The 53,892-nt window shown below is 51.9% G+C and overlaps 1 protein-coding gene across 1 annotated transcript; it reads right to left on the bottom strand.

Moving 5' to 3' along the window:
- Positions 1-20,942: 20,942 nt before the first annotated feature.
- Muc5ac (mucin 5AC, oligomeric mucus/gel-forming) lies at positions 20,943-52,503 on the bottom strand. The gene is made up of 50 exons (XM_060376264.1): positions 52,431-52,503; positions 51,686-51,760; positions 50,851-50,910; positions 50,276-50,537; positions 49,885-49,999; positions 49,418-49,508; positions 48,498-48,607; positions 48,163-48,376; positions 47,939-48,064; positions 47,634-47,748; positions 47,299-47,437; positions 46,043-46,153; positions 45,497-45,566; positions 45,275-45,412; positions 45,030-45,194; positions 43,499-43,593; positions 42,850-42,976; positions 42,322-42,577; positions 42,121-42,173; positions 41,612-41,712; positions 41,162-41,313; positions 40,793-40,931; positions 40,587-40,700; positions 40,296-40,475; positions 38,555-38,794; positions 38,068-38,224; positions 37,327-37,455; positions 36,885-37,056; positions 36,155-36,198; positions 35,837-36,022; positions 30,534-35,086; positions 28,793-30,116; positions 28,393-28,592; positions 27,755-27,929; positions 27,142-27,392; positions 26,861-27,044; positions 26,412-26,607; positions 25,730-25,908; positions 25,088-25,178; positions 24,864-24,964; positions 24,701-24,732; positions 24,419-24,581; positions 23,956-24,060; positions 23,706-23,743; positions 23,036-23,158; positions 22,859-22,957; positions 22,348-22,467; positions 22,089-22,146; positions 21,880-21,988; positions 20,943-21,423 (listed from the first exon to the last, which is right to left on the bottom strand). Exons 1-50 carry the CDS (start codon positions 52,501-52,503, stop codon positions 21,141-21,143), a joined length of 12,393 nt encoding a protein of 4,130 aa, XP_060232247.1. The 3' UTR covers positions 20,943-21,140.
- Between the last annotated feature and the right edge of the window lie 1,389 nt (positions 52,504-53,892).

The following is a 53,892-nucleotide window of genomic DNA, read 5'->3' as shown; positions in this document are numbered from 1 at the left end:
TGTGCTCCAGATGGCCATAGACCTGGCAGAGTCCCTGTTCTGTGTAGCTTCTGGGGGTCTGGGGAGGAGGAGAACCCTCACAGATTCTGGAAAAGGATGAGTCTCTGGGCTCCTGTGTGCTGCAGAGCTTAAGCACATGGAGAAGATGAGGCCCAATACTGGTTTTGGCCAAGACAGGCCACACCTTCCCCTGTTATACTCCATCTCTTCCCAGGGCCAGCTTGTTAACTCTGGGCCTTGACAAAGGAAATGGCCAAGGGTCCCAAGGGCCCTGGACCTGCCTAGGGCCTCAAAAGAACTGGTGAACCCCTTGCCGGGAGCACAGTGGGGCAAGAGAATAACTGAGAATCCCCGGACCCTACTGTGCATCCTGGATGGGAGTCGTAGGGGCCCAGTTGTGTTGGTTGGGTTTCCTGTGGGTTGCGGGGAGCAATTTTCTTGACCATGAACAAATCCACCAATGCCATTTCTAGGCTTCTACGAAGAGCAGTATGCTTTTGTCTTAGCATCTTTTCTGTTAGATGCACACAGGATGTGCTCACATTCCTTCTCTTACAGCTGTGCAGCCACCAGCAATGCACACCAGATCTGACCAGTCTGAGAAAGGTCCTAGGGTTGGGCCGGGTAAAGAGAGTGGCACAGTGTTCAAATGACTTCAGGACCATGGAAGCCTCTCCCAGACTGCCCCAGTACTTGTCTTTCTGAGGCTAAGTTCCTAGAGATGGAATGTTGGGAAAGGAAAAAAAGTCCATGTGAAAAGCCTTTAAATTGTCTCATAACTGAGAGATCAGCTGCTGTCTAACAGTAAAGCACAGATAGTGCTGGTGAGGACATGGGGAGGCGGGAACCCCGCTCAGTCAGTGGGCAGCCAAGTGAGGCCACTGGTAGGGAACATCCTGACACTTCCTTAAGTTAAAAATAGAACTGCTATATGGCCTACCAGTTCTTCTCTGAGGTAAACTCCCAGAAAAGGAGAAAACAGTCGCCCCTAATCTAATGCCCCCATCCACGGTTACTAAAATGGAAGTACCCCAGGTGTCTGACATTGGACAATGGCTGAGCAAGAGATGGTCCATTGCTACAGTGGACTAGAATACAGACTTTTTGTTTTCAAGACAGGGTTTCTCTGTGTAGTCCTGCTTGGCTATTCTGGAACTCACCCTATAGACCAGGCTGGCCTTGAACTCAGAGGTCCACCTGCCTCTGCATCCCAAGTGCTGGGATTAAGGGTGTGCACCACCACAGCCTGACGAGTATACAGACTTTTAAAAGGAGGGCATTCTGATGCCTACCGCAACACGAGTTGACCTTGAGGATCCTGGTCTCAAAAGAGAGAGAATCCTGCAAGGTCCCACTCTGGAAAGAGCCCAGAGTTGTCAGATCCACAGAGACAGAAAGCAGGATGGGATGCCAGAGGCTGGAGTGTGTGTCTTTAATGAGGACAGAGTGTTCACTGGGAAGATGGAAAGTTCTAGAGGAGAATGTGGGCGGCTGTGCATGCTGCTAGGCTGTGGCCTCAGATATAACCAGGGTGGATAAAAATATGCCATTTGGACTTTTATCTCAATAACAATGTCAAATGTCTGCTCACATTTGTTCTGGCCTGGCAGATGCCCTCTAGGTGTCCCTAGATGAACTAAGGCTGGCTGTGGGGTCAACACCTATTTATTTATTTTTTTAACCTTCGTCTTCAGATTCTTTAATGCCCAGTTCATGTGTGTAGCATGGCCCAGGGTGGGGCCTACAGCTCCTGCTTAGGGTCCTGGTGCCATCCCGGGTTGGGTCTGGCATTAGCACATCAGACCTCTCCTGTGTGTGTGGCCCGCCAGGCTCTTCAGGTTGGTCATGTTCTCTTCGTGTCCAGTTCCTCTGCTAAATGGTGTTGCTGCTGGACACCCAGGGATGATCTGAAGAGTGGTCTGTGTCCCCTTCCCTAGATGGTCTGTGTCACCAGCTGTGGCTTGCCTAGGCCTCTGCGGCAACCTGCCCTCCTTGGCCTTCCGACCTGCCTACAGGCCGGGCAATAGCTGGTGTCCAATTGCACTTAATGCCCTGATAAGCTGGTCTCAACAGGAGAATCCTGCAGGCTCCCATCTCGGGAGTGCCCCACTGCCTGGACAGCTGGCTGTCTTACCAGTTTCTCTCCCCTGCCCAGGACTTGGCACCCTGTGTTCACTGAGTTGTGCCCAGTGAGCCTCATCCACCCCTGGCTCAGATGACATCACCCACCCACTCCTGCCCATCCTAACTCAGAACAAAGCCTGTGGCCTCTGTCCCACAGGCAGCACCTAGCAGGCACCTAGTAGATCCTCACACTACCCTGGGGGAGGTGCAGCTGCCACCTAAGTCCTGTCCTTATTCTGGCACTGAGCACACCACTGTGGATGGAGGGTGACAGGCCTGTTGGGGTCGCGGCTGTTGAGACATCCCGGATGCGGTGGCCACCCAGCCTGTTTGCTCAGCCTTCGGAGTTTACCTCTTCACAGTTGAGGGAGTTGGAAGCCGTGGACAGGGAGGAGAGGGACGGGAGGGACATGGTTGTTCCTGCTTGGCAGGAATAGGGGGGAGCGGGTGGCTGGCCAGCCGCCTCCTGGAGTGCAGAGTGTGTGTGGGGGCGCCTCGGCTATGCCAGGAACCAGCCTGTGGTTTTGACCACAGAGCCTGGGGCGGGACCTGTCCTTCATCCTGGCCTCTGAGGCCAGGGCCAGCCAAGACAAAGGAAACTACGCTGGGCCACACAGAGCTCAAGGGTGAACATGGTCCTTATAGAAAAACATTCCCTGGGGCCACAGAGAGCCCATGTTGACTCATCCTAGGAACAGAGCTTCTTGGTTTGGGCACAGTCAGGCCTGTGCCCCCAGCACACCCAGAGGTTCCTCCCAAGACTGGTCTGATAGAGAAAAATAATGGAGACTACATGGCTGCCCTGGCTTCCAAACTCCAGCCTGTGGCCACAAATCCTGCTCAATGACACTAGAGAAGCTATTGGGGCCGGACAGTTCACCTTGACCGTCCATCTCCTGATCCTCTGAGCTGCCATCACATGAGAAAGGCTGAGTGTGCACCCCCACAACCCTGCACCCAGGCTCCAAGAACATGTCTGGTCTCTCCTGCCTCCTACAAGGACTTTGATCTCCCTGGCCTCCATCGTGGACCTCACACAGATGCTTCCTGGTCTGTCTGTCCTTCTATCCCTTTTTCCTAACTGATGAACCTAGCTGGGAGCTGATGCCACCCCAGCTGGGGGGGGGGGGCGGGTATGACAAGATCCATGGGTTGCTTCAGCCTACCACAGGACTGGGCTCTTTGGGATAGCAGCATAGTTTTCCAGGAGCCAAAAGATGGTCACCCTGTTTTATGGGGGTAGGTAGGTGACAGACAGCCTCCTGAAGATTAGGGAGGACTAACACCAGAGATTAACACCAGGGCAAAGGCCCTGCAGCAGGGATTGGCTGGCTCAGGGAGCCTTTAAAGGTGTGCCTAGGATTGGTACATAGCATGGAGAAGCAAGATAAATGGGCAGGACAGGTAAGGGGGAGATTTCAGGGTCCTTCTCGAGTTGGAGGAACTGTGAATATTAACAGGAACATTTAAACTGGACTAAATGACATCTGAGTGTGGTAAATGGATATAATATAAAACTCCCCACGTTCCCCACAGCTAAGCACACAGCTCAGCATCTCGAGGCACGTTCACAGTGCTGTGAAGGTATCCCTCTCAGCTACCTTCAGGATTTTCCACCTCCCCAAACTAAAAGCACGGTCCCACTGACCTGACAGCCCATCCTCCATCTTCTGATGGCTCTAAAGGCCCCACAAGAAGAGAATGCTGCAGCATGTGTCCTTGTGTGACTGGCTCAAGATTCAGATTCTCTGAATCTGTTCTGCTCCGGGTTCATCCGTACAGTGCCATGTGCTGGAATTTGTTCCCTCTTTAAGGCTGTGGTTGGTCCATTTATCCTTGGATGGCCATACTTGGCTTGCTCTAGCCTTTGGCTGCTGTGAGTAATGCTGCCTGATGCCGATGTCTGAGCATCTGACTCAGTACTTTCTAGTCCCTTGAATGAAGCCTAGGAGGGGAAGTCGCTGCACTGTGTGGAAATTCTGCACGGTCTCTCTGTTAAACTTTCTTGAGGATCCTCTTGTGCTGTCTAGTCTTGGGTCGTCTTGACACACAAACTAGAGTTATCTGAAAGGAGGGAACACCGATGGAGAAGAGGCCTCCATAAGACACAGGTATAAGGCATTTTCTTAACTAGTGATTGATAGGGGAGGGCTCAGCCCATTGTGGGTGGTTTCATCCCTGGGCTGTTGTTGGTCCTGTGTCCTATATGGAAGCAGTGTGAGCAAGCCAGAGGAAGCAAACCAGTAAGCACCACTCCTCCAGGGCCTCTGCATCAGCTCTTGTGCCCAGGATTCTCCCATTTGAGTCCCTGTGCTGACTTCTTCAATGATGAACAGTGCTGTAAAAGCATAAGCCAAATAAACCCTTTCCTCCCTAACTTGCTTTTTGGTCATGGTGTTTCCTTGCAGCCATAGGAACTCTGACTAGGACACCTCCTGACTGTTTTTCTCAGCAGTTGTACCATCTTAGATCCCCACCCCCAGGCATGTGTGGGGCTCCAGATTATTTGTGACTTTTCCAACTAACAGCCAACTTGTTTGTGTGAGGTAGTTTTTACTCCTGGTTTGGTTTACATTTCCCTGCCTGTCAATGACAGTGAGAACCTTTTCATGTGCTCGGTGGATCACCTTATACCTTCTTTAGGGGCAAAAAAGTCCATTTGTGTCTTTTGTCTACTATTAACTTGGATTTCTTGTTTTTTTGCTTTTTTCTCTCAACTGTCTTATTCTTGGTTTTGTTGTTCGACCTTTTACGTATTCTAGACGTTAATCCTTCATCCAGCAAGATGTGGCTGACCATCGTCCTGTTCTGTACTTACCTTTCCATGCTTGAAGAAAGCGGATTTATTTTTATTTTACATGTATGAATGTTTGCCTGCACATATGTCTGTGTGCCATGAGCATGCAGTACCCTTGTAAGCCAGAAAAGGGCACCAGATCCCCTGGATCTGGAGTTACATATAGTTGTGAGCTGCCATGTGGGTACTGGGAACCAAGCCTGGGTCCTCCATAAGAGCAGCCAGGGCTCTTACCCACTGACTTTGCACTGGGGCTCTGGTTCACCTTGCCCAGCATCACGAGGGCCTGGTTCCATTCCCAGCACTGCGTGAAGTAGGTATGGCAGTGCTCACCTGGAACTCCAGCACTTGGAAACTGAAAACAGGAAGACAGAAGTTCAAGGCCAGCCTCGGAGACATAGGGAGTTTGAGGCCAACTTGGCTACATGACACACCATCTCTGAAAAAAGCACAAGGTTTTAATTTTGACAAAATTTTACACTTTTGTTTTCTTCCCTTCTCCGAGATTTAGCTCTGTGGACTTTTTCCACTCCTGACATCTTTGCACCTGTGTGACGCGTGACACTGGCCATTTAAAACTGGTACAAAATCAAATAATTACTGATGATAAATCATAAGGAAAGTTATTTAAAAATAATTCTTGGATATAAATTTAATTTTGTTATGTATTAGAGGGGGGAAGCAAATATACATGCTAATGAAATGGATTACTTGGGCTTTTACTAAATATTTAATTTTTTAAATTGTGTGTTGGGGGGAGGGTGTTCAAAAGGCCCCAGAGGCTAGAATAGGTTGTCCAGTGCTGTGGAGCTGAAGTTACCAGTGGTTATGAGCCTCCTCATGTAGGCGGTAGGAACTGAACTCTGATCCTGTAGAAGAGCAGGAAGTTCCTAACTGCTGAGCTCTCCCTCTAGCCCCAGGTGCGCTTGTTTATTTTTACATAAAGAATCGCATCTTGGCTGAATATTTGATACTGCAAGACGCAGAGCACTTTTGATGTTCTTAAGAGTCAGCCGATGCTTTGATTTTTATCATTGTAAAAGTTAGAACCTTGCTTTGCATGTGTATGTTGTTCAGCTGAGTGTCGTGGTGCATTCTTTTCATCCCACACTAGAGAGGCAGAGATGAGCAGATCTCTGTGAAGCCAGCCAGTCTACCTAGAGTGTTCCAGGTCAGCCAGAGCTACATGGAGAGACTCTGTCTCAAAAGAAAAACAAAAAACAAAAAACAAAAAACCTGTGGGGGTAAATCACTGTCAACAGTTTGAATGTTTTTCTGTTTTCTTCTAAGCGCTTCATAATATCGGCTCTGGTGTTTATGCCCTTGATCTACTTGAAGGTCATTGTGCCACTGATGAGTGATATGAGTACAGCTTCACTCATTGCTTCTATGTATTTCTATCTATCCAGTTTTTCCAGCACCGTCTGTCAAAAGGACCCAGTGTTCTTGACACACACCTCCATAAGCAACAAGAGGCTGCCTTTGGGTGCTCAGTTCTGTGTGTCTTTCACCATGATGACAGGATACTGCCTTGGTTGTGCATACTATTCATTTCATATTCCATATCTACCTATTACACGTACTGTTTTCACATATCTAGAACCATCTTGGGGTCCCCTAATATTCCATATACATTTAGAGTGGCTTTTGAACCTGTCAAAAGGGTATCATTGGCTGGGTGTGGTGGCACTCGACTTTAATCCTAGCACTCGGGAGGCAGAGGCAGGCAGATCTCTGTGAGTTCAAGGGCAGCCTGGTCTACAAAGCAAGTTCCAGGACAGCCAGGGCTGTTACACAGAGAAACTCTGTCTCAAAAATAAATAGATAGATAGATAGATAGATAGATAGATAGATAGATAGATGCATAGCATTGTGTGGTGTGCACGATTGTGTACATGTATTTGCAGGTGTGCAGGTGTGCATGCATGAAACTGTGTGCACAAGCATACAGAGGTCAGAGGTTGCTGCCAAGGATCTCTCTTGATCACTCTCCACCTTTTATCTTGAGCCGTGGTCTCTCACTGAATCCAGAACTTCCCACAGCGAGTCTAGCTGGCCAACTTGCTCTAGAGATCACTCCCTCCCTGCCTTTATGTGGGTCCTGGGGTCTCAAGCTTGGCCCTTGTGCTTGCAGAACAACTGTCTTAACCCTTGAACCATTTCTCCAGTCCCCACCATTGGGACATTGATAGGGGTCTGCAGCGACAATTCTGGAATTTTAGTTTCTTTTAAAAATACAGTAATATTATAAGAATATGTTTTCGTTTTAACCCCCGGTGTGGGGATATGGGGTTGCTTCACAGAAGCTGACTAGATTTGCCTTGTGCTCCAGCAAAGGTGTGGTTTTGCCAACTGCAGATAGTTTCTGCAATTGTGTGTTTGGAATTCTGGGAACTTTTCGAAGGGCATATAAATGTGAGGTCCCTGAGAGGCAGGGTTGTGGTTGTTGCTCATTCAGGGGTGTTGGTTGTGGTTTGTTAGTAATCATGCTCAAAGAAGAAACAAGAAGAAAGAAATTAGGGGTCTCTATCTCCTCTCTATCTTTCTTTCTCTCCTGTCTAGTGATAGGGGGTGAAACCAGGGGCTAAAGGATGAGGAAAAAGAAGAACCCATAAAGCAGCTGGAGGGATCTATGGAATTAGAGGTCAATATTGTCTTGAAATCTGCAAATGTGAATATTTTCCACTTTGGATCTTTGAAGTAACTTTAGCTGTGTTTTGTAGTTCTCCGTATTACCTCCTTGATTAAATTTATTCCTAAATATTTTATTCTTCTTGGTGCTGTGCAAATGAAATAGTTTTCATTTTAAACTTAAAAAAGTATTTTATGTGTATGGGTGTTTGCCTACATGCAATTCCCATAGAGGCCAGCTGCTGGTGTGTTATCCCCTGAATCTGGAATTACTCATGGTTGTGAGCCATCATGTTTGTGCTGGAAACTGAACCTGGGTCCTTTTCAAGAACAGGCTGTGTTCTTACCTCCCTCCCAAAGCAATCTCTCCAACCTCAAAATCATTTTCTCAATTTTCCTCTCTATTTGTTCTTTAATAGCATTCAACTTCTGCTTTATCAGCACCAAGAGTTCTTCAGTGAGATTCCAAGGGTTCTGTCTGCAAACTGATGCTTCTGTCAACTGAGTAATTTCACTTCTTCTTTTCCAATTTGGCGATTTTTCTTGCCTTACGATGCCCAGAAATTCAAACACTACAGTAAACAGATGTGAATGTAAATGTGTTCACTCCTGACCTGGGAACAGAGGGTTTTCCTTGCCCTGAGTGTGACGTTGACTGTGGGAGTTCCACACGTGACTTCCTTTATGTCCAAGTGGCTCCCTCCAGGTCCTGCTCTGGTGAGTACACTATTAAAATTATAGAGCGGTTTTGAAATTTGGCAAGTGTTTTTTTCTGTATAAATTGAGTGACCAGTTACTGTTTTTAATTCTATGAATGTGGTGCATCTCTCTGATAGATTTTCATATCTAGAATCATCTTTGCCAAGAATCATCATCCCAAGAATAAAAGCCTTTGGCCAGACTTTTTCTTTTAAGGTTTTTGGTTTATTCTTTGGGAACCCCATACAATGTGACTCAGTCATATCCACATCTCATTTGTCCCTCCAACTCCTCATGGGAATAGCCCACCTCCTCCTTCCATCTTTGTCACACTCCTGCTGTTACATTTTCCCAGTCACGATAGACTGTGTCTTCAAACCATGAGCCAAAATAAACCCTTCCTTTCTTTTTTTTAAAGATCTATTGTAGATACAATGTTCTGCCTGTATACCTGCAGGCCAGAAGAGGGCACCAGATCTCATCATAGATGGCTGTGACCCACCGTGTGGTTGCTGGGAATTGAAGTCAGGACCTCTGGAAGAGCAAGCAGTGCTCTTAACCTCTGAGCCATCTCTCCAGCTCCAAACCCTTTCTTTCTTAAGTGGCCTTTCTATAGATAATTTTGTTTAAATGTTTTTCTAGCTTGTTCATTTATTTCTAAAAAGAAATAAAGCAAATCAAACAATTAGAGTTTTAATGAGGCCTTTAATTTTTTGAAACCAAGGGGGCAGAAAACACAAGGAGATTCAGAACATTGGGTCTTGACTGTGAGATGTTTCTCATATGACACTTTGATTCAGAACCAAGTTAACCAAGGAGTTAGCTAAGATATGAATGTAAGACATTTAATTTTTTTTGTTTGGCAGAATTTGCAAGGTTTTGGAATCTATAGGGACAGGACCCCTATAGATTTTGGTACCAGAACCCAGAAAAAGAAAGACCCAGGCCAGGATGTGGCTGAAGATCCAGGCTCCAAGTCCCCCCGCCCAAAAGTGGCCAGTTCCTCTGTGTGGCTACTCATTCCTCAGGTTCATTCTAGAACCTGCTCCTGTAGCTATTGCAACAAATCAATAAACACCTTATCCTCCCCCCCTCCAGGAAAATGAAGTTATGTTCTGAATCCTGCATTAAATTCTTTCTTGAGAAATCCGTGGAGGTCTTTTCACCAGGGGTGTTGTGGAACTTTCGTGTATCAGTAGGATTCATCCTTATTCAAGCATCCAGTGCAATTCAGCCATAAGGGCTTCATGGTGGAAAGGGCAGCTGGTCCTTCCCTTCCTATTTCCTACAAAAGCAGAAACAGAATCACTCTTTGACCTTCGCCAGGTTACTTAATGCCTGTGGTGAGAATAACAATGTTGGTAATATATGGCAATATGGTATTATGGTGATGATAATGGGTATCTGCTGTGAGGCGTTAAGAGAATTAGTTATAAAGCAAGTAAAGCCCCTCGTGTGATTCCAGGGACACAATAAACAACATTGTGCCATTAGCATTATTACCTCTGTTCAGACTACTGTCACTTGGAAAGACAGACATGATCAACAGTGTGGGCACACCACAGAAAGAGCAAAGCTTTACTCACCTTTGGCTTCAAGGCCATGTTATGGAGCTGACCACCTCAGTGGTCAGCTGAAGAGGTGTCTAATGCCTCCTCCGGGCCTCTTTCTGTGGAAGAATCTAGGAGTTAAAGTGAGCCTCAAAGATTTCAGAGTATATTGTCTTCTGGCATAGAAATTAGAATATGTCTAACCACCACAAGCAGAGTTCCCTGAGAAGAAGTGGTGAAGAAGAGGTAAAAGGATCTCCACACAGCTTTGTAAGTTATCTGCTATAGTACTGCGCTTCCTGTAAAATGCATGAGACCCAACATACCTGTTCTGTGCTCAAGTCCACAAAACCATAAATCCACAAGCTCCTCTCAACAATTGCCACAGTAGAGTTTCCTATAGCGTCACATTAAATGACATATGGCCAATGAAATCTCAGCCAGTCCGCCAGCGTGTGTGTGGGTGGGTGGGGGGAGTGTTATCTATGATTTTTCCTATTTATTTATTTATTTATTTATTCACTTTACATTCTGATCGCATCCCCCTCCCTCCTCTCCTCCCATTCCCACCCTCACACATCTCTTCCCTCACTCCTCTTCTCAGAGAAGGTGAGAGCCCCCATGGGTACCAACCTGGCCTGGCACATCAAGCAGCCCAGCTGGAGGAAAGGGGTCCAAAGGCAGGCAATGGAGTCAGAGACATCACCTGCTCTAATTGTTAGGGGACCCGCCTCCCCTTCCATCTTTGTCACATTCCTGCTGTCACACCTTCCGCATCATGATGGATTGTATCTTCAAACCGTGAGCCAAAATAAACCCTTCCTTTCTTAAGTTGTTTCTTGTCAGATCTCAGTAATTACTACCCAAATGTCCACTGGTGTGAGGCCACCCACCGGGTAGTTGTTTTAACAGAAACCAGATTCACTTGGCTGGTATTTTGGCAGGGGCATTTTTACATCAAGCTGCATTTGGTCAGAATGTTTTATCACAACAACAGGAAGGACACTGGGACGTTTTATGTAAGTTGTCTTGTATGGCTGTGGGACCATCTCAGCTCTCCTTTGGTTATGACTTGCAGGAACTATCTCTTCTATCCTGCAACTTTCAGCAAGCTTATATCTTTAGTCCTAAAAGGGAGGCCCTGTATGTTTACTTCATGTCTTGTTAGACAATGGTGTTTCATGAATTCTGTGTGTGTGTGTGTGAGAGAGAGAGAGAGAGAGAGAGAGAGAGAGAGAGAGAGAGAGAGAGAAACAGATAGGAGAGGTGTGTGCAGGAACCCCAGAGGGCAGAAGAGGGTATCAAATTCTGCCTGCCTAGGAGGAGTTTAGGGCAATCCACATTTAAGGTAATTATGAATAAGGATACTTTTCTGGCTTCCGGGCTTCTGATAATAATCCTTTGGTGATTTTTCTGGGAATCCCTTGGACATGATAAGTCATTTCTCTCTTGCTGCTTTCAAGATTCTTTCTCTGGTGACTGGAGAAGTGGTTCAGCAGTTAGGAGCTTTTGCTGCTCTTGCAGAGGCCCCAGGTTCTTTTCTTAGCACCTACATGATGGCTTAACAACTGTGGAAGTCCAGCTCCAAGGGTTCTGATGCTCTTCTCCGGCTTCTGTGGGCACTCTCACATGATACACACACACACACACACACACAGAGAGAGAGAGAGAGAGAGAGAGAGAGAGAGAGAGAGAGAGAGAGAGAGAGAGACTCCAATAAAGAGATTGCGATACCTCTGGTATATCTGCTGTCTTCTGGCATCTCTGCTTCTCACTTTGTCACAGTCTTTTGTGCTTAGTTGAACTTTTGAAGTGGCAAACTATGATGCCCTTCACATCTCCTTTTGTGTGTTTTCTGTAGATATGTGCTTGCTTCCCTAGTTATGCAAAACACCCTAAAGATTTAATCATCTCAAATCAATGCCAATTTAACTTTAATTGCATGAAACTATATTCATTATCATCTCCTTCTATGTTACTGATGTCATAATTTTATCTTTATAATGGTATGTATTCAATACTTTATAATTATTTTAATGTATTTGTCCTCTAAAGCCTGCTGAAAATGTAAATGGAGTGATAGACTTACAAACCAAAATTATAACAATACTGGCTTTTGTATTTGTCCACATATTTAGTTTCACAGAAGATATTCATTTCTTGGCTCAGCTTTGAGCTGGTGTCTCCTGGCCTTTTAGTTCAACCTGGGGATCTCTGGAGCATTTCTTACAGGGCAGGTCTGGTGGCAATCGACCCTTCAGCTTTTGTTGATCTGAGTTCCTGACTTCTCCCTAATTTCTGAAGGGTAGTTTTGCTAAAGTCTGGTCTGGTAACCCAGCATCTGGACCCAACCAAGGTCATCTTACCTTGTTCCAGAAAACAGGCTGCATTTCCTTGTTTCTTTATAATCCGGTGATTCTTATATAAGAGTTTTGTTAATATTTGAGAGTTTTGTACATGCATGCAATTTATTTTGATAATATTCACCCCCTACCCCTCCACATAACTCCTCTCAGATCCATGCCCCATCGCCCACTCCCAACTTTGCGGCCTCTTTTTTTCTTTTTTTTCTTTTTTAACCTATGGAGTCTAATTTGTACCTCCCATATACTACTGGATATAGGACCATCCACTGAATCATGTTTGACCTACCAAGAATCACATCTTGAAATCGATTTTTGTTAAACTCTGGTTTCCTTAACTCATGTCTTAACTAGTGTTTTGAGAGATACTTCTTTGAATTCCAGGGGCTTCCCCTAGCTTTGCGCCTTGGCTCTATGCTGAGGCCTCCTGTAATCCTGCAGTCAAGCCCATGGCGGGATGGATCATTGTGGTGGATTCTCAGCGCATAGCTGCTTGTGCCCTCATTTCACAGCACCTCCTCCTGTCCACCAGGTCTTAGATGGTTTCCAGCAGGTGTCCAGCTGTGCTCTTCCCCCGCAGGAGTCTGTGAGCCTGTGCTCTCTAGAAGCATTTCTAAGCTGTACAAGCTGCTCTCCCTGCCCCAGTTCCCAGGCAAGCGGAACAAGGGCAGCGACTGTGTCACCCCAGTATGTGCTGGGGGTCAGAACACGTGCACACAATACCCTTCAAGTACCATCTGCTTGCTCCTTCTGGCTGTGGTGAGATGGAGGAGGCAGGACCCTGGTGTTCAGTGCTAGATCTGCCAGCACGCAAGCACGGCCTGTGACATCGCTTTGGAGATGGATTCTTCCCGATTCTTTGCTTCATTTCTGGAAAACTGACTATCTCTTGGAGCCCCGGCCAGGTCAGTTTAAGCAGAGTCTTCTTGCCTTTGCCCCATCCTGGCATTTCTATCCAGTAAGGAGTACAAGGTTTTCCAGTGTGCTGTTTTGCTGACTGTTCAATTCCTTTAAAAAAATTATGAAAATAAAAATTCGTGAATTTGTGCTGAGGTAAATAAATAGATAAAGATATAAATAAATGGAGCCTAAACCTCTGGTGTCCAGGCAGCTCCCGGTGCTGACACACCTCGGCTCTTCAGAAACTTGGTGAGAGAGAAGCTTCTTGGGAGAGCAGACAGCAGTCAATGGAGAGATGCATCACTAGTCAAAGCGCTGTGGACCAGAAACTGCAGGCACATTCCTCAACAGGACATCCATATAACCACCCACTTCTGAGGCTCAGGAAATGTCATGGAAGGGGGGGAACATGAGGGTCAAAGGAATGAAAGGGGTGCCGTGGAACACTGTCTTCTGGACACAACATGGCCACCACACTCATGAACTCATAGCCACTATGGTTATCTGCACAAGACCAAGCCAGCCAAAATTCTGACATAGATGGGGTCTTACCGCTTACTGAAGAGATATTGGTAGTTGATAGCTCCTCAGGGAGGGAGCATCACTCTTCTTTAAAGATGTGGCCTCCGGAAAGTTTCCCGTATTTCAGCGGACGCCCCACACCCATGCAGGCATGAACAGCATCAACTGGGCTTAGTGGGTTATCGAGAGACAGAGAGAGAGAGAGAGAGAGAGAAAGAGAAAGAGAGGCATGAAGTTCAGAGAGGTGATAAGGGGTTTAGAGGGGGAAATGGGGAATAGAAATGACTGTATTTCATTGTTTATGCATGTGAAATTCTTAAAATAAATAAAATTAAAAGTAAAAAGGATGAAAGAGAAACTCTTTCCTACAGAAGAAAGCCAATAAGAAAAAGGGAAGGGATCAGAACGTCCTGGTGGGTGCTACTCAGGCAAAGCCAGAAAGAACATCAATGGTCCCCATCTATCCCCACAACACTTACTAATCCCTGGGTAGCAACTTCTCAGAAGGGAAGCCTGAGCCAAGTGGCAAAGGCAAATGTCCCAGTGACAGTCCAGTTGGCGGGGGGAGGGCATCCCTGGACCCGAGTGGGAGGGAGGACTAGGTTGAACTCATGTCCCTGCCCGGAGCACATCCAACCTAACATGAAAGGCAGACTTGGGGTTCTATGTAAAACCCCACACCCCTCAAAAGATCAAAGCCAAGAAACACAGAAGCCGGGCTGGAGAAATGGCTCAGTGGCTAAGATCATGTTCCGCACCTGCCGAGGGCCTGAGTCTAGTTTCCCACGGCCACGCAGAGCGCTCACAACCACCTATAACCCCAGTGGTGGGGGATCCGATGCTTCTGACCTTGAACAGAAAGAAAGGAGGAAGCACTGAGGACAGGGCCCAGATCAAAGGGACTACATACATGCTCTTCTGTGACTCTGGCCATGAGTCAATAGCTATGACAAATAGCAATGGCTGAGGGGACAAAGCCTTGTAATTGCTCTCGACAGTGGGGTAGTCTGGCGCTAGCACAGATGAGCAGGGTGGGATGTGAGATGCAGAGGGCAAGATGAGAAGCTCCATATGGCCTGGCTGTGATGACAAATGCAGCCACATGGTGGAAGTTCCACGGGTCTGAAAGGTGGCACTGTGGCCAGGTGAACTCCTGTGGTGTGACCCCCGCCCTGTTTCCAAGGGGACACACCCGTATCTAACAGGTGAAAGGCACACTTCTTAAACTCTGGTGGTTTAGAAAGAAGGAATATGTACATACAGCGTGCGTAAGCAAAAGGTGACGCAGACGGCAAAGCACACAGTGGAGAATCCAGGGAGGGATCACACGGGAAACTCTTGGTTCTACTTTTGCAACATACCTGGAAATTCAAACCCTATAAAGATTTAAAAAGTCCCTGTGCTAGCTGTGATTTGAAGAATAGGTAGACGGGAGGGCAGAGAGGAGCAGCCATGCACCTCACCTGGACATGGGTGCCCTAGTGAGGTGCAGACAGGAGCAGGGAGAGAGCAGGGCTTCAGAGGGAAAGAAGGGATCACTTATCTCCAGAACGAACTCCAGGAGTGGCACAGGCTTCTGAGACAGCCGGTGGACGGGCAGGTGTTCTGTGTGCCCCAGCCACGGCCTAGTGTCCCTTCTCATTTCCAGTACACCTACCCAGGGCCAAGGCCTTGTGTCGGTGCTCAGCAGTTGGGCAGCCTGGTGCTGGCACTGATGGGCAGCCTGGATCGTGCGTAGGTTTGGTGTAGAGAGAAAGGTGAGAAGCAGCCCCCTGCCACCAGGTTTGCTCAGGATTAGACAGATTGAGGGAGAACAAACAAAAGCGGGGCCTCGGAGTCCTGTCCCTGAACAGAGATGCCAAGTGGACAAACAGGCCCTTCCCTCTCCTCCAGGAACCCTGTTGTTGACTCGTTAGCTGTGAGATTTGCTGAGAGGCCTGTGGTCTCCTTTCCCCATGGCCCTGTGCTGAGAGAGATGCCTGTTACCAAAGCCAGCTACATACCCACACCCAGGCCGCCCTGGCCTCTCCCCAACAAGCTCTCACCACCTAGCCATAGGGCCCCTGTGGTGACTGGGCTATGGAGCCCCAACCTAGCCAAAGGACATGCCCCATGCAGTTCTGAGCGCTGGGAAAGGGGAGGCATAGCCTGTCCTGCACAACTGGTCTCTTATAGGAGACATAGACCCAGAAAAATCCCTCCACTATCATGTTAAGGTGCTTCCTGTCCTAGGGTCCTCCACTCCACAGCAGAGATATAGCCAATGTTTGGAAACAAGCAAGATTTAAAGATGAAAAATTAAAAAGTCCCTCAAAATGCCTTGTGCTAGCTGTGATTTGAAGAATAGGTAGATGGGGGGAGAGGGAGGGGAATGGGAAGGGGTGGAGAGGAGCAGCCACAAACCTCACCTGGACATGGGTGCCCAAGGGAGGTGCAGACAGGGACCAGGGAGAAAGCAGGGCCTCAGAGGAAAAGAGAGGATCAGTTATCTCTGGGATGAACTCCAGGAGTCTGAGACAGCCAGTGGATGGGGCAAGTGTTCCAGGTGTCCCAGCCATGGCCTAGTGTCCCTTCCCATTTCCAGCATACCCACCCAGGGCCAAGGTCTTGTGTTGGCTCTCAGCGACTGGGCAGTGTTATCTGTCAGCCCATGCTCCTGGGGCACAGGGTCAGAGCTTCCTGAGTTTTCACCAGCATTGTCATGAGAAAGCTCAAAGGACACAATGGAGATCTGAAGGGGTGACTTAGTCACAAGCTCTCTTGCTCATTTGGCTCAGACTCGTATGTCTGGAGAGGAGCTGCCAGCTGACGCCCACAGATGGGTCAGTTCAGAGCTATTGCCGCATCCCTCCTTAAGAAGAGGGGTAAATGTGTCTAGGAGGAGTGGGGGTGGGGAGAGTTCCTTCCTGTGGGGCCAAGCCTGCCCAGGTGAGCCTGAGCATATGTCCATACATGAGCCTGGAACCCGAAGGTAGGATTGAGCACACCCCCACATGCAAACAAGTGAGCAATGGCACGGAGCTCTCTAAAAGCAGAATTTGCAAACCAGGCCAGTCATCACTGCAGAGACCGTTTGGGAGGTGTGGATACAGTCCCAGGACCGCTGTTTAACATGCCAGTTCTTAGAGAGATGCCAATGACTTCCTAAGCCAACACAGGCTCTGTTCCCGGCACGGCTACTTTAGCATGGTACTGGGAACAAGGGCCCAAAGCACATGGTTTCTATGCTGGGTGACTTCTCCCTGGTGTCCTCAGGGCTCACAGCTGAAAAGGGAGTCTCATCTTTTGTGGAGCCTCAAGGCTCAGGAGTTGGGTGCCGGAGATGGACACAGGCTCAGACTGTGGGAGCTTGTCTGGCATTGGACCAGTAGGAAACCGATCTACTCACAGAGGGAAACCCAGACCTGGCTTCATGCTGAGCAAGGCTGTGAGGGGAGGAAGCCAGCCACCCCCCCACCCATCCTGGTGGAACTGGCTGAGGTGCAGGAAGAAATCCAAGTCCAGAGATGGCAGAAACATCTGATCCCCTGGGCTGTGTTTCAGTATGTGAGGTAAGGTGTCCCTCTTAACCGGGAAATGCCAGAGGCGCCGCTCCCTGGAAGCTACCCCAGCTCCCTGAAGCATGGCTGAGGTGGCACTCCCTGGGTCCAGTGAGGGCCCTTCTGGGTGGAAGGAAGAGAATGGCACCGTAAGAGTGAGGCTGTCCTAGCAGCCCCTAGACACTTCTGTCCCTCTCAGTGTCCCCTGCTCAGACTAGGTAAGATGGCGTTTGTAACTAAGGCTGGAGCCCTTTGCACTCATAATGGGGGAAACAGGCTGAGATACTACAGAAGGCTGTTATCAGGTGGGCCTAAGCTGGGCCCAGGCCTGGGGATCTGCTGCTGCTGCTAAAATGGGCTTGGCCACTGCTTGCTGGCAGCTGACCTGAAGTGTCCCAGAGCACCAAGCTGCTTGCCTTAAAGGAAGATGGGTTTACATTTGGCTGTAAATCATGGCTGACAGATCAGCCGTGATCTGTCTTGGGGACATTTGTGTGCCTGTACTCTACCTGACATCCCCACCTGGCCCCAGAAATCCATCAATCAGGAATGAGGACCTCAGAGGCAGGCCTAAGCATGGACTATCGAGTGGGTTTGGGGATCTGAACAACCTCTTCGGGGTGGGTGTAGGGCACCTATGGCAGATGGTGGTGGAGCATGTCTGTAGATGTCTGCTTCTGGTCATCTTATCTTGATACTGTGGACAGCAGCGCTTTTTGCTTGCCTGTAGAAACCCTGAGGCGTCTCTCCCCACTTCTGGACATAGACACATACTCAAGCACCAACCCACCATTATCTTAACCTTTGGAAGGCCACAGGTCAGCTGGAGTTAGGCCTCTTACCTCCGACCGACCCTCAATGAACTACACTCCTCTCCCTTCTTGCCCATAGGCCCGTAGACAAGGGTGTCCTCCCCACCTTGCCTTCCCAGGATGGTCACAGGAAACTTTACCTTGGCTCTGGCCTCAGACCAAGCAGGTGTCCCACTGTGGGCGAAAGCATGATACTGGGTGTGCCAGGTGAGGGGTCAGGAAGAGGCTACCTTGCCCTCTGTCCAGCCTGTTCTCAATCTCAACTGTTCTCTCCCCAAACATGGAGGGCAGAACTCACCTCCACACCACTTACAAAGCTCCTAAAGTGAGTCCTTCTCAGGACCTTATACCTGCTGGAGCAGCTGGGGCCAGCCCAGGTCTATAGGGGCCTTGTCAGATATATCAGCAATAAAAGGTTTTCTTGCCTCCATCCACATAAAGTCCGGGTGTAGGGTCAAGAGGCTGCCCTTGTGGTCAGGGCGGAAACTATTGCCAAGGCGTGTTTGTGTGTGTGTGTTGGCCTTTTCCAGAAACAATGCATTGCACAATCTGGCTGAGGCTGTGGTGGGCAGGGTGTACAGGTTAGGAGGGTAACCACTCCCCCCACCTGGGGCATGCGATCCGTTTGCTTCCTGCCAGCACACCTGCCATGGTTCTAGGCAGAAGTGACGCAGAGGGAGGCCCTCGGCCTACGGGTACTCTAGGAGCTGAGGGATTAGTGACCACCAGACTACCCCACTCTGAGAGGAAGAGGCGGCTCTCTGGGATACCTGATCCTCTCCAGGGGCAATGATGCTGATTAGGGACTGGCAGCCACTAAGAGGTCAGTGGGGTAAGCAGGCAGACCTGCAGAGCCAGCCAGCCTCAGGGGTCACAGGATATAGTTCCTACTTGCACAAAAGGTCACAGGGTCTTAGCCAGGAAGTACCTGGTCATGGACAGGTATCAAGCCCCAATGCAGTCCACACCACTGGAAGTAAATAGCCAAGCAAGCAGGGCAGCCGTGGGACTCACATAGGGAGTCTGGAACCCTTAATATCATGCTGATAGGATTTGTCTGCCTGAAACACAACACCGGGCATATTGGAACAAAACCCTCTGTGTCCTAGGGCCCTGATAGAGACTGAATCCATCTCTGATTTTCTAAACTTGAAGACTACATTCAGGCAGGATGGACCTGAGATGCCTCAGCCTAGGCCTTGACTGGCAGGGCAGGCAGACAGGTAGAAGGACTGTCATTCTCCAGCTGGACCCACAGCTTGCCTGTCAGCTGGGGGTGCTTGGGAAGAACTGGAGGGCTGTCTTGACACTCTCCCTTAGACCCTGGGAAACTCCTGTCCCCTCCAAGGCTTCAGTTCTACCTTGTGCCGCCCTCAAGGGACAGTCCACCCAAGAGCGAAAGCGCAGATCCAGAGCATTACACAGGTGCAGAGCTGGGCTTGCACCACCTTGTGGTGGCTTGGAGAAACACACCTGAACAACCAAAATCTGGTTTCCAAATTCCCAAGAACGGTTGCAGGCCCCTGGGCCCCAGACCAGACCCAGCTGAGCCTGGGTCTTATAGCTCAGGCAGCATGAAATAGAAGCGATGGACACTGAATTCCTAGCTGTTGGATTTGGGCACATGAGTCTGCATTCCCATGTATGCTGTGCTGGCCAACAGCATGCTGCCTTGCTCCGTGAGACAAAGACCTACGTGGAAACTGTGTTCCTCCCTCACGCCACACCAGAGACATTTACACAGAATCTGACCACACCCCACTCTAATAATTTCATGCATGTTCAGTGACCACAGGTCTGAGGCCCCACCCTGAGCCTCAGGATGCCTCCAGGGACCCAACAAGGTCTAGCTGTTTATCTCCTGTCCTGTCCGGTTATAGTTCCTGCCTCCTAGCAAACGTGTGGGTCCCAAGGGCTGACATTTCACACACACACCCGTGTCTGCTCTGGTAATACTCACCCAGCTGCCTTCCCTCCATGTGTCTGCTCTTGGTGAGGTCTGCAGCCCCTGAGCACTGCTTTCCAGTGCGTGCATGATCCTAGGCTGCCCGTGGCTACTCAGCCTCCCTTCAGGCCTTAGTGGGCAGTGGGATATCCAAACTTGCTTGCCAATGCCTGGGCACCTCCAGGTCCCTCTCACTACTTCATACATCCATGCACTCACTCATTCATACACTCATTCACTCAACAACTTGGCCATCCATGCCTTCATGCACTCACACGTTAATCCACACATTCATTCATCATCTGTTCATTCATTCACTCATTTTCTCACTCACTAATTCATTCACCCATCTGCTCAACCATTTATCCACTCACTTCCTAGTTTGCTTATCTATCCACCCAGACACTTGTACACTCATCCACGCCCTCCCTCATTCAAGCACTTTGTTACTATTGCACTAATTCATTAATTCCATCGGTCACCCACTTATCCACTCATTCACTAATCTTATTCATAGTTCATTTTCTCACTCGATTATTCCTACACTCTAATTCACTTACTCGTCCACTAAATCACTCACTTCCTCATTTATTCATGAATTCAATCACTTACTCATTCACTAATTTGCTCACTCATTCATTCTCTCCCTCATTGTCCTCTCCCAGGATGCCTTTGACTCTGAGCATTGGCCAGGCTTTTGTTTGCTTTTGTGTAGTTACTGTCACCTTTTGGAACATATCCTCTCAGCAAATAAAGGCAGAGAACTCCCCAGTGGCCCTCACTGGGCTGCTAGACTCCTACTGAACAGCCTGGAGTATAAGCCCCTGTTGTTCAGGCCTTTTAGTTCTTGTATCTATGGACATTTTTTTTTTTAAGAAAACACACAAACACAAAATCCACAAATGCTCTGAGTGTATTTATAAAACATACTAGTCATTTCCTGAGGTGGGGATGGGGACAGAGGTGCAGGGATGAGGTGAGAGTGAGGCCAAGCAGCTGATACCCGCATCTAAGTGACGTTCATTCATGGAACCCTTTGGTGATAATGGAGTTCTGCCCATAGCATCCCATCATCCTCATGCTCCTAAACAGTGAATAAGGGCCTCTCCCACCTTCAAGAATAGCTGGGATCGATGTCCCCATTGAGGAGGAAGTGGTGGGTAGGTAGAAGCCCGGAATTCGAACCACTTGAACAACAGTTCACGTGCTGCTGGCCTCAGGAGGACTTGGTGGTGTGTTGGGAGGAGTGCAGCTCAGTTTACTGGGAAGGCCCAAACACCTCCTCACTGGCCCTGAATGCTGACTGCTGGCTGTGTTCCTTACTTTCCTTGGACTTGGACTCTGTTCCTGAGGACTCTAAGTGGCTCGTGTCACCTGGAGCATGGCATTGCTGGCCCAGGCAGCCACACTTCTCAACCTGGGTAAAGCTGAAGGTACGACTGGAGCCATCATCACAGAGAAGAGTCACATTTTTCTGCGAGGTCTGAAGCTCCTGGCAGCACTCACACTTGTGCTCCACCATGTTGGCCTCCAGGGAGTACCTGTGGGTAGATGTGTTCAGCACTGGGCCTTACTGGGAGCTGCCTGCACCTGCCACAGGCTCTGTGTCCAGCGGGCACATTGCCAAGCCCTTATCACCATGTTCACAACCCTGCTGGCTCACTTGCGAATTGCCCTGGGGCAAATGTTTCTACCACAGCTGCCCTTGGCCACCAGATGTCCTAAGTCTGCAGCCGGATGCACAGCAAGTCTGAGGTACTTCCACAAACAGAATATTACTTTAAAAGTAGTCACTATAATCCAAGCCTCTTAGAAACCTGCTGACACTACCCTGGGCTTCCCAGTTATCCTCTGGAAACCCTACAACCCTCTTTCTCACCCTTCTGTCTGCCCTGTTTGCTCTGCTTCTGGGCCTGAGTGGACCAAACAACCCCACACCACCCTGTCACCAATTGCATCTCTGAACCATGTCCCCTGGGGCTCCCTGGGGCTCTTACATGGAGGTGCTGTCCCCACAGTTGCCCTGGCAGAAGGAGAGGCTCACAGGACCCTCAGAGCTGCAGTTTTGCTGACGGATGATCTGCTGTCTATGGTGCACAGAGCATTCTGGGAGGACAGGAAATGAAGCAGAAGGTCAGTGTCCATTCAGTAATTTCCTGGTTGTCCAGGCTGGGCTCAACCCCTTCCTTGTCAGATCCCCACTTACTCTGCTGGGGTATGGTACAGTCATAGCAGCAACCATCTTCTCTCAGCTTAGCCTGGCCCTGTGCCAAAAATGGGCCATTGTGAATGCCAGAGGCAACCAGGCAGTGAGAAATGGAGGGATGAGACATGGGGCCAAATGCACACAAGAAGAGCGGGGACCCTCTCCATGAGAGAGATAAGCCTGCTGGCCTTACAGCGCTGGGCCCCCTCAACTCCGGGTAAGCTGGCTCCTTAGCTAGAGTGGGGAAGCTTAAACTTACCGGTGGACAGTTGACCTTGGGGCACTCTTGCTTCGTCGTCACAACCATGAAAGTATCTTGGAAGCTCTCACACTTATGAGTCACACATGGGTTCCCGGGTTCTTTCCAGGACTCACCAGGCTGAAAGGAGGCTCAGCATTAATAGTGGGTGACCATCCTCTGTCTCCCCACAGCCTATTAGCTTCCAAAGAGACACTGGTATGGCTTCCCAGGTGCCCCCCAATAGGACCCTGTCTATTCAGTCTGGAATCCCCAGGATCCTGCCTGATCATCTCTGAGTCTCCAGGACTTAGGCTACTCAGGATCCAGTACCCCCAGGACTCTGTTTGCTTAATTCACAGATGCTGTCCATTTCTTGCTTTCTATACCTGGACCAGGGACTTTGCAGTTCTTCGGGGAGTGTTGTGACTTTGCCCCAGCCCATGTGGAGCCTTTGCAGAGCCCGTGGCCCGCTGTTCCCAGCATCTAGTCCCCCTTCTTGAGGTGACCTAGCGTAGTCCCAGCTACTCACAAGGTAGAAGTAGGTGGAGCCGTTGCTGTTTTTAAAGGGGCAGGTCTTCTGCACGCACCGGCCGCAGCACTGCCCTGGCTTGTCCTGGTACTCAAAGCCCTGCAGGAAGAATGGCGTGCTGCCTGAGTCCAGGCCATTGGCACAGGGTGATGAGAGGAGAGGCGGGCCAGGGCTCACCTTAGCACAGCCGGTGTCACAGTGCTCGGCCTCACAGCTGACCACAAAGGCACCTGAAAGGGGATTGCTGGACGCCTCACACAAGCATGTTTCACACAGGCTGAAGGAGACCACAGCACCAGGCTGGAAAGAGTCAGGGCTGGGCATTAGTGGGCTCAGGCTGGAAGGAGATCTTCTCTACACTCTGACTGGCCAGTTGCCCTGGCTGCCCACCAAGCTGGCTCATTCCTTAGGAGTGATCCTTGGTGTTACCTCATCGTGAAGAGACCAAACAACCTAGGTTCTGTCATGGGACAGAGCACAGACATATAACTATCTCTATGTCAGGTGACCCACACACTTGGGGAACCAGCATGGGAAAAGTGTGGTGATGGCATAGCCAGCAATGATTTCAGGGGACAGAGAGCTGCTAGAATCCTTACAGTCTAAGACACCAGGTATTGGCAGCTTCAAGGATACTGGGGTCAGCTTTAATTGTACTGCACTGAGCTATGTCTCCACAAAAGCTTGGATCATTGATCTGGGCAGGAGCTCTGTTCCAGGGTCTACAGAGGCTCAAGAGCACCCCAGCTTCTCCGATATCCACTTGAGCTCCTAAGGGCTGGTGGGGAGCCCCAAGTGGAAACTCAGCCCCTGTAGGCTTTGAGGCCTGAGCACCGTTGCTTCCTACCTGATATAGAGTTCCGTTGACTTCGCAGCCAGTCTGACCTGTCCAAGAGACACGATGGTTGTAACCTGGGCCTTGCAGGGCACAGCCTGGCTCTGGCATCAGTAAATTCTGCTGCTAGACACTGGAGCACATCAGGCTTTCTTCCCACCAAAGCAACCACACCTATCTAACCATCAGGGGCTTCATCTGGTCATCCCCCTGGGAAATTTCAGGCCCTGGTGTGATTGGGCGCAGGGTCAGGGGTACTCACTGCTGCAGTTTTGGCTCGGGCAGCAAGCTCCCTCCTCATATGTGACCACCAGGCTAGAATTCTCCGGGCAGTGCAGAGGAGGGGGGCAGTAGCTGGAGTTGCAGACTGTGGGTAGAGAAAGCTGTCAGGGGCCAGGCTTACTCTCTACCTGCTTGTTTTCTGCTCCCAGGGCCTACCCCACCACAGGATGTCATGAGAGCTCCCAGGACCCAAGGACCAGGCTCTGCAGGCTGGGCAGAGGATTCTCCAACACACACACCTCAAGAAAACACCTGCTAGGAGGTTGTCAGAGCAGAACACAGTAAGGTCCCTATACCCAGGCAGTGTGCATAGCCTGGGGTACGTGGTCTCTCTCCTTGCCTCCCTGGCCCGTGTACACAGAACTGGCTGCTGACCTGGTGCACTCATGACTCCTCAAAGGACAGTCCTACCCACGGGTATGGGAACAATAGCAAAGGCTCACCACAGCTGAACCTGGGACAACACTGGCCAGCCTCCAGGGCCACAGGCACAGGCACAAAACCAGGTTCTGGACAGGTGGGCTCGGGGCAGAACTTCCTCTGGCAGGTCAGCGTGCCGTCTTTACAGGTGCAGTCCTTGCAGTCCACGCTGATGGTACGGCCCGGCTGTGGGGGAATGACACGTGAGCCTGACCTGCAAGTGAGCCGCGCAGCCCAGGGGCTTTGTTTTCAGAGCCTCCTGCCTCAGGCTCTGGCCCCCAGAAACCACCACCATTCATACCTACCTCCACAGGTTCCCCATCAGGCCCCAGACACCCTGTAAAGAGAAGTCCTGTCATTTTGGGTGGCCACAGAATGGAGCCAGAATAGCAGCCATGTTGGCCACCATAGTGAGTCAAGCCACATCCTGCCCCTCCAAACCCGCACTCCATGCCCTTGGGGACGTACATTGGCAGGAAGGCACGCAGATTGAATCATTAGTACTGAAAAGTGTCATGTTGTCTGGACAGAAGCAGCCCTCTGTGGTGGGGCCAGCTTCTTGAAGGATCCTGTAAAAAAACAGAATTGGTGCGCCTTTACCCCTAAGTAAAAAAGAATCCAGCCTAGGAGAGCCAAATGCCAGAATTGGGTACCCAGGGTTTATCAGCCCTGGGGAGAGTGTTGACACTTACAAGCTGCTGCTGATGTCATCATTACTGTAACAATAGTGAGGGGTAGATGGACCACAAGGCTGGTATACTTTGTTAGCAGGACAGGTGAATGCTGCATGGAGAGAAAGCCACCCTTGAGAAGCCACCTCAAGCCCCCACTTCAGGGCTCCTCCAAGCCCCAGCCATTGCTGAGTGCTGAAACCAACTCAAAAGCCTTCAGTGACTACCTACAACCTCCCATCCATCTAGGTCAGTGGTTCCCAACTTTTCTGATGCTCAGACCCTTCAAAATAGTTCCTCATGTCACGGTGACCCCCAAACATAAAATTATTTTGTTACTACTTCATAACCGTAATTTTGCTACTGTTATGAATCATAATGTTAATATCTGATAGGCAGGATATCTGATATGCGACCCCTCAACCCACAGATTGAAAACTGCTGCTCTATTGTTTGCTCAAGACAGCCAACGCCGTAGGCCCTAAGTCCAAAGATACCGCAACTTGATAACCCTCTTTCTCGCAGACAAGCCCAAAGTCTTCCCCTCCCCCCCGGAAAGACTGGCCCTCTGTCTGGATGTCCTTCTCCTCAGCCAGGCCGTCTCCCTAGTTCCTCTACATGCTCACAACAGAGAACAGGAAGGTGACCGGGCGGGGCACTCACGGCAGGTGTTGTTGGTCTTGCTTCTCCAGGAGATGCACACTCCTTCGGCTGCACAGAGTGATGCGTAGAGCTCCAGGCCTGAGCACACCACCTCCAAGTCCAACACATTGCAATAGTCAAATACGCAGCCTTCATAGAACGCCAGTGGAGGGATGACGTCATGGCAAGGCTGGAAGACTCTGTGGGTGGGCAGAGACAAACAGCGGTGGGTGCATCCGTTCTACTCAGGGTACCACACACAGTGGGGGCTTCCAGATCGGTGATAGCCCCTTGGAGGTGAGTTCCTGGACAATGATTCAGCACCTATAAGCCTGTCTTCCAACCCAAGGGGCATCCACCTCTATGTGTGCCAGGGAAGGCATCAGCCAGACCATTGCTTCCTGCCAATGCCTCTCCCCTCATTCTCCCTTATTCTGCAACCCGGGGTGCTGCCCAGGTACAGGCAGTGACTGATGCCTGTATCAGTGAGAGGAACTTGCAGAGGACTCCAGAGATCAGCCAACCTGGCCAAGGCCAGCCCTGCAGGTGCATTCCAGCAACAACCACTATCTGACAAGATCCCCAGAGACCATGCCCAGAGCCTGGAACAAGGCAGGTCTCGTTTCTCTTGGAAGCCTTTTAAGGACCCTGTAGCTTTTGGCGGATGGAGCCGGCAAGGCTACCCCATTTCCTGGAGTCTTACTCGCTTAGGATGATCTGACAGATTGGCGATGGTGGGCACACGGTAGGTGAAGGCTTGGGTACTGAAGTTGGCGTTGGCGAAGGCCCTTGGCAGGGAGGGTGAGGAACCTTCCAGTGGAGAGACATCTCTGAACAAGAGGAGGCTATTGCCCCTCCAGGCAGGCGGCATTCATCCTTCTTGTCATTGGTGCAAGTGCCTACAGATGAGACAAGGGTCAGCCAGCTGGGCAGCAGAGCTGTGTCCAGTGTACTCTTGTTGAGAATCTTGTGATATGAAATTGGCATCTTGTTTCGTATCCTGTGCATTTGGCTGCCCCAGAAGCCAGTTTGGTTCCCTGTGTACAGGGAAGCCGCCACGGAACAAGCAGATGTGAACCATATTTCCGCAGTGTGAAATCCCTCTAGGCCCCGGGGGAGGCTGCCAGTAACAATATCCAGAGCGGAGCTTACCGCATTGGCCCTCTGTGTTGTTGGCGAACAAGTTGAAGGGCACCTCGACAGAGAAGATGAGGCCTGAAAACATAACCTGGACACCAATCTCTGGGATGGAAACATACATCTTGATACCCACACGGGAGACGACAATGCCGTTCTGCTGGAAGCCAGGACTGACTACCTTGTCGTTGAAGATGATCTGGACACCAACGGCAGAAGAAAGGTTAGGATTAGGGTCCCCATCCCAGACCAAGCCTGACACAATCCCCACCCACCCACATGTGACAGATACCCACCTGGTTAGTCATGACCCCATCAACTGGCCTGCGGGTCAGCACCACATGGTCCTCGTGGTACTCGACAATGATGGACTGCGGGCAGGAAACACTGTCTCCCAGGTCACAAAAGTAGTTGTCAATGAGCACACGGAAGTGTCCAAACACAGGCACAATCTGCTTCACCAGCACATATGTGCAGTTATCCAGGAAAGTGTAGTAGGTGCCATCAAATGTGATGTAATGGGGGTCACCCCAGCCGCTGCAAACACCTGTGGGTGCCAGTTAGCTTAGAGCAAGGCCTCCATGCCACCTTATAGACTGGCTCTCATCTACCTACTAACTCCCCCTTCCTCCCCCCCCCCACAAATCTAGAACTCCTGAGACCATTGTACCCTTGTGAAGCACATGGATGGTCCCTTCAGACTCTTCTGGCAGATCCTTCCTAAGCTGCTGGGATTCTGAGACAGAGGGCCCTCTTCTCCTCCCGCTGGGATCTATGGCTCTGGGACTCAGTTCCCCCTACTTGGTATCCCCATCCCTGCCTGGATAACGGAAGGTCTTTCCTGGTGTCCGCCTCATTCTCTCCTCCTCTGTCATGCCCCTTCCCCCATTGAACCCTAGCCCCACTCACACTGGCACTGGTAGTGCTGGCAGCAACCATCCTGGTCATCCACCTTCAGGGGTGGGTAGCCATTGGCACAAGATGGTGCCTTCAGTTCTGGACACTGGCGTGGGCTCACAGAGACAACATTGTTGCCCTCACAGGTGGCTTGGGAACAGTTAGGCATATGCCAGGTCTCCCCTTTCTGTAGAAACAAAGCCGGCTGTGGGTCTAAGGCCTGGATCATGGGGCCACCCTTCAGTTCTCAGTGTTTTGTGCCTCCATTCCAGCCGCTGGCCTCACCTCATCCCTGCAAACATCTGGAACGGCTATAAAGGTTCACTGTGTGGAACTGCTCCTCCCCTGTACGTCACCCTTTTCCATGTGCCACTACATGCATGGAGTACACCATGCCCTCTGTCACCTTCACTCTCACTGGGGGCAGTTTTAACCTCCAGCTCCAACACCCAACTACTTGGCAAGAACATCCATGCCTGCAAAGCATGGACCAGCCCTGCAAGGCCATAAAAGAACCAAGCCTAAAGCTCATCTTGTGTCAGCCAGGGACTGGCGATCTTCACGAGCACTCAAGCTGGGCTTTAATTGCAAATACACAAAGGTCTCCAAATGGGCCGTGAGTCTCCAGGGAGGACGGGAGAGAGACTTACCATTCTTGGAGGAAACAGATTGCAGCGGTCCCTCACAGGGACAGGCGGGGCAGGAGATGTAGATGTGGGCAGAGGTGATGTCGGGGGCATCATGGTGGAGGGGCAGCTCGCACTAACCCCTCTGACCACCTGGCAATCCTGGCTGCACAGCGCGTAGTAACAGTGGCCATCGAGGTCTGTCTGGTTGTAGATGATGGATCCTGCAAGATCGAGAGGTGTGGAGAAGCTGGGGAGGTCCCGAAAGAAAAGTCTGCTTCCCAGGAGACAGTGGGCTGTGGGCCTCAAGACCTCCCACTCAGTCAAGGAATGAGACTAGAGATGTTAGAAGGCAATTCTGGCACCATCTGCCAAAAGCAAGGACACACATAGGCGTTCTACTACGTAAAGACATCTCACTTACCCAAAGTGTATAACCGGCCCGACACGCTGCAGAAGCAGGGCGTGGTGGTAGAAGGTACCCTAGAACTGGACAGTGAGGTTGTGGGCACAGAGGAGGGTGACACAACTGGAAATGAGGGCTTGTGGGATGATGTCACAGGAGCAGTCCCATAGGTCTCAGGGCAGCCTTCGGGGACGCCACAGCACAGCACTCGCACCTCGTAGTTGAGGCACATCCCAGACATGCCCTTCTGGTCCCGGTTCCTGCACACCAGGCCCACGCTGGGCTCACACTGCACCACCTGGCCCAGGTCCTCCACCCTCACCTCAGGGTGGCCCTCAGCCCTGCATTCCAGCTGTGTGATCTCCTCTGGCCGGTGGCAGATCTTCTCTCCTCTCCTCAGGATGTTGCTGTAGGTTTCCAGGTCCCCTCCATGAGGACCAGGCACCGGGAAGTCAGTGTCAAACCACTTGGTCCAGTTGCACTGTGGCTGGCAGTGGGTGCTTACTGGGGAAGAGGTCACCTCTCCATGAGGCCCAGGGCCTGTGGTGCTGACAGGAACAGAGGTGGTGCTGAGGAGAACAGAGCTGGTGCTGCTTGTTCCCACAAATGTTGTGTGGACTGTCTGCGCAGAGCTGGTTCTGGGGACTGTGCTGGCTGTTGACCCCGAGGCTGAGCTTGTGTGGGGTGTGGATGAGGTGCTGGACTTTCCTGTAGGTGTTGAGCTGGTTTGGGGTTTGGAAGTGGTGCTGGCTGGCTTCCTGGAGGTAGGGCTGGATTTAGGCATGGATGTTGTGCTTGCTGTCTGCACAGAGCTGGTGCTGGGGCCACTGGTGTGCGCTGTGCTGGCTGTGGGCCCTGAGGTTTGGGCTGTGGAGGTGGTGCTGGCTTCCCTGATAGGTGTTGAGCTGGTCTGGGTTTTCAGGGTGGTGCTGACTTTTCCTGTAGCTGGTGATCTTGTTTCGGGTGTGGAGGTGGTACTGGTGGAAAGGGTGCTGGCTTTTTCTGTAGAGACTGAGCTGGTGTGGGGTTTGGAAGTGGTGCTGACTGGCTTCCTGGAGGTAGGGCTGGATTTAGGCATGGATGTTGTGCTTGCTGTCTGCACAGAGCTGGTGCTGGGGCCACTGGTGTGTGCTGTGCTGGCTGTGGGCCCTGAGGTTTGGGGGGTAGAGGTGGTGCTGGCTTCGCGGATGGGTGTTGAGCTGGTTTGGGGTTTGGAAGTGGTGCTGGCTGACTTCCTGGAGGTGGTACTGGCCGTCTGCACTATGGTTGTCGTGGTTTGGGGCATGGAGGTACTGCTTGCTATATGAGCAGACCTAGTGCCAGGCACTGGGCTGGTGACAGTCTCACTTGGGGCGCTGGAAGGAGTGGCTCGTGTGGTACTGGGGCAGCCTTCGGGGACGCCACAGCACAGCACTCGCACCTCGTAGTTGAGGCACATCCCGGACATGCCCTTCTGGTCCCGGTTCCTGCACACCAGGCCCACGCTGGGCTCACACTGCACCACCTGGCCCAGGTCCTCCACCCTCACCTCAGGATGGCTCCCAGCCCTGCATTCCAGCTGTGTGATCTCCTCTGGCCGGTGGCAGATCTTCTCTCCCCTCCTCAGGATGTTGCTGTAGGTTTCCAGGTCCCCTCCATGTGGACCAGGCACCGGGAAGTCAGTGTCAAACCACTTGGTCCAGTTGCACTGTGGCTGGCAGTGGGTGCTTACTGGGGAAGAGGTCACCTCTCCATGAGGCCCGGGGCCTGTGGTGCTGACAGGAACAGAGGTGGTGCTGGTTCCAGGCACAGAGCTGGTGCTGCTTGTTCCCACAAATGTCGTGTGGTCTGTCTGCACAGAGCTGGTTCTGGGGACTGTGCTGGCTGTTGACCCCGAGGCTGAGCTTGTGTGGGGTGTGGATGAGGTGCTGGACTTTCCTGTAGGTGTTGAGCTGGTTTGGGGTTTGGAAGTGGTGCTGGCTGGCTTCCTGGAGGTAGGGCTGGATTTAGGCATGGATGTTGTGCTTGCTGTCTGCACAGAGCTGGTGCTGGGGCCACTGGTGTGCGCTGTGCTGGCTGTGGGCCCTGAGGTTTGGGCTGTGGAGGTGGTGCTGGCTTCCCTGATTGGTGTTGAGCTGGTCTGGGTTTTCAGGGTGGTACTGACTTTTCCTGTAGCTGGTGATCTTGTTTCAGGTGTGGAGGTGGTACTGGCTGTCTCCACTATGGTTGTCGTGGTTTGGGGCATGGAGGTACTGCTTGCTATATGAACAGACCTAGTGCCAGGCACTGGGCTGGTGACAGTCTCACTTGGGGCGCTGGAAGGAGTGGCTCGTGTGGTGCTGGGGCAGCCTTCGGGGACGCCACAGCACAGCACTCGCACCTCGTAGTTGAGGCACATCCCGGACATGCCCTTCTGGTCCCGGTTCCTGCACACCAGGCCCACGCTGGGCTCACACTGCACCACCTGGCCCAGGTCCTCCACCCTCACCTCAGGATGGCTCTCAGCCCTGCATTCCAGCTGTGTGATCTCCTCTGGCCGCTGGCAGATCTTCTCTCCTCTCCTCAGGATGTTGCTGTAGGTTTCCAGGTCCCCTCCATGTGGACCAGGCACCGGGAAGTCAGTATCAAACCACTTGGTCCAGTTGCACTGTGGCTGGCAGTGGGTGCTTACTGGGGAAGAGGTCACCTCTCCATGAGGCCCGGGGCCTGTGGTGCTGACGGGAACAGAGGTGGTGCTGGTTCCAGGCACAGAGCTGGTGCTGGGGCCACTGATGTGTGCTGTGCTGGCTGTGGGCCCTGAGGTTTGGGCTGTGGAGGTGGTGCTGGCTTCGCGGATGGGTGTTGAGCTGCTTTGGGGTTTGGAAGTGGTGCTGGCTGGCTTCCTGGAGGTGGTACTGGCCGTCTGCACTATGGTTGTCGTGGTTTGAGGCATGGAGGTACTGCTTGCTATATGAGCAGACCTAGTGCCAGGCACTGGGCTGGTGACAGTCTCACTTGGGGCGCTGGAAGGAGTGGCTCGTGTGGTGCTGGGGCAGCCTTCGGGGACGCCACAGCACAGCACTCGCACCTCGTAGTTGAGGCACATCCCGGACATGCCCTTCTGGTCCCGGTTCCTGCACACCAGGCCCACGCTGGGCTCACACTGCACCACCTGGCCCAGGTCCTCCACCCTCACCTCAGGATGGCTCTCAGCCCTGCATTCCAGCTGTGTGATCTCCTCTGGCCGCTGGCAGATCTTCTCTCCTCTCCTCAGGATGTTGCTGTAGGTTTCCAGGTCCCCTCCATGTGGACCAGGCACCGGGAAGTCAGTGTCAAACCACTTGGTCCAGTTGCACTGTGGCTGGCAGTGGGTGCTTACTGGGGAAGAGGTCACCTCTCCATGAGGCCCGGGGCCTGTGGTGCTGAGGGGAACAGTGGTGGTGCTGGTTCCAGCCACAGAGCTGGTGCTGGGGCCCCTGGTGGAAATGGTGCTGGCTTTTCCTGTAGAGACTGAACTTGCTTTGGTTGTGGAAGTGGTGCTTTCTGGCTTCGTGGAGATGGGGCTGGATTTAGGCATGGATGTTGTGCTTGCTGTCTGCACAGAGCTGGTGCTGGGGCCACTGGTGTGCGCTGTGCTGGCTGTGGGCCCTGAGGTTTGGGCTGTGGAGGTGGTGCTGGCTTCCCTGATAGGTGTTGAGCTGGTCTGGGTTTTCAGGGTGGTGCTGACTTTTCCTGTAGCTGGTGATCTTGTTTCGGGTGTGGAGGTGGTACTGGCTGTCTCCACTATGGTTGTTGTGGTTTGAGGCATGGAGGTACTGCTTGCTATATGAACAGACCTAGTGCCAGGCACTGGGCTGGTGACAGTCTCACTTGGGGCGCTGGAAGGAGTGGCTCGTGTGGTGCTGGGGCAGCCTTCGGGGACGCCACAGCACAGCACTCGCACCTCGTAGTTGAGGCACATCCCGGACATGCCCTTCTGGTCCCGGTTCCTGCACACCAGGCCCACGCTGGGCTCACACTGCACCACCTGGCCCAGGTCCTCCACCCTCACCTCAGGATGGCTCCCAGCCCTGCATTCCAGCTGTGTGATCTCCTCTGGCCGGTGGCAGATCTTCTCTCCCCTCCTCAGGATGTTGCTGTAGGTTTCCAGGTCCCCTCCATGAGGACCAGGCACCGGGAAGTCAGTGTCAAACCACTTGGTCCAGTTGCACTGTGGCTGGCAGTGGGTGCTTACTGGGGAAGAGGTCACCTCTCCATGAGGCCCGGGGCCTGTGGTGCTGACAGGAACAGAGGTGGTGCTGGTTCCAGCCACAGAGCTGGTGCTGCTTGTTCCCACCAATGTCGTGTGGACTGTCTGCGCAGAGCTGGTTCTGGGGACTGTGCTGGCTGTTGACCCCGAGGCTGAGCTTGTGTGGGGTGTGGATGAGGTCCTGGACTTTCCCGTAGGTGTTGAGCTAGTCTGGGCTTTGGAAGTGGTGCTGACTGGCTTCCTGGAGTTAGAGCTGGATTTAGGGATGGATGTTGTGCTTGCTGTCTGCACAGAGCTGGTGTGTGCTGTGCTGGCTGTGGGCCCTGAGGTTTGGGGGGTAGAGGTGGTGCTGGCTTCGCGGATGGGTGTTGAGCTGGTTTGGGGTTTGGAAGTGGTGCTGGCTGGCTTCCTGGAGGTGGTACTGGCCGTCTGCACTATGGTTGTCGTGGTTTGAGGCATGGAGGTACTGCTTGCTATATGAGCAGACCTAGTGCCAGGCACTGGGCTGGTGACAGTCTCACTTGGGGCGCTGGAAGGAGTGGCTCGTGTGGTGCTGGGGCAGCCTTCGGGGATGCCACAGCACAGCACTCGCACCTCGTAGTTGAGGCACATCCCGGACATGCCCTTCTGGTCCCGGTTCCTGCACACCAGGCCCACGCTGGGCTCACACTGCACCACCTGGCCCAGGTCCTCCACCCTCACCTCAGGATGGCTCTCAGCCCTGCATTCCAGCTGTGTGATCTCCTCTGGCCGCTGGCAGATCTTCTCTCCTCTCCTCAGGATGTTGCTGTAGGTTTCCAGGTCCCCTCCATGTGGACCGGGCACTGGGAAGTCAGTGTCAAACCACTTGGTCCAGTTGCACTGTGGCTGGCAGTGGGTGGTCACCGGTTGGGTGATTGTGTGTGGACTGCCTGTGGTCGAGTGTTTTGTGTGTATGGTTGCTGAGTGAGTGCTGGTCTCCTTGGTGGAAGGGGAATGCACGCGTGTCGTCCTGCTTGTCTTTGTTTTCGCGCTGACTTCAGTGGAATGTGTGGTGGGTGAAGCTGTGGAGCACAGGTCCACGACCGTACAGCACTCTATCCGGATCTCATAGTTGTAGCAAATGGGTGGCAGCTGGTCCTTGTTCAGACAGATCAAGCCTACCTCTGGGTTGCAGGTCACATTCTGCCCTAGCTCTGCCAGCGGAGTGTTGGGAAAGAACTGAGCCCTGCACTCAACATTTCGTGGCTTCTCACAGAACTTGTATCCTTTGGCTCTCAGGTTCCTAAAAGTGTCAAAATCTCCACTGTCTCTGTCAGACCCTGGGTAGCTGCCATCTATCCAAACAGTCCAACCGCAACGCTCCTGTCTGCATTGGTGGGTAGTTTCAAAGGAGGCCACTGTGGACCCTGAGGTTGAGCTGGATGCGGACGATGTGGCTGGAGTTGGCTCTGGCATTGGGCTAGTGGTGGACAGAGTTGTTTTAATAGTAGTAGAAGTGACTGGGGCAGGGGTAGATGGACCTGGAGCCGATGAAGAAGAACCAGAGGACGATGGAGAAGGACCTGGGGCATGGGTAGAGGGACCTGAGGGAACTGTGCTGTCTGTGTGGTCCGTCGAGGTGACAGAGGCTGAGGAGGTTGTGGCCCCCACCGCAGCTGTGCTGGAGGCTATCGAATGGGTGGTCTTGGTAGGAGCACTGGAGGTTGGGCAGCTGATGGGGGTACAGCACTGAACTTTGATCTGGTAGTTGTCACAGAGCCCTGACACCTGGTCCCTGTTGTGACAGGTCAGGCCCACAGCTGTGCTGCACTCCACACGCTGCCCTAGTGCGTGAAGAGGCACCTCGGGGCTCTTCTCAGCACGGCACTCCACTGCTTTTGGCACTTGGCAGATCTGGTGGCCATGGGCACGGAGGTTCTCCAGGGTGTCAAAGTCGCCGCTGTCGATGCCACGTCCAGGACGGCTGACATCCATCCAGTGAGACCAATGGCACTCCTCTTGGCACCCTGGCATGGGTGAGGTAGAGGCTGTCGTAGATGGGCTCAGGGTGGAAGCGGTGGCAGGGGTCTCCACAGACAGGGTGCTGCCGGGATGTGTGCTGGAGGGTCTCATTGAGGTCATGACTGTGGGCAAAGGTAACAGGAGTGAGCAATTGGTCCTTGGGGTTGTCTACCTGGTCCCTGGCCATACCCTCCCTCCTCATTCATCAGCTGCCTTGTGGCTTTCACCACCCTGGTCATACCAACCTTGGAAACTGAATATTAGGGCCACATCAGTCAGTCTGTCTCCTCAGAACCTACCTGCCTTTCGGTGGGTGCCATAGTGGGCCCATGGACAAATTAATCTCCACTAAAGGAAATCTACTCCCTAGGGCATGCCCTGAGCAGAATCTACATGTTTATTCCCCTCAAAACCATCTTGGGGGGACTCTGAGGAAGCCCCAACAAGATGAGGCCTCAGGGATACCTAGTGATCCATGCAATGTAAGGCAATCAAGCAGCTATGAATTCTGGGAAAATCTCATAGTCATCTAAGGGCTGGCTTAGGATCACTTGTTCTTGGAGCCTCTAAGCTAAGGCCCACATTCTGTTGAGATCAGGTCCATTAGCTACAGAAAGCAGTACCATGGACACCAGGCCTTCCCGGGTGAGTCAAGGAGATTGATCCCTTCCTCTTGTAGTTAGAATAAAAGCAGGGTACGCCTGTCCCTGATAGCTGGCTCCTGAGCTCCTTCTGGAGCCTCAGTGCCTGCCACCAACACCCATAGCTAGCCATTAGCCTAACATTCATCACGAGAAGCAGCACCAATCAGCAGGGAGAGGGACACCCCCAGGAGGCCTAGCATTTTCTGCCTCCGGTCACATCTGCCTTACCAAGCGGTGTGGAGAAGGAGAAAGTGGTCGGGGGAGCGGGAGTGATGGGGCTGCAGGTGTCAACAGTCCTCTCAATGGTACCGTCGGCCCTGCAGTGTGCAGAGATGCAGCCTCCCATGCCATCTGTCGTGTGGTAGATGATGTCGCCGGGATGGAAGTGTTGCCCGTTGTAGGTACAGACGCAGGCTGCGGGGGATAGATGTTTATGGCCGTCAGGGGCTGCTAAGGCACTGAAGACAACCAGCCCCTCCCTCACACACACTCCCGCCGCTGCCGCCACCCCATCCCCAGCTCAGACAGGAGGCTGCAGATGCTCACCACCAGCGTCATGGGCACAGCGCACGCCGCTCTCCGTGCACATGCTGTCAAGAGAAGGAAGAAGCGGGACTGAGCGCATGGGACCTGGAGCTGTTTGCGGGGCACGCGCTGTGCCTAGCACTGGTGACGAAACAGCCCTGTCACAGCCCAAGCTGGAGGCTGGGATCCTGCCCAAATCCTAACCTTCAGCCTCGCAGGCTCTGCTCTGCTAAGGTCACACTCTCTCAAATGCCACCCCTGTCAACAACTCATGGAGACAATGTGGACTTTGAAAGGCATTGTCCCCTCGTCCCTGGGAGGACCTCTTGGCTGAGGACGCATCACATTCACACATGGTTGGATCTTAGACCAAGAGTGTCCTCTCTTTTAGATGCATCTTAGGCCAAAGGCATCCTTCTCAGCTGAGTCCCAAGCTAAGGTTGCCCTCCCTTCATCTGAACCAAAAGCCAAGGTCACCCTCCCTCCCACCCCAGCCTCAAGCCAAAGGCAGCCTTCCTCTTAGCTGAGCCTAAGGCAAGTCTTCTCCCTCCTAGTTGACGATCAGGACACTGGGGGGTCCGGCAGGTCGGCATGCAGGAAGCCCCAGAGGGCTGGTAGTATCACTCTTTACCCCTCAGCTTAGCCTTGGGCTGAGAGGTACCTCTAGACCCCGGGCTGGTGCTGTGAATAAGGTTGGGTTGAATTCCCCACTGTGTTCCAGGTTCTACCACTCTCTGTCTGGGTGACTTACCAGGAATAACAGTTCTTGTCTGAAGGTACTGTTGTGCCTGGTCGGTACAACTTTCCGTTGACACGGCAGGGACGTGGTGGTGGAGGCGAGGGGGTGACTGTACAGTTGGCTACACACTGCATCGTGCCCTCATCAAAGATGGGGGCCGCTGGTGGGCACTTGGGGTAGCAGCCTGTGGACCAAGAGACCTGAGTCCCAGGCGGAGTCTGCCCCAGGCCCTCTCACCCCCCAGGGCCCATGTCTTTCCCCAGTGACCAGCCTCATCTACAACACTAGTGTTTGGGGTCGAAACCATAAGGTCTCCTCGTGGGATCAGGAAGAATTCATCCCAACCAAGGGTCTCCTGAGAAAGGAACTCCCAAGCCTTAGCTCCCAGGATTGAACCCAGTCCCGATCCTAAGAACCCAAGAGATCTTGTCCCTCCTGTCAGCCTTCAACTTACCTTCAAGACCACGAAGATCCTGTAGGCACTGTCCGCTAGGGTTTTGGCAGGTGCGCATGCAGGGGGCACCACATGGCTGGTAGTGCCACTCGCACTGACCCTCTGGGTTGTAGTAGTCACAGAACAGTGCTAGAAAACAGAGAGATTTATGGGTGTGAATCTGCACCTAGGGTCTGCTGCACCGTTTTGCACCCCACCCTGAGAAAGGGTGGCTCAGCTAGAGGTTCCGGGCTGGCGAGAGCGCCAGAGAGGCAACCGTCAAATGGGGCTCTCCAGCTACAGAAACTGCCCCCCAACCACACTCCTCCCTCGTGGCCTCGCATGGACTGTGCGTAGGAACGGGTCCTGAGGCTTCCATTGCAGAACGTTTTCTGAGGCCAGGCTTTCTCCTCCAGCTGCCCACCCTCGTTTCTGCTTCACTTTCCTGAGGAAACTTTTGGCCCTCTAATGCATCCTGATGAACATACAGAGCTTGCCTCTCCTGCCTGGAGCCCTAGTCCACAGCAGACATCCTAGCCCAGCCCTGGCAGCTCCCAGCCCTTGAAGCTGTTCATGTTTAGAGCCACAGTGCTTGCACACTTGGATGTTCAGGACACCGTGCATGGATAGACACACACACATTGGAGGTACATGTGTATGCCTACGCGTAGGTCAGGACCAAAACAGGAGGAGCGTGGGAGGCTGTGACCCACCTCATTCCCCGGTCCCACCCTTCAGCAACACAGACAGAGCCCCACTCACGGCAGATGTCAGGGGTCCTCCAGGACACACACACTCCCACTTCGTGGCAGGCCTGGGCATAGGCGGCCACAGCAGTGCAGAAACACTCACAGTCGCCCCCTGAGTCGCAGGCACATGCATCACTCACACAGGCTTCGTAGTACTTGGCCGGTTCCACCTGAGAGAGACAAAGCCATTGGGTTCTGGAGACTCCCGCCTCCCCTGCCTCCTAGTGCACATTCTGGCCTAATAACTTGGACCAGCTTCTACCAAAGTTCATGGTGACAAATGTATGACCATGAATGTTCAGCCAGGCCATCATAGTGTCCGTAGACCCTGGCCATGGAGCAGCCTAAAGCCTCCTCAGTGCGTGTTCAGAGTTAATAACTCCCCAACAACAGCCCGTTCTGATGTATGCATGTGAGCCCCTGGGCCCCAGACTCCCACGCCCTTGGCTAATGGCTTCTTCATCCTAAGCTCCAGAGACCGCCCAGCCCCAATGCCGTACGTGGGCATGGCAGGTGGCGAAGGTCGCACTGTTGATGATGCTGCATTGCTTTTGGGCCCAGGACTTGCGGTAAGGGTTGGCTGTGCAGGGGTCCTTGGGCACCAGGGCATCCGGGCAGGTTGGAGAGAACTTCCAGCTATTTCCAAACTCCAGCACATCGCCCACCACAGACTGGCTGCGTGTGGTGAAGTCATTGATGGCGTTGTCGTCAAAGTTCCCACACAGGCCACAGACCCTGCCCTGTAGAAGCACAGAGATTAAAGGTGTGGGACAGAGCTACCTTCCTTTACCCTGATATATATCTGATCTGCTCTATTACCACCTGACTTCCTGGAGAATGAGCCCAGGAGGAGCGGCACGTGTGAGTTTGGAAGGCAACCCCTGTGGCATAAAGTGGTGGTTCACAGCACTTGTACCCATCTGTGTCTGCCCCCAAGTTCATGCCCATGACTTCCCAGGAGGCCTGTGAGTCCCTCAGCCTGGCAACCTGGGAAACCTCTTTTTCCATTTTTCCCTTGAGGCTGCTTCTTCCCTCTATATTGACCTTAGTGCCAGTTCTCAGTCACTTTGTAGGGTGAGCATGGGGCTTAGAGCCTGTCTTGAATAGCAGTCCAAAACACCCCAGTGAGTTGGACAGTCGCTCCATATTTGTCCCTGTTCTAACTCTGGGGCTTGTGAATTGGGCCATCTGAGAAGCAGAATCTTTGAAGATATGGTCAAGTGAGACAAGGTCCCACTAAGGCAGGTTGGGTCCTGGGTCCCTTGTTTAGTGACCTTCTTAAAAAGAAACATACAGGCACAAACACACAGGGAACCATGCTATAAAAGAGGTTGTCTAGGATAATCAAGTTACAATCCAAGGGTACCTGGAGCCCCGGAGACTAAAGAGACAAGAGAGAGCCTCCTGAGCCTCCAGAGGGATTGCAGCCTTGCTGACATCACTTGGGCTTCTAGCATCCAGATAAGAAAGAGAGCTGGCCACCCAGTTTTGGGCCATTTTTTTTAATAAAACTACAAGGCACACACAGCAGGGGGCCTCCTCCCTGCCGTTCTAAAAGTTCTTCCCATCGATTGCCCTCCCTCCTTCCCTCTTTCTCAAATGTTTTTTCTTTTTTTCTTTTATTTTTATTAATTACTCTTTATTCACTTTGTATCTCCTCATAAGCCCCTCCCACCACCCCTCCCGATCCCACCCTCCCACCCCCTTCTTCATGCATGCCCCTATCGCAAGTCCACTGATAGGGGAGGTCCTCCTCTCCTTCCTTCTGATCTTAGTCTATCAGATCTCATCAGGAGTGGCTGTATTGTCAAAATCTTATTACACTGATTTCATTGTGTTTATATGTGCTGGATGCGTGTGCCACAGTGCTCTTGTGGAGGTCAGAAGACAACTCATGGAAGTCAGCTCTTCTTCCACCATGTGGGTCCTGGGGATTGAACCTCAAGCCTGAGATCATCAGCTTGTCAGCAAGTGCCTTTACTCCCTGAGCATCTCCCTGGCCCTCTGTCTCTGTCTTCCTTTGCCTCTCTGTCTCTGTGTGTGTGGCTCTTGATCTCTCCCATCCTCACTCTGTCCATCTCTAACTGTCTTTGTCTCTATCTCTGAATCTCTCCCTCTCTGTGTTTACTTTTCTCTCTGTGTTTCTCAGTGTGTCTCTGTCTATCTCTGCCCATCTCCCCACCCCCGTGTGTCCCAGCCCTCGAGGGAGGCAACCACAATGCTTCCCTGGCTCACTCTCACCTTGAACTCAGGGCTGAGTCTGAGAAAGATGCTGGTCTTCCCATCCCACAGAAGCACCAGGCCAACATCGGTTTCCACCACCAGGTAGATGCCCATCCGGTGGACATAGTAGGGGGGCTCCTGCCCCACACCCTTCTGGATCACCTCCACCTTGCCGTCACTCAGCTTCAGCTCATAGTTCTGTGTGACAAGAGGTCCTCAGAGCCTGGCCAGGGCCACACATACCCCTCCTGTGTGCCCCTATGCCAGTGAGGAGCCCCCGGGGTGTTCTGCCAGCCCCATTTTACTCACCCCCAGGAAGATCTTGATGTCCTTGGAGCAGGTGGTTCCGGTGGTACCACAGGGGACATTCTCGGTGACAACACGAAAGGCATCCTGGGAGCTGTCATTCCCACCACAGTGGTCCTGGTGGAGCAGAGGATCATTAAGGGAGAGGGAAGGGTGATGAGTACATGGGGCTGTGTGTGGCTGTGGGTGAGGCTGCCGGCCAGGCATACCTGCAACAGCGTGTACTCGCAGTCCCCGCTGAAGCTGTAGCGCTGCCCGTCAAAAGTGAGGTAGTGGCCATCCCCATACACAGCGCAGGTGGCCAGGCAGGGCTTGCCCGTGCACTGCCACATTCTATTCTCACAGGTGCTGCAAAGAGGGCAAAGGTCAGCCAAGGGCTCCCACAGGAATGGAGACTTTCCTGGCAGCTCTGTGGGGACCCCCTATGAGAGACTGAAGCACAGAGCCCAGGCACCTTGAGAGCCTGTGCTCTGCAGGTCCACCAGAAGCCATGCTTGGGTTTAGTCCATTCCTAACAGGGACCTCTGGGGCTGATGATGGCTTGGATACCCACCTCTCCCACAGGGACCCTCACATACCAATTGTTGCAGCCCACTCTGATGGTCTCCCCAGGCCTGTAGGTGGCCTCGTTGTGCACACAAGGACAGTCCTCAATAACAACACAGCCTCCATTGCCATCTGCCACCAACCCATCCGGGCACACACAGCCAGGCACGCACTCGGAGCTGTACTGCAGGGCAAATGGACAAGGTGATTGGACGGATGGATGCCTGGGGCTGTCATGTCCTCTTTGTCTGAGGGACTTCAGGTGCCATGTGAGCAGGAAGCCCAAAAGCAGGGTGACCAGAGGTGCTCTGGGAACACGGTCTAGCCAGGCTGCCCCAAAGGCCCTCAGTATGGAACAGCCCCACTGCTCTGCTTCAGGCGTGATGGTCTCCACAGACACCATAGCAGGAGAGACCAGGGAGGTGAGGGGACCATCAAGAAGGTCCTAGGAAGGGTTGTTAGGAAGCGACTGGGTCACTTACACAGGTCATGTCCAGGGTGTGACAGCTCTTCTGACATCCAGCTCCAGTGTCTCCAGGTATGGCATTGTGGCAGTCAAAATAGATCATGGGTGCATCACAGACTGGAAAAGGAAGGGGACCAATGAGGTGATGCCATCCACCCCTGCCAAGCTTTCTCTAAGGGAAGGCAAGTGCTATAATATCTGAGCCTTTTGTTTCCAGACAGCTCAGCAGGGAAGAGTACACATCTGTGATCTCGATCTCTCTCTCTCTCTCTCTCTCTCTCTCTCTCTCTCTCTGTGTGTGTGTGTGTGTGTGTGTGTGTGTGTTGTCTGAGTTGAGAGTGCACTGAATGTTTTCATGATAATGTGTGCACACTGTCCTCACCTTCACCTCCCCTGTTCCTGAGCCCAAGAGCACAGGCACAGACTGTACCACAACAGTCAAACTGATCATCGCCCCAAGTGCTGTTCACTGAAAGCTCTTTGTAAATATTCTCCCAGAGTTGACAGGCTCCCTCACAGGCTCACCTGGAGCGAGGGCAGGACTTCCAATGCAGGTTAGTGTTCCTTGGGTGCAGGTGCTGTGAGTAGAGGAGTGTTAGAACATCATCCGCTCTGGGCCCCATGAGTCCCTGCCATGTCTTCCTTGTCTGCATGACTGCAGAGGCATGGGAGCAGGGTGACCGGGGGTTCTCTGGGAATGCCATCTACCAGGCCTAAGGGTCTTACCAAATGGCCCCACTGTCATGCACAGACTCGCCATTGGGAACTGCGGATCCCCTGTGGTAGCAGGGACAGCTGGTGGCCTGCACACATTTGCCTGAATCATCCAAGAAGGTGCCTTTGGGGCAGGTGCAGCCATCTACAGGGATGAAGCTGACATGGCAGGTGACATCTTCCCCACTCAGGGCGCGGCAGGTGGGCTGGCAGGTGCTGATGTGGTATTGGTAGGTCATTGACTTTGGGCAGGTAGTTGTAGGCTTTGCTGTGTGGGAGCAGAAGGAGGGGACGCTTAGGACACTGGTGGACACATAGCCCAGCAATCAACAACAGAGGAGCTCGCAGTTCAAAGCCTTTCCAGCTCCCCCAGATTCTGTCTCCTGATTAGTTCCCTTGGTCATTATGGCTCGGGTCTCCCTTAGTTTCAGAGACTGATGTAGGGATAAGACACTTGAATCTTTCAACCAACTTCTAGGCAAAGGGTGGCAGCCCTGGCCTGTAGAGAAAGAGAGCCCAGTTTGCCCACACAACACTCACTGCAAACGCCATCCCTCCAGCCACTGAGTAGCACGCCTTTGGCAGCACAGGCACGCACATAGGAGGACAGGGCTGCGCACATGCAGTCCTCACTCTTCTCACAGTTGCACGTGTCAAACATGCAGTTCTGGGGATGGAGACGTCAGAGCATCAGGGAGCCGGCCTCACATCCAGGAGCCTGGCATCTTGGAGCCATCCCAGCATACTCCCACCTTCCTTACCTTCCTCAGGACATTTCCCCATCCCACATTCCTCTGTAGTTCATTTTAATGTTGAGACCTCACATGTAGCCAACCTTCCCACTAGGACATGGATTCTGGAAAGACTCTGGTCCTTTATCTCTGTGATCCTCCAGGTCCAGCCCTCGAACACCCCATCCTTTTCACTGTCCTATTACTCACATTTCTCAAAGTTTCATGTTTAGACCTGTTTCTAGTGTAGACCAGAGGCATGATCTAAACTTAATGACCATGCGATGAATGAATAAGTGAAGGAAAGTCAGGGAATGGGACCAGAAATGCAGACTTGGAGAACATTCCTACCACCTTCTACCTGTCAATTGCCTCCTTCCAGTGTCCTCTGATCCTCCAAAGAGAGGGTGTACAATGCATTCTTAGAGTCCTAGCTAGCTAAAGAATCAGTGCATTACCGAGAAGTAGGTGCTGGGGTTCACGGTGGCGTGGCACTGGGAAAATGGGCCACTGGCATCGGTCAGCTGAGAACACCAGTGCTGAGCATATTTCTCTGTGGATAGAAAGAAATCCATCAGTTACTTTTTCATTTGGCCTCATGAGACATGGAGAAGCTATAGTCATTGTTTCTCTTCTTTCCTATGTCCCCAGAGCCCTTATCTAAGAATGTGAGTGGCCCATCACCATAGAAAAACAGTCAAGACTTCTGGAATAAGACAGAAGAAAAGGGGGCAGGACTGTCTGATACTGAACACTACCTCCTCAGCCCTTCTCAGGGGACTGGACAGCATCACAAGTACAATAGAGTCTCATGTCCTTTCTTTTACCCTGAATCAGGACCCCTAAAATCCAATGCCCTGTGTACATAGTACAGCAGATGAGTCCCTGTCTATCTGTGAATCTGTCCTGGAGTTCCCTCATGTCCTCCCTGCCATCTGGTAGGCATGGATGCTGGACACCACTCTTACCTGGAATGTACACACTAGTTTCATTTGTAATACTACATGGTATAAACTGCAGCAATATATTTCTCTGAAGACAACTCTTGACTTCACAAAAATTGAACTTTTGTCAGAAGCTGCAGTGATCATTTAAGGTAACGTACTCAATCTGCTGTGTGCTTGACCTGTTCAAGTTTTACTTGACTTTAAGAGAACAATATAACTGACCTTACTATGGCTTGACTCTCCTCTGTAATTAGTTTTTACAATCTAAGCTAAATGTATAGATAAGGTTTAAATTTATTCTTAAATTGTGTACTGTTCCATGCCCCTGACTCAGAATAATGAAAGTGTGTTATTATAATCATTTGCTGAAATGAAATCCAACACATTGAAAGCAACATTATGCAAAACAAATATCCCATAAAAGTTGGAACCAACATTCAGATAGTAGTTGGTAGAGTCTGTGTGTACTTTTGAGTGCTCTTCTGGGTCAGCTGGAGTCAGTAAAGTAACTTTTTCTTTTGTAAAACTGTTAAAAATTTCCTATGGAAATGAATTCCTCATTCCTTCCCCATGCCATGTTTTCCATGCTGCTCAATAAATATGAGGCAAGACCCCTTGTTACAGGCAGGCAGCAAAGACAGATCAAATACAATAGACAGGCCACTGACTACAAAGTATAGACAAATGGAGAGCACCAGGGGAGAAATAAGTAATTCGAATTTGGGCTCACTTTTAGCCAAACTATTTCAAAAGGAAGTTGACTTTTTTTCATTCCTCAGTATGGCACCTACACATTTTGGTGCCTCTTTGGGGTTTTCTTCAATGCATGCTTAGCACAATACACTGCATACATACTAGTTTAGCTATTCATCACTTCAGGTTGGACAGCTGAACACCAGGCTAGGTCAGAGTTTGCTGAGAAAGTGCTTCTTGGGAAAGTATCCAGCTCAGAGATGGAAGCAAAAACAAAATAAGACAAAACAAAACGAAACAAAACAATCCCTAAGCATTCAACAGAGCATAGACCAACAGCTACACTCACCATTCTCCACGCTGAGCGAGCAGGGGTCCTCGAAGATATTCTTGACATTGGGACAAGCTGCCTGGGTCTTGAAGGTGTTGAAGAAGGCAGCTGCTGTGCCCTCCACAACACCACTGATGGTCTGGAAGTCATCTGCCTGGATACTGTTGAAATTCCCACAGAGCCCTGGGGGCAGGAGAGCAGGTTGAGGCCCCATGTGGGCTCTAGGATGGAACGGGCTCAGGCCCAAAGTCAGTGTCTCTTACCACAGGTTAGCCCTCTGAACTCAGGGGTCAGCTGCACAAACACCTGCATGATGGGCACCAGCTGGATCTCAAGCTGCAGACCCAGGTTGGTCTGGGCAATGATGAAGAAGGTTGAAGGCCGGAAGATGGTAACATTAGCTATGGACAGAAGATGAGGGTTTCAGAGTGGGGCATGTCCCATGGGATGGAGAGACACAGTTCTGACTCACAAGCAGCCCTCACCTGTCGACACTGGCAGCTGGGTATAGATCTGGTTCACAAAGACCTCTCCAGTGGCTTTCACCATGACCACCTAGAAGCATTCCAGAGCCAACAGGGTCAGTGTGGGACTGAGGTAGTATCCCCCTCAGTGTTCTCTGGTAGCCAACACACTGTGAAGTGTTCTTGCCAAGTCTGGGACACCTTGGGTTATGAGGCTGTAGTCCCCATGAGGTAAACGTATGTTCCAAGATTTGTCTCCATCCTTATCCTAAGCTCCTAAGCTTTCAAAAGAATCATATCTTAAGTAACATAAAAACGGAAACTAATGTATTTTTTAAGATGAAGTTGTGCTGGATAGAGATGCTTGAGTCCTTTTTCCTGGGGCCATCTGGTACAATTACAGGACCCCCCAGAGCCAATGTTCCACTTAAGGGTAGTCCCCAGAAAGACCCACAAACAGTGGCTGCACTCACTGTGCAGAATGTGACTGGCAACATGAATATGTTATTTCCACCTCCCATGACCTGACTCTGCCAGAGTTCTCCTCCGTTCTCCTGTGACACTCACCGTTTGGCCCCCGCCCAGGCTCAGCATCACACTCTTCAGACAAGTCTCGCTGTCAGTCAGTCCACACTTTCGCAGTTCAGCCAGCACAGTGAAAACATTGCTGTCACAGGGCTGCAGGGGTAACACAGATCCTTACATGCTGCACGAACCTCTGCCCACCTCATCCTCCCTCTCCTCCAATCCATGCTACCCACCCTCCTGGCTGGAAATCCCTGCTCCACCACTGCCTTAGACTCTAAGAAGCAGCCATTTGGTTCCAGGAGGAAGGCGCTCCTAGGAGCCCATGCCAAGACTCCCCTGAGGGCTCAATGCACCTACTGAATGCAATAATTCTAAAAGTTGGGAGGGAGCTATGTTATGAGGAGACTGGGGAGGGGAGTTGAGATGGTGAGAGGTGGTGGATGATCCAAATACAAAAATTTCAAAAATAAATAAAAATATTTTTAATGAAAAATGGTTTCGTTTTGTGGTTTCCAAGGTAGGGAGGGAGATGGTGAAGTGCAGTCTAGGATGGTCAGCATGGTGAGCTCCTGGAGGGTACCAGGAGAGTAGATACAGGACAGTTCACATTTGTCACCTCTCTGGGCATGCTCATGAGTGACCCTGATGGACACTTAATGTGGACAGTAGTGGCTGACCGCTTTTCAGCATTGATTGTGACCAACGCATCATAGTAAAGCAAAATACTAATATGGGGAGACGGCTGGAGTCAGTGAGGCCTAGGTATTCCCTGGAATTTCTATTTAATTTGTTTTTAGACACAAAACTCTTCCAAAAATAAAATAAGACAAAGACTGGAGAGATGCATCAGTGATTGTGTACTGTTCTTGCAAAGGGCCCAAGTCTAGTGCCCAGCACCCACATCAGTTTGCTCATAACCACCTGTAAATCTAGCTCCAGGGAATCTGATGCCTCTTCTAGCCTTCATAGGCACCATTCCCATGTCCACACAGAAAGACACATGCATAAGTATAAATATATAAATGAAATAATAAGTCTCTCTTAAAAAGACAAGGTCAGAAGGACCAGAACAACAAACAGGAGTCATTCAGCACTAGAAACTCAATCAACAGCCGAGTGACTCCAGGGAGCCTGGGACCAACAGGCAGAAGTATTTCCTCACAGTTTTATCATGAAGTCCCCCAACGACTCTCTAGTGCAGCAGTGATGGGAAGCCGAGGGCAGCGATACCTAGAGAGGCCCATGGCTTGGTGCAGCCCCCAAAGTCAAAGGCCCCAGGACAGCATAGGCCTCACCTTGCTCAGCACATAGCTGCAGTCCCCATGCACTGTGTACTGTCTTTCATCAAATGTGGAGAAGTGGGAGCCTCCCAGCACTGAGCAGGTGCCAGGGCATGGGACCTCCTGGCAGCTCCACCGACCTCCAGAGCATGTGCTGTAGATAGAAAGAAGAAGGATATAATATGTAATAGTCCCAGAAGCAACAGCCCTGTTATTTTTGCCACCTTGACTGAAGGCTTCTGCCCATGGGGCATTGACCACAGCAGCCTAGGAGCTAACCAGTTCATAAATCCTAAGGAAGTAACCCAGGCATGCGTCAGGGTCTTTGATGGGAACCCAAGACTTACCACGTGGCGCAGTCAGTAGAGTAATTGGTGCCCGGTGCGTAAGGTGTCCCATTGTACACGCAGGCACACTGGGATACAGGGACACAGCCAGTCTGGTTGATGTCATCAAGCACCATCCCTGTAGAAAGCAAGTCCATGTGACAGGTGTCATCCAGGAGCCTTGGTAAACATCAGCAGCGCAGAGTCACTTTGGGCCAGGGTCATAGGGATCTTTCAGCAAGGCCGAACAATGGCAGCATGACCACCCATGCAACTGTGTGCTTTGGAGGTCCTGTGTCGGGGTTGGTCAGGTGGAGAATCCATCTTACCCTCTGGACAGAAGCATCCTGCAACACAGTGGTCCTCACAGACCTGGGAACGCTGGGGGTTGGAGCAGGTGTCCACACAGGGCGAGCCACATTCCTGGTGCTGCATGTTGGGGGGGCACGTCTGGGCTGCAGGGAGACCAGAAAGGAAGGTTGTAGAAAGCCAGGTCCCACTTACCTGCTGGATGGTGTTATGATGGTGGGGAGTTACGGCTGAGGGCACTCACGGCAGAGGTTGGGACTCCGCCAGTCCTGGGGCTGTCCTCCAGCATGGGCGCACTGCCGGGAGTACTCAGCCAGGGTATGGCAGATGCAGCTGGACACGTCAGGGCTCTCACAGAGACAGAGGTCCTGCCGGCAAGCCTCCAGGTAGCTGCTGATATCCACCAGGGCCGCACAGTCCGAGAACAGCGGACCTTTCAGGATCTCCTCACAGATGCCCTGGGCAAGGGCAGGGACCTAGGCTTAGTACAGAGCCTGGGCTCTCCCAGAAGCACCTGGGTTATCCCAGAGCCCACAGCCCTCCTCCCCACCCTGCCCAGCCATTCCTCTCAAGGCTCACAGATCTGGTAGAACAGTTCTTCTGAGGCACAGGCAGGGTGTCCTGGCATTGCTCTGTGGGTCCATCCATCTTCTGGAGGTTCCCAAACTCAAGGGGTGTCAGCCTAACATCTGCAGGAAGCCCAGAGCAGCTCTGTCTCAGGTCTCCAGGCCCCCAACCCATCATCCCAGCAACCAACTTCAAAGGACTCCCCACTGTGAATGTCTATGTGGTCCTGTGATCCCTGCCTGGCTTCCTCAACTTCACTCCCTAGGATGCTGCTATCTGGAACTCATGGGAGGAGCCCAGAAAGAGCCTTGACTTCCTAGGGCTACAGGAGAAGATAGAAGCCTTAACAGATACATAGCCATTAGTCCTTCTGGCCAATCTGTGATGCAGCCTGGAGGACTGCAGAATGAGCCTGATATCCTACCAGCCCTCAGACTCTGGCTGGCCTGCACACAGCATGGCCACATGCTTATATGAGACTTAGGGGAACTGGCAGAGAGAGGGGGTTGGAGCATCTGGCCGATGCAGCCACATTTATGGTGCCATTGCATGGTCGTAAAGAAACGTGACGCCCCCTCCCCCCCAGGCCTGAAGGAAACAGGAATGATTCCATGAGACAATCTGTGTCCACAGAATAGGGGTACCAAGAACAAGAGCTCTGACAGGCATCTTGTTCCCTGCATGCATGTAAGGTGTGTCAGCATGCCAAGAGTGTACATGTACACGAGTGTGGCTATGTGCAGGTGTGTCTGTGTGCACTTATGTATGAGCTGGGATTGTTGGGGGGAAGCCTACTCGTGCCTGGGTGAGCAGCAGGCACATGCAGTGTATGGGTGACAGAAAGCATTCGTTTGCATACGTATAGAGATATATGACTTGAGAGACGGGCAAGCAAAGTCACCTGGGGCCCTGGGTTACTGCCTGGGACTTACTGTGGGAGAGGAACTCGCTGGACTCTGGGCTGCCATTGAAGTCTCCACAGAGACCACAAGTCTTGTTGGTGTATTTGGTGTCCAACTCCAGCTGAAATTGGAAGAGACATCAGACACTGGTTCCCACTATAGACACCCCAAGATGTGACATATAGACCCCTCAAAAAGGGGGTGAGGGATCCCAGAGGAGACACAAGCCAAAAGACTCTCCCTGTAAGTCAGATAAAGCCACAACTTGGAGCAGGGCTAAGAAAACATTCCATACACAGGTCCTGTGTCTGGGGATGAAGCCTTGAGGCTCTGCTGATGTCTAGGTGCCCACCTTCCCCAACTGCGTGGGGCCTATGCCCCCTCTCCTAACCAACCTCCTGATCTCACTAGGAGGCTCCACCCACTGTCTATTTTACCAGAAGGCTCCGCCAGCCCACACCCGTTCCCCACCACCAGGAGACTCTCCTCTCTCTCACCAGAAGACTGTCATCGTCATTCCACAAGAAGACCAGCCCCAGCCTGGCTACCACCTTCAGGTATCTACTGCCGAGCTCGATGAGGACCCCAGACTGGCTGAAGGGCAGCTGGACCCTGTAGAAGAGAGTAGGGAAAAGGTACTGAGGGGCAACAAGGTGAGAGAGAGGCCAGGCAGAAGATCCCTACAGCCATGTGCGTGACAGAGACACGGGACTGATACTAAGGGAGAGCAGAGGTGGAAGCTCTATTGTGGGACTGGGGACTGCCTGTCCAGCTTCTCTCCTGAGAGTCGAGTCCTGACAATCCCAGTGTCTCCCACAACCCCGATGCACTACTTTCCTCTCACGACCCAGCACCTCTGTCACCCACCCAACTCTGGCCCACACTCACTGGTGGTTATTGACTAATACGGAGTTCTTGGTCAGCTCAACAACTAGGCCATCAAGCTTCATGGTGACGCTGCTCAGAGTGGTGGAATTAGACTCCCAGCCACGACGGAGCTGGATATTGAAGTCCTCGTAGGCAGCCCCACAGTGTGCAGAGAACACGTAGTTGCAGAGGCCAGGGAAGCGGAAGACTTGGCCATCAAAGGTCTTGTAGTGGAAGTCGCCCCATGTGCTGCACACCCTCCCTGTATGTGCTGGGTTGAGGGCTGTGGACCAAAGCAATGGCAGGCTTTATAGGCACTGTTCTGGTCCCAAATCCCTGGCATGCCCTCTAAGCTATGCCTTTCACAGTGGGTATCTCCTTTCCATGTGCTACTGGGATCAGACAGGATGCTGCCCACAGTGGGTATCTGAGATCCTATTTGACTTAGGAATCCTGGGGCCAGCTCACAGCAGCTTTGAATGCCCCTCTAACCTTTCTTGTGCTTATTAAATGGTATCCAAAACCCCTTTTCTTCTAACGAGCTCTTCATGTCTAAACCAGACTACTTTCCCACCTGTGTTTTTGGGTTCACTCACCTCGTACCACAGGGATGGTCTGCAGAGGTGGAATGATGGTCACTCCATGGAGGGCAGCACCTGTGGAGACAGGAGATTGGATCATGGGATCCAGTGAAATTGTGAAAACGCCAGAGGTTGTGGCCCAGAGGAGGAGGCTAAGGGCTCAGGGCCAGCAGAAGCAGACTCCCAGGTCCAGCTTAGAGGCTACTGCCTGTTGAGGCATGGCCCAGCCTGAGCCCTACATCCAATGTTCTCTCTGTGTCTCCTGGAGACCCTGGAAGCCATCAGCCCTTAGTGCCCACAGAGCCCAGAAACCTCTGTTTGCAGGTGGGACTTGTGTCCTGATACTCACAAATGCTGGAATCTAGGCCAGCAGCTCAAACTCTCCCACACCCCTTTTTAACCAGTTTGGGTGAATGTAAACTGCAAGGTGCTGGCTGGCCCCCGAGACCCCAAGAGACCCCTTGCTTTGGCATGTGTGTCTGATTCCCTGACTCTGAAGGTGAATGTGATGCTGCAACAGGTAAATCAAACCAAGAGAGACAGAGGTGGATCTAGATGGATGGGACAATGAGCCCAGGCTGCAGACAGCATAGCCCAGTCATCCTGACAGACTCTCCTCAGCTCCCTTTGAAGCCTGAGCATGGATGCCTATGAGGACTCCATGGGCTGGATCAGTTAGGAAGAGGGGTGGCTGACCACAGCCAGGTATATCGGCATACTTCAGCTCCAAGCTCTGTCTCCTCGGTGTGCTAGTGGAGGGGCCATAAAGGCAAGAAGGCTCTGGGGGAGCCAAGGTAGCATTCAGGTAGATTTGGGGGGACACGGTAGGCATAGAAAGGCTAAGACTCACCACCATGGCCTTGAAGGAGAGAGCGATCAGAGTTGTGCTCGTGGTCAGATGTCAGAGCGTCCTGGTGAGCCTGGCCTGAAGAAGAGAAGATGGGCCTGAGCTGAGAGCAGGACAGGTGCCCCAGGCTGCCCAGCCTCCTGGGCACCAGTGTGCAGATGGAGGGAGGAATGTAATATATCACTAGTTAAAGGCCTGATGCACAGAGTCAGCATGACAGTGGGTGACTGGCCCACCCCAATACCTGCACAACAAGGTTTGGACAAAGTGTGAGTGGTTTGCATCCTAAGTCTAGTTTCCTGATGCCTGCTTCTGTTACTAGGGCCTGGCTGAGAGAAACCACATCCCCAGGACACCCTGCAGCCCGTGGTTTCTAATGAGGTTATGACAGCCCAGAGTGGGTTGCGTGCTGGCGACACTGACACAAACGGTGTTCATTAGAGGGCTGAGAGGCTGCCCTAACCAGTGTGGAGGGCTTTGATACACAGCCTTCTGCTCCCACACACACTGTATGCCCGGCCTCAATCCCCTGCATAGCAGAGTTACTTTTCTGCCTCTTAGCTCAGAGACTATTTCAAGTTGTCAGGCTGCAGGCAAGGACTGCATAGCAGGACCCTCTCACAGACACTCATAGTTCGCCAAGACCCAGATAAAACCCTAAATGTCACTGCCCATCTGAGTCCGGAACATGAGGGGAATGAAAATGTCTCTCCAAATGACCTGGGAAAGCTTGACACTTGAGTCTTACCTGTGTGCTGACTGCAGGCCAAGGCCAGAACTAGGACCCAGAAAGGGACCAGCTTCTTCCGGCCGACACCCATGCTGTGGAGCACGGGGAAATGTCCCCACTGGCAGCCTCTGAGGACAGACTCCAGTCACCAGTTGCCTTTTGTAGTCTGAGAGCTGGCTCCAGCCCCAGTGGTTTCACGTAGGTGGGCGGGGCAGGCCTGTGGTTCCCCTCACCCAGGTAAACAGTGGGCACTCAGTCACTTCAGGCTGGTCAATGGCTGCAGTCAGAGGTGGGTGTGCCGGCAGGTGGAGCCTGGTTTCCCTGAGGCTCCCTCAGGTATTATTGTGTAGTCCTCCCCAAAATGCCTCCACCCGGACTTTCCCAGGCCACCCTCCAAGCCATGAGTTCCTGGTACCTCAACAGACACATCTTCCAGGATGACCAAATGCTACCTTTGATCCTGCCCCAGGGCTTGTCCTGGACACTCATCCCCCTTTCCTTGGGCAGGAGCATTATGGGCAGCAACTACCAAGAAAGCAGCAGAACTACTAACCCCCAGGGCAAACCTCAGCTTTAGCTTCATACTCCCAAAAACCTGGGTTATACCTCAAATTCCCAGACCCAAGAGAACAGTTTCAGCAGAGGCCCAGTTCTCCCTACTGGATGCCTCTGGATGCCAGAAGCCAAGGCGTTTAGTGCCTACTGAACTGGAGAGATACTACTGACCCTGCCTCGAGGAGCCTGTACTCACTGTCCTGATGCCCAGATTAGAAAACATACATGGGCCCTTGCCCAGACCAAGGATGTATGATGCTAGGCTTTGCCTTGGACCCTGCTCTCCAGTAGCCAGACTCCTTTGGCCAATACCAGAAGCTCCGTTGCCCACAGGCAGATAGAATGAAATACCCTACCAAGGGTGGAATGGCCGTAGAAGAAAGGCTGCCCCCTCCCTGCTGGAGAGAGGTCAAAGGTCAGAGAAAGATCTAAATTTGAACTTTCTGGTTGCTTCTGGCTTCTCTTGAGGCCTGAATCAAGCCTATCCTGGTCACGTGGTTCTCTGTGCTGTCCTTTGTACGTGCCATGCCTTGTGAGAGAGAAAGAAAGCACTTCACATACCACAGGAGTGTGGGGGCCCATGAGAACTATAGGTAAGTGAGTGAGTGAATCAATGAGCAAATAAGTCAATGAACAAGTAGACGAGTGAGCAAATGAACAGATGAACAAGTGAATGAATGAACCAATCAATGAGCATGAATGAATAAATGAAGTAATGAATGTAAAAGTGAGTAGACAATTGAGTAGATGACTGGATGGGTAAATCAATCAATCGGTGAGTGTGGATGAGTGAATAGAGGAGTAAATGAGTAGGTCAGGAATGAATGACTACAAGAATGTGTGAATGAGTGAGCGAGTTGAAGAATAAGTGAATGAGTAGACACACAGGAAAAAGTGTGGATGGTAATGGGATGTGTAAGGCAGG

The sequence above is a fragment of the Meriones unguiculatus genome, chromosome 1, assembly GCF_030254825.1.
Source record: "Meriones unguiculatus strain TT.TT164.6M chromosome 1, Bangor_MerUng_6.1, whole genome shotgun sequence".
Classification (NCBI taxonomy): domain Eukaryota; kingdom Metazoa; phylum Chordata; class Mammalia; order Rodentia; family Muridae; genus Meriones; species Meriones unguiculatus.
This window is presented reverse-complemented; position numbering and strand designations above follow the sequence as displayed.

Excerpts from the sequence above, each read along its gene's own strand:
- Muc5ac (XM_060376264.1), bottom strand. The coding sequence starts at position 52,503 with ATGGGTGTCGGCCGGAAGAAGCTGGTCCCTTTCTGGGTCCTAGTTCTG. Across the intron at positions 51,761-52,430 it reads GGCCTGCAGTCAGCACACAG|GCCAGGCTCACCAGGACGCT; the intron begins GTAAGACTCAAG and ends TCTCTTCTTCAG. Across the intron at positions 45,567-46,042 it reads GCCTGGGCGGGGGCCAAACG|GTGGTCATGGTGAAAGCCAC; the intron begins GTGAGTGTCACA and ends GAATGCTTCTAG.